Source organism: Strix uralensis, chromosome 4 (assembly GCF_047716275.1).
Source record: "Strix uralensis isolate ZFMK-TIS-50842 chromosome 4, bStrUra1, whole genome shotgun sequence".
Taxonomy (NCBI): Eukaryota; Metazoa; Chordata; class Aves; order Strigiformes; family Strigidae; genus Strix; species Strix uralensis.
Genome location: NC_133975.1, coordinates 85328576 through 85400366, shown reverse-complemented (window position 1 = coordinate 85400366; position 71791 = coordinate 85328576). Strand labels below are relative to the sequence as shown.

At 42.4% G+C, this 71791-nt stretch overlaps 1 protein-coding gene across 2 annotated transcripts; it reads left to right on the top strand.

The window, feature by feature from the left end:
* The first annotated feature begins 23444 nt into the window (after positions 1 to 23444).
* On the top strand, positions 23445 to 56234 carry RASGEF1B (RasGEF domain family member 1B). 2 transcript variants are annotated; one of them, XM_074865189.1, is made up of 14 exons: positions 23445 to 23518; positions 36663 to 36845; positions 38632 to 38754; positions 39737 to 39874; positions 44069 to 44281; positions 44380 to 44454; positions 45698 to 45793; positions 46390 to 46492; positions 47251 to 47330; positions 48597 to 48692; positions 50665 to 50760; positions 52065 to 52188; positions 52835 to 52907; positions 54139 to 56234. In XM_074865189.1, the coding sequence occupies exons 2-14, from the start codon at positions 36669 to 36671 to the stop codon at positions 54161 to 54163; spliced, it is 1419 nt and encodes a 472-aa protein (XP_074721290.1). In that variant the 5' UTR covers positions 23445 to 23518; positions 36663 to 36668; the 3' UTR covers positions 54164 to 56234. The 2 variants fall into 2 exon arrangements, with proteins under 2 accessions (XP_074721290.1, XP_074721287.1); XM_074865186.1 differs by having other exon boundaries at positions 46360 to 46492.
* Positions 56235 to 71791: the final 15557 nt, after the last annotated feature.

The window sequence follows — 71791 nt, the reverse complement described above, 5'->3', positions numbered from 1 at the left end:
CCATTTATGAAATGTGACTGTTTTCCACGCTCTGAAGATATATATCAGAGCACACCTATGCAAATGGATTCCCTTCAGAAACTTGATACTGAGCTCTCTGAAACAAGTATAAATAAAAAAAGAGGGCCTCTCAGATTCAGGATTTGAGCAGCAAGACCTGCTCATGGTTAGTATTCCTGCACTCAGTTTAGCTTTTGGTACTCCACAAATGCCGCATACAGCTAGACTTGACTGTTATTTCTAAGTTATGGTCTCCAGAATCTCCTGATCATGGGGGCTGATGTAAAGCTCCTTACCTTTTGTCCACAAGCATTATTGTGGAATAACAAGTGGAGAACTCTGCAGGCTGTCTTACTTGGTGGTACAGTGTTGCAGTTAGCTCTGACTCTTTAAACCTGCCTCTCCACGTGTCAGTGGCACTCAGGTCGCAGAGACTAATACTGCAACACCGCAATTAGCCTGCCTCATTAAACCTGCCAGTCCACATATCAGTGGCGCTCAGATCGCAGACTAATGCTGCAGGAGGTTAAGACCTTCACGGGGACATCAGTACAAACACCAATATGATGGATACAAAATGTCCGTTTATTAAACTGTGTATCTTACCTATATACATTCACCAAGTACCTCCTTCGTGGGTGTGCCCTTAACATTACAAGACTATCCATACCTTACCTCATAACAAGGGAGGGCTACAGCTATTCCTTCCGTACATCGCGAGATCTTCCGAACGCCACTCCCTACAGTACAGTTCCCTCACACATGCATGGGTGTGTATATACTGCAAGGACACTGCTCTGAGCAATCTGAAGATTGCTTGAGAGCATTTCTTTATTTGTTGCAACACAGTTCTAGATGTCATCAAATTCAAAACATATTTGAACTTTCTGGTAAGCATTTAGCTTCTCTTTGAAATGCAAAAGGACATATCATGGCCCCATTCCCTAAAAGCTAGCAACAGTGTCTTTAGAGGCTCGGGGCTAAATTCATGTGGAAACACTGATACCTTTGGAATAGTCTCCTTCATTTCAGCTACTGCAAAAGGGCCTGCCAAATTCTATACTTGGAGAGGACAATTAATAAAATCTTATTAAAGAAAATTAGTAATGGATATTCCAATAGTCATGTGAAGAGTTACAAACAAGGTGATGCTCTGAAAGGTGAAGGCTGTCATATTAAACCAGCTGGGTGACTTCTGTTTGCATTTATCCTCTTGGTAGAGGAGAGACCGCGTTACATAGAATCATAGAATAGTTTGGGTTGGAAGGGACCTTTAAACCTCATCTAGTCCAACACGATCTTCAACTAGATCAGGTTGCTCAGAGCCCCATCCAACCTGAACTTGAATGTTTCCAGGGAGGGGGCATCTACCACCTCTCTGGGCAACTTATTCCAGTATTTTAGCACCTTCATCATAAAAAATTTATTCCTTATATCTAGTCTAAATCTACACTCTTTTAGTTTAAAACCATTACCTCTTGTCCTATCGCAACAGACCCTACTAAAAAGTCTGTTCCCATCTTTCTTATAAGCTCCCTTTAAGTACTGGAAGGCTGCAATAAGATCTCCCTGGATCCTTCTCTTCTCCAGGCTGAACAACCCCAACTCTCTCAGCCTGTCCTCATAGGAGAGGTGTTCCATCCCTCTGATCATTTTGTGGCCCTCCTCCGGACCTGCTCCAACAGGTACATGTCTTTCCTTTACTGAGGACTCCAGAGTTGGACATAGGTGGGGTCTCACGAGGGTGGAGCAGAGGGGCGGAATCACTTCTCTCGACCTGCTGGCCACACTTGCTCTTATGCAGCTCAGGATACGGTTGGCTTTCTGGGCTGTGAGTGTACACTGCCGGCTTATGTCCGGCTTTTCATTCACGAGTACCCCCAAGTCCTTCTCCGCAGGGCTGCTCTCAAACCCTTCATCCTCCAGCCTTTATTGATACCAAGGGTTGCCCTGACCCATGTGCAGGACCTTGCACTTGGCCTTGTTGAACCTCATGAGGTTCACATGGGCCCACTTGTCAAGTTTGTCCAGGTCCCTCTGGATGGCATCCCATCTCTCAGGTGTGTCAATCGCACCACTCAGCTTGGTTTGGTCTGCAAAATTGCTGAGGGTGCACTCAATTCCACTGTCTATGTCATTGATGAAGACATTAAAGAGTAGTGACCTGCGGGTCACCACTCATCTCTGATCTCCGTCTGGACATTGAGCCATTGACCACTACCCTCTGGATGCAACCATCCAGCCAGTTCCTCATCTACTGAGCAGTCCATGCATCAAATCCATCTCTCTCAAATTTAGAGAGAAGGATATTGTGGGGGACTATGTCAAAGGCATTACAGAAGCCCAGACAGATGACACCCATAGCTCTTCCCTTGTCAATTGATGCAGTCATTCCATCACAGAAGGCCACTAGGTTGGTCAGGCAAGACTTACCCTTGGTGAAGCCATGCTGACTGTCTTGAATCACCTCCCTGTCCTCCATGTGCCTTAGCATAGCTTCTAGGAGGATCTGTTCCATGATCTTCCCAGGCACAGAGGTGAGGCTGACAGGTCAGTAGTTCTCAGGGTCCTTCTTTCTACTCTTTTTAAAAATGGATGCAATGTTTCCCTTTTTCCAGTCACTGGGGACTTCACCTGACTGCCATGACTTTTCAAATATCATGAAGAGTGTTTTGGCAACTATGTCAACCAGTTTCCTCAGGACTCTGGGATGCATCTCATCAGGTCCCATAGACTTATGTATGTTCAGGTTCCTCAGGTGGTCATGAACCACCTTCTCTGAAATTGGAAGGACTTTGCTCCCCCAGTCCCTGTCTTGTGGTCCATCCACTCAAGAGGTGTAGAAAAAGAGGTTGTCAGTGAAGACTGAGGCAAAAATGTTGTTGAGTACCTCAGTCTTCTCCTCATCCGTTGTTATCAGTTTGCCAGTTATATTCATCAGGGGAGGTGCACTTTATTTGACCTTCCTTTTCTGACTGACATACCTATAGAAGCCCTTCTTATAATTCTTTGCATCCCTTGCCAAGTTCAGCTCCAGCCTCACCTTGGCCTTCCTGACCCCATTCCTACACAACCGGGCAACATGCCTATACTCTTCCTGGGACATCTGTCCCTGCCTCCACTGCCTATGCATTTTCTTCATGCTCTTCAGTTTGACCAGCAGGTCTCGACTCATCCATGCCAGTCTCTTGCCTTCTTCTCCTCATTTCTTACACCTGGGGATTAAGAACTCTTGCACCCTATGGAAAGCATCCTTAAAGATCTACCAGCTCTGTTCTGCTTCCTTGTCCCTGAGGGCAGTTTCCCAGGGGGTCCTGTAGACTAACTCCTTGAACAACTGGAAGTTGTATTTCCTAAAATTCAGGGTCCTGACCTTGCTCTTCATCTGACCCATATCCCTCAGGACTATGAAATCCACCAGTGCATGATCCCTGCAGCCCAGACTACCCCCAATCTTGACGTCATGGATTAGCTCACCTGCATTGGTGACCGTCAGGTCCAGTATTTTATCCCCTCTGGTAGGGCTGTCTCTTACCTGGCTTAAGAAGTTGTCCTCAGTGCACCCTAGGAGTCTCCTGGATTGCCTACAGCTTTCTGTGCTACTTTTCCACCAGATGTTGGGGTCGTTCAAGTCCCCCAGCAGTATGAGAGCCTGCAAGCGCAATGCCTCCTGTAGCTGGAGTAAGAATGCTTCGTCAATAGGCTCCCCTTGATTGGGCAGCCTGTAGTAAACACCAACCACAAGGTTCCCTTTGTTGCCTTGGTCTCTAATTCTTACCCATTATCTTTCAGCCTGCTTGTGGCTATTCTTCAGAGACAGCTCTTCACAATCTATCCATTTCTTGACATAGAGGGCAACCCCTCCGCCCCTCCTTCCTTGCCTGTCCCTTCTGGACAACCTGTAGCCATCAATAGCCACACTTCGTTCATGGGATTTGTCCAACCACGTTTCAGTAATGGCAACTAGGTTGTAGCATTCTAACAGCATTCTGTCTTCCAACTCCTCCTATTTGTTGCCCATGCTGCATGCATTGGTGTAGAGGCACGTCAGCTGAGCTGTTGGCTGTGTCACCTTCTTAGAGGAACACACCTTAATTCATTTGAGGTATTTCACCAGTGTTTCCCTGTTGGGTCCTATTACCTAAGGAGCCCCTGGCTCATCTCTGTAAGACTTCAGGTGTGCTCCAGTGTACCCAGCACATCTCAGAGCAACAGGCTGAGGGTCCTCTAACCTTGGTGTGTCATCCCACAGCTTGTCATGAACAGGCCTGATATTATCCTCTTCCCACTTCAAGTCTAGTTTAAAGCTCTGTCAATGAGCCCCACTAGCTCATGAGCAAAGAATCTCTTCCCCCTTTGAGAAAGGTGAATCCCATTTGCTGCCAGCAGGCCTGGTGCCGTGTAGACCATCCCATTATCAAAAAACCCAAAATTGTGGCAATGGCACCAGCCACAGAGCCATGTATTAATAGACCAGGTCCATCTGTTTCTTCCTGTGTCACTGCCTGTAACTGGAAGAATAGAGGGAAAAAATGAATTGTGCTCCAGATTCCCTTACCAACCATCCCAAGGCCCTGAAGTCTCTTCTGATTGCCCTTCAACAACTCTTTGCGGCTTCACTGCCACCCACATGGAAGAGCAATAATAGGTGGTAGTCTGAGGGCCATACCAGTCTAAGAAGTTTCCTAGTGATGTCCTTAACCTGGGCTGCAGCGAGGCAGCAGACTTCCCTAAGGGGAGGGTCTGTCCAGCATATCAGACCCTCTGTTTCCCTCAGAAGGGAGCCACCTACAACTATAAGCCGTCTTTTCTTCCTCGTGGAGGTGGTCTTGATACATGGGGTAGGCCTTTCTGACCTTGGCAACACCTCTGGTGTAGATGGACCATCATCCACATCATCTGTTGACTGGCCTTCCACATCCAAAGCCTCATACCTGTAGTACAGAGGCACCTAGAAGGGCGAGATAGGTAAGGAGGGGGTTCACCTGCTGCCCGTAACATGTGAGCACAGGCCCACAGTGGCTCTGTTTGCCAGCAGTTCTTTTCTTGGGAGGTTCTTCTTGTGACTTACAGTTCATTTACCATCATGAGTAAGGTGATGAAACACTGGCACAGGTTGCCCACAGAGGTGGTAGATGCCCCATCCCTGGAAGTGTTCATGGTCAGGTTGGACAGGGCTTTGAGCAACCTGATCTAGTTGAAGATCTGTTGGACTAGATGACTTTTCATCCCAATTTGTAATTGGTGATAAGACCTACAGAGATAAAGGTCTTTCAGTACTGTCTCTTATGTGGTTGTTCAATATAGAGCAGATGACACAAAACAAAGAATGATTTCCTGGTGAGGAGACTCATCCAGGACTTTTGCCCATGAAATTATTGGAGTCAACTCATTCTGATGATCTTGTTGATCGCTGGACTGACCTGGGTCTACTCAAGAAAGAAAATATGGACAGCAAAGAACTGTATAGATAGAGAAGCTCTCTGATGATAGTTGTAATGCAATGAATGTCAGCATGCAAGCGATGGGAAAGAGATAAAAAAGTCCCTGTGGTAAGGATGCAGAATGTAATTTTTTGAGTTATATAGCTTAGTTTATTTGGGAGTTTAGACCACTCAAGTTTGATTAAATTTAATTTTCTGATAAACTTTGCATTATTTACAATATGTTTAGTGGTCTCTGCTTGGAGGGAAGAAAATCAAACCTCTCGTCTCTTTTCCTTCCAAAGGCAGGAATAATATGTAGGTGAAAAATACATAGATGAAAAAGACTACCTGCCTAGGAGATGTGCTAGGAGAGAGCCTAAGAACCACTAAGTATAGAAGGAATGAGAACTAAAGAATACTCTTTGCAGACTGGTTATTTTTCATTTGATCACTGGATTTACATGCCTGTAAGCCAAACGGATCTGACAGGATCAGATAGTCTGTAGGTCTGAGTTTCATTCATCAGGTTGCGCTTTCCCAGTTTGAAACCCTTCCTTGGAAGGTGGGGATCCATAATCCAGTTGCCATCAGCTCACACATCATGCAGAGGTTTATGAAGCATCCTCAGACACTTATGTGCACAAATCCAGTTAGCTGTCATAGTTGAACTCTGAAAAATAAGGTGAGGAGTGAAGAGTGTGAGAATGTGTTGTTGCACTTCAATCCTAAACAGCATTGGAGAGTTTTGGATGTATGCAAAGCAGTTAATTCCCAAATTCACTCTTTAACTTTCTGGATGCCTTATTACATTTCAAGAGTCCTGTGGATAGATGGAGCCTACATGAACTTCAAAATAGGAGCTCTAGTCTGCACTGTGGTAGTTACTGTCACAATGATAGTAGAAAACAAAGGGAACTTGGGAGTTGGCACAGATGGGTTTCCCTATAGTGTCTGACTAGACAGAGCTACAAGAGTGAGGTCTGCAAACTCTGCTGAATTTTCTTTGAAGCCCATATGTTAGTTGAAGGTGTTCCTAGCTGGTAAAGCACTTTAAGCCTACCTGTGACGATCTGTATCCAGCCCATATGTTGGCAGATACAGCTTTAAGCTCACAGGGGGAAATGAGGTCATTGCGTGCAGGAGCGGGGTGTGTTCTTTGCCTGGTAAAATTTTGGAAGTTGCCTTTGTGCTGTCTAGCAAATTTTTCTATGAGTAAGTGTCTTTTGTAACCAGTGTGCTGTTTCACCAGTTCCTCCTTCTGCTGTGAAGAGCAGCGGCAGTCACTTGTGGCGAAGGCAGCTGGCATGGGACTTGCTGGGGTTATTGGGAGGCAATCACGGAGTGAAGACTGGAGAGAAACTGAGCTGGTACTTTGGGACAAAGCACAGTTCACCTGGGTGCTGACATACGTGCACTGTCACTAACAAAGCAGCTTTCCATGTCCACCCCTAAGCAGGGCTCAAAGGTGTTGAGACTGAGCAAAATAGAACCCCTCAGAGCTTACAGCTCTGGGCGTGACTCCTACAATAGCAGGTTCATGTCCCAGGTCTTGTTCCATTTCTTGCACATCCCGATTGGCCCTTCGCATTACTGAAGTAACCAGCCTTAGCTAAAGGACAGTATTCATGCCTGAAGCTGAGTGTAAAATCTATAAAGCATTAATGCCAGGACTTAGAGCCATTAAGCCCCACCATATCTCACATCCTGGGAACCGACTAATGTGGCAGCATCGCAGTGACAAAGTGTGTTGTCTGTTCAGTCTGGATCTGGGTTGCAGGAATAAAACTTTCCCTTTGTGCCCAGAATGCAGACAGAGTTTGGGAACTATTAAACTGAAGGAAGTGAGCGATGGAGAGGGAGGCAGGCTTTCAAAGGAAGTGTGTGGTGGGACGGTAAAACTCCAGCAAAGCAAGTATGTGATATCCAGAAGGGATCAGGACATTGATTGGACCCACATGTCACAACAAAGAGTAATAGAAAGAAATCTGCTTAAATGTGGGCAGATTGAGCTGCAGCGTTAGGGAGACCCAGCATGTCTTTCACACAGATCCTCATCCCTCAGAAGCAGGAATTCAGCTCCATCTCTCTAGGAGCTCCCTGTAACTGCTCTGAAGCCTTCATAGAATCCCTTCGCCAGAAGCCTTCCCCAGCGTGTTCTGCAGATTACAGGCCCTTTGAGTTGGGGAGAAATGGCTGATTGCCACAGACTGTAAACACCTCACTTCTAGTCAGGATTCAGCTCCTTCCTGTTGTGGCTTTTCCTTGCTTTTTCTCTCTCATTACTTCTTCAGGGCTACACATGGTCTCCGAAAGTGGCTGGAGAGCATGATCCCATTAGAAGCAGAGAAATCCTCTTTTCTGCTCCGTGGTACACTTTTAGCCAGGAATTAGAGAATTCCCTTCCTGCACATCAGAGATAGTTTTTTGTGAAGGACTCAGCATTCTGTTGTGGCATACCCTACAGTTTTATAAGGAGATGTAACTTTTGGTGGTAGCTTCAGAACACTCATCTGCAATTTTTTGTGCTTAAGGAATGGTTTGTCTGTCTGCTTTGCAAAGGCAGTAATGACTTTGTAAGGCATGAGGCAGAAAGGGGTTGAGACTTTGGTTTCATTGTGGAGCTTTCTCAGAAAAATGCTACTTAATTCACTTTGCTGATACTTGGTGGAGTAGAGGCCAACTTTTACGTTGTTAGCGTATATTAATGAAAAATATACCCCAAAGAATATTGCATTTTACAAGCCCCTGCACCTCTCTTTGCCTAGTTGTGTATATCACAGAAAACCAGTTAGCTCCATTTAGAGCTACTGAAAAGTACCACAGAGGAAAATATTGCAGGTTTGGAAGTTGCTTCTATTATTCTTGAACAATTTGAATAGTATTGTTTGTTCATGTGCTGCACAATTTTTAAACTCAGAACATCTACGTAACTTGAAATTTCATTGTCCTTATTACCATTTTCTCTGAAAAAAACCCCTGGAAATGAAAATATTTATAAGTACAGTCAGTTAAAGAAAGCTTTGAAAAATCCTAGCCAGCAGATGATTTTAAAAAAATTGCTTTTGAATAGGCTATTGTGTTTCAATGAAAATAACTCCGTATGAAGTCCACCACATGTAGTTGTGTATATTTTCTGCAGAATTTTTTTCTGAAGATTTTTCTTGTTTCTGAAACAGAAGCTGAATGACCACTAAGGTCCTAAAAATCAGAAACACTGACATCAGTAAAATAATAATCATTAATATTATGCTGAATCTCTCATCAGTATAGCTATTCTGGACTTAACAAATGGTGAAATATCAATTAAAAGGATGATTTCTTCTCCTGTGTTGTTTTCTAAATCCCAGCATGGTAAATTCTTCAAATTACTACTTTTCGTCTGTTGAAAGCACTTTGAGAGATGGAAAATTTACACATTTATTGTTCAGTATCTCTGTATTAAAAGTAATAGTCATTGTTACAGCAATCCCACAAACTAGAGGGGAAGAAAGCAATCTTGTAATTATAGCAAGCCTTCCCTGAAAGTGTCGTCTTGAACTTTAATGCTGGCATGAACAGGAGTAAATTGTTCTCCACGGGTTACAAATCTCTCCTATTAAAACGCCACACAAGAACCACAGAGGAAAAGGCAGTTTGGGAAGGCAAAACAAAACTATTCTGGTCTTCCAGACTGTCTGTACTCCAGCAACACAGCTTCCAGGCAGGAGCCAGTTCTCAGCTAGGAAACCCCTACTGCTCTCAGCAACGTTTTTGGCCTGCCAGCTACTGAATTGAAAATGAAGAGTTGTTGTGTGGTGTTGCATCATTTTTCTTTCTGCTTCAGTTGCACTTTCCAATAAAACAATGAAATGGCCGGAAAGTGATTTTCAGAAATGCACTGGTAGCTATTCCAAAGATGTACATTAATAACACATGGTGGTGAGGGAAGGAGGGATGGGGAAGTGTAGCACGTTATCTAAGGCAGTGTTGTAAACTCACATACTGGATGCAAGACAGATTTGGAAATGAGGCAGAAGGAAAACTCCCAGGCATTTTGCCTGCCTTCTGTGAGCAATAAGTTACCCGTTTCAGGTGGTGATGTAGAAACTAATGCTTCTTGTCTTCAGCTAGGCTATCCTGTTCAGCACTTTGTGGTCTGTGACCCCAAGGGAAGATGACCTTGTCATTAGCAAGTCAGCCTTAGCGTTAGAAGACCAGAGCTTAAAAGTGCTTAAATGATTCACGGGTAGGTGTTTTCCTGATATAGATACCTAGTTCTGAGACCTCCAGCTAGGAGAGTGTCTTAACTGAGCAATGATCTCTTGAACAGTGTGTTTCTGAAGAAGCAACTGGGCACCCTCAGTGACTGCTGCTGCCAGGACCAGACCAACCACCCCTGGAGGAGAAGGGTGTGGGAGCCATGGGCTTCATCCCCCCTATGGATTATTAGTTTCTGACTGTGTTAATAGTGAGCTGTAATCTCTAAAGAGTGTTTGGAGAGGTGAGCTGGTTAATGTGCTGGATTAAACTTTAATTAAACTTTATCACCTATTTCTCATTGTTTGAGTAGGGCAATTTGGGAAATTATGTCCCTCTGCTTCACCTGGGTATTTTTATCTCCTCTTTAAAGCAGATCAATTTGATAACTTCAGGGGGTATAAAAAGAAACGTTTGTAAGGCCTTGACCAGAAAGGAACTGTTTGCATACCATGATATGACATGATTCTTATATTCCCCAGTAAAGATTTGTGACTACTGTTGAATAAAAATTTTGAATAATTTTGAAGACATCAATATGAGTAGCGGTGCCCCTTTGAGGATTTTGTTCCTTTGGCTGAAGCAAAACCCGTAAAGATTTCTGGGTTGCTTCTGCTGGGTCTGATCATAATGTTTAGAGTCCATTGCTGTCTGATCCTACAGAGAGTAGAGCAGATTGGAATGATGCTCCTGAGCCACAGGTGATGGAAAAGCCGTCTCTGTAACGGGTGATGATGGGAGCCTTTCCATGTTCCATTTAGTTAAAACCAGGCACAGCTCTTTAGATGAGACGTGGAGTATGGGTTTGGTTTTTCTGCCTTCCATAGAAGAACACACAAGGAGTCTCATGGCAGCTAGGACCAGCTGCTAGAGTCATGAATTTTTATGAAGAGCTTTCTGGCAACCACATACCGGCTCTCTGAAGTAATTTTTATATCAGCCCTGCAGATGGGTGATTTGTTGCAGCACTGGCTACTATTCCTACAACAAAAGGCTCTTCTGCTTGCCAAGATTTTCAAGTTTGCAGTTTCTCTTCCACTCAGGGTGAAACTAGTGCTAGAAGAATTATGGAAGGGAAAGAAGAATGAAATATTATTTCACCCCCAAGACTCAGTTATAATATCAGTTTTAACACCAGCTGAATTTCTTTACATCTTACTACTGATTCTACCTTCCAGGTTATTGGAAATCTTCACACCTCTGACTTCTTTGTATGGCCCCTAAAAATGAGTGTCACCAAGAGTTCACCCTTCAATGACTGATATCTCAGTCCAAATGGGCCCATATTATGTCATGCAGCAATACAGAAGGACAAGTTCTGTTCACCTTTATGTGCATCACCTGCATGCCTTCAAGACTCATGGTGGGAAAGCTGTAAGTGTTGTAGCAGAGGTTGTGTGCAGGTAAATGAAAGTAGAATCTATTCTGCAGAGTGCAGGGGAGGTCTATTGGTAAACACTTCTGGAAAGAAATCCCATAGGGCTCAAGCCAGTAGGTTCATTTTATTATGGTCATGCTATATTCTTCTCCATGATGTTTACTGAAATATGAGTTCCGTGGTTTTCACCTCAAAATCCATGGCATTGTAGAATACCAGAATCCAGAGTAAGTTCCTTCTCTAATCAAGTTAAATAATTAAAACTATTGGGGTGTCATTCACTGATGATATAACCACCACCCCGCTTTGCTAGCATTGTTTTTATTTCAAGAGGCAGTGTCCTACTGGTACTCTGCAGCTGCTCTTGATTCTGTGAAGTCTGGTGGTTGCAGTTGTAAAGGATGCTCATAAACATTCTCCTAATTGTTAGAAACTGTTTTGGGAAGTGCTTTCCATTTCTCATTCTTTTTTCTGAAAGCACACCAAACTCTGTGTGCATGGTGATGCTCTTACTTTGGAGCTGTGGACTGTCTGACAGCTCCATAGAAATGACCCAGTTTTGCACTGAAGGTCTTATCCTGTAGGAAACAGAAAAAGAGAAACAGGGGCATAGAAGGGAAATGATGCACGTACAGCTACAGAAATCATCGGTGACAGAACCCAGAGAATAACTTTGCTCTTTGCTCTCTAGTTCATTGGAGCTATCAATACCCATTGGCAACATTATCTCCAAGGTTTCATGAAACATCTTTTCCTTTGGCTGTTTCCTGACACCTATTCAGTTGTGGTTTTCTGCAGCTCTGATTTATACCCTCTGCAGGCTGGACAAGGCCCGTGATGTTTATAAAACTAGAGTCCACTAATCTGTCGTATACTCCAGGAAAACAGCATGTAATCACCTACTTGCCTTTGCTTTTGAAGATGCTTGGTACAAGGCTTGGGGTTTTTCTATGTGGGCAACCGAGACACTTTTAGCAGGCTTTCCTGCACATAGATGTCACACTGTTCCTTGCTGCTGTTCTTCCTGTTTGATTACAGCACAACTGTACAGATCTTAACTGCAACAAAATGGTTTAGTGAAAACTGGACATAACAACCTCTGATTTCCTTTTAGGAACCACAATCCCCCTTAATTATCTTCTGCAGCATGGAGTTTTGTTATTGCTTTTGTGGTTGGACTTCTTTTTTAGCCAGTCCACCTTTGTTTATCCAAATGTGCCCCCTCTTTCCCTTTTCCAAAGGGAAATTTGAGGGAATTTCTTAAGAGGTGGGAACCTTCTTAGAGCTTTGTGCTGCCTTAGTCAGAATATTTTTAAGGATAACCTCTAATCTGTGTGAGCAAGTAACGTGAAACAAGGCCCATATGTCCTTGGCCAGACACAGAGAGGGAAGGAAAGGGAAGGAGACCTTGGAATTGGGAGCCAGTGTTGACTCTTACGCAAAAGCAAAATCCCTTTTGGCTTTGATCACATCAAACATTTGTGTTTGCCAAGAGAGTCAGAATTCTGCATGACTATGTAGAATGCCACCTGCTCATTTGGCATTACAAATTGCGTCTAAGCCTACTGTAAAATTAATCCTGTCCTCAAAGAATGCTTGTTAAATTTGCAGGAGGAAGTACTCTCTTACACAGATTATCCTTAGCAATCTGTACATATTTCTTAATCTGAATTTAGGTACATTCTCCCCTGTGATGGAAAAAGGAAGGTATAGCCCAGGCTCTTGATCAAGATGATAATTCATGTTTATTCTTCAGAAATAGAGAGCTATGCTGGAATATAGTTGACTGTTTGACTAATGGGTAAAAATCAATGTTGTATTGAAATTCTCCAGCTGGAAGCAAATGGAAATAATTTTGTGAAAATATTTTATTTACTTCGAAATACGAAATAGAAATCACTTTTAAAGAAATCACTAAATCTTTTTCCTACATGATCCAGACCAAACCAGAGTAGATGTGTTTTGCCGGCTGTGCTTTCCTATGCCCAAAACAAGGCCTACTACATAGGTTGTGAGAGGTGTGAGGGTGCCATGGATAATACCTAGAACCTCCCCCTCTGCCTTTGCTTTCTCCCAAACAATTGACAGATGAGCTGAAATGCCTTGAGGTAAAAACAGGGTTATTTTTACATGGCTTTTTGAGCCTTAAAAATACATTTGGGTCATATATGCATGCATGCTTCTTCCTATGGCCATGAAACTTAGGTAAAACCAAACAAAGGAAACAGATTTTTTGCTTTATAAAATTTCTTTCAATGCAAGGAAGCAAATATTTTCATGCCATAACATTTCTGATAAAATATTTGGAGCTGGCAAATTGAACTGAATTGCTGAAAAAAGGCAGGACAATTCTGGCTTTTGTTGCAATATGAAAAATGAGCACAGTGTTACTCCAATAACCCAGAAGGATGAAACTGTGGCACTGCTGATTTCCAGAGACTTGTTTTCAGATACTTTCATAATCACTTCTGCATTTTACTATTGTTGTGTTTCTGAATTCTGACACTGTTGCTGTATCATTGTTTAGACGCAAGAAAGAGGCAGGAGTTTATGTAAAAAAAACCCAAACTAGACTCAAAGCATTTTTTTTTTTTTTTTAAATTAGTCTTCTGATTAATTTCTCCTAATTGCCTGTTGTGGTGTTCATCCCAGCATTAAAGTCAGAGGTGATGAGAAATATCTTACTTGACTGAGGTTATGCTCTCATAAAGTAGTACTGATGACAATAAAGCAATCATATTTAAACACTGTTGTAAATCTGAGGAAGAAATTGCACTCTTTAGTGTAAACATCCTTCCTTTCAGCCGATCTCCTACATACCTGTACTCATGTGCTCTGTCTGAAGTACTGTGTGAATGTTTAATGAGACTCTCTCTCTCTCAGGTCAGCTCCTCTTAATGTTGAGCATGTGCATAACCGTTTGCGGAATCTGAATCTTGGTTTCTGGCGGAGTGCCTTTCCTTTCTATTGTGTTATAAGAAGGTGAAGAAGCCAACTGCCATTGAAAGCTAGTGAACTGGCACAGCAGACAAGAGTTTCAGCCTATCATGGGTGTAAAACTATGCCTGCTAAACCATATTTAGACAAGAATTGAAGCGTTCACTATTTATTCTGTTTCAAGAATGGCTATTTTGAAGCCATTTCTGTTGCATGAAGTAACATTTAAACGGTTTTCAAATGACTGTTACTTGCTTAATAGAATGAAACACTGAAGAGTCACATGGTGACAGTACAAGCTACTAAACCTGCCCTTGAGACTTTTGAGTGTTCGTTTTCTGCCCATCAAAAACATTGACTCGACGGCAAGTCCTTGCAGTGACAGAGAATAACAGCAGAAAAAACATCAGTAGTAACAGTTCCTATCCTCTACCCCACCACTTTTTTTTTCAGGAAAGAAAAGTCTTAGCATATTTCTGCAAAGAGATGCCTATCCAAATAGAGAGATACATAGCCAGGGCTTCTACCCTGTAGCTGGAGAAGGTTTTGGTTTGTTTTCTGCCTTGCATGTCCTGCAGGTGGACAGTACCTCTGGCAGTCTATGAGCTCAGGAACTGTTGTTCCAGGACTTTTGGGAGACATACACCATGCTAAAAAAGGGGCTGAAGGCTGAGCAACAGCTGTTTTTCTTGCTTTGGGTGTAGCAGCTGCTCCATTATGTGTGTGTGTGTGGAGTCGAGGGCTCCAGGAAAGTTTTATTCTGCAGACCTTTGTAATCCTCTCCACTGGAAGCTGGAAGGGGACAGCTGGGGACACACAGGCAACCTTTCAACTAAGTGGAGAGAGTATGAAATTTCCCAGTGATACTTTTTTCCCCTCGTGACCAGACAAATTTTCAAAACTGAAAACCATCAGGAAAAAGGGTAGTTTTTGAAAAAACAATCTGATAACCTTCTCACAGGGGGAGAATTGAAAAAGCTTTGAGGTTTTCTACTTAGTTATTTCTGAATTTCAAAAATTGGGGTTTTTTATTCAAGCCAACCTTTTGTTTTCACACATTGGTTAATTTATTAAATAAGGTTTTAAATAATACAAAATTTTGCATTTGAAATTCAATCTTTTAAAAATATATAAATAAAATTTTCAGTCTGAACTACGTTTGAGATTGTTGGTTCATGAACATGCATTTTTTGGGGTGATTTCAACATCTTTTGGGAGGGATTTTCAACATCTCACACATACTTGCAGAATAGGAAAGCTATTCCTCATGCAGCTGCTGGGTGCTGTGGTGACAGTTTTGAAAATGTGGATCCATTCCCTGGAACTTGAGACAGGTCAGACACCAAATTCCTTTCACATAGACTGTCAAACTGCTTTCATTCATAACAAATCTTCCTTTTCCTTCACTGACCTGCAACTGAATTAACATCTTAAAAGTAATAAAGGCATTGTTTTCTTTGTTTTCAGGACATCTTTTCATTTCCCTTGTCTTTTCTGTTGAACTATAAGCCTATTTTGCACCACATAACAGTGGAAAGAATGCCAGATCCCTTCACAAAATAGCAAGCATAGAGAAATGTGTGTGCATACTCTATCCTACTTCAAAACAACATTTGTTGGTTTTGAAGTCTTTTAATCCTTTTGTGTACTGGTTGTGGGTAGAGATGTCTGAACTCTAGCCAAAGATTTTGAGAGATCACTGCCAAGTTTATTAAACATCTGGGAGGCGTACCAAGTTTCCTGCAAGTCATCTGGTACAGAAGCTTCTTACTATAACCAGTGCTTTGAGCTTTGTCTAAGAGCCATCACTGCTGCAGGTTAAAAGGATGAATTTCCTCCATGACATCGTCTGACGTGGTTGGTATGGTTAGAAATGACAGAAGAGAATGTCTTTCAAGCTAATAGATCATCCATTATACCAGAGTGCCAGACTGGCTACATGCTAGGCATACACATAAGAGAAATAAACCAAGTACTAGTATAAACTTTAAGCAAACATAGTAGGATCATTTTCTCATTTTGATAATCCATTAAAATGGAGACTATTTTGTCCTCATGATACTTGCAGTACAAGACTCTGCACTCCAAAGGCAGTTCAAAGCTCTCCAATTCCAGTTCAGCAGTTCAGGGAAGGTTTATGAACGTTAGAAAATTCAGAAGAAGGATTGGGTTTGGCTCTGGGAGGAGGTGATTTATTTGTTTTAATTTGGATCTTTGTTTTGTTTGATGCATTTTTTGGTTTTGGTGGTTTGTTTTGTGTTTTTTTTTTTTTTTTTTCCTGAAGACTCCCTTTGTTTCTGTTTACTCTTTCCTGTTATTTTCCCAAACCAGTGAGTCTGTTTCTCGTAGCCCAGATCCCAATATACAATTGCAGTACAGGGAAAGACCTTCAAAGCCTCACTGGCCAGAGATCAGGCCTTGTTGTCTGGAACAGCAAAAGGTGGCATTCACCCACATAGGTAATCTGTTGCTGCAGTCTTTCCCAGCCCCAGGCATGGCAAAATTTAGTGCACAAGGGGTTTTTTGGCTGCCTGTGTGGGTGTAGTGAGTCCACAGAAGATTATTATTCAAACCTTAAACCTGTGCCAGACTGTTAATGTCTTAATGCTTATTCAACTGCCATCAAGTGCTGGCAGATGTCAGAGTACAGGGAGGCTGTCAGTAAGGACATCACCTGCCATTCACAGGGTGATTGCTGCAGTCTGTCAGGTAACATTTGAGAGGATGTCAGGCTGAAAGAAGAACGGGGATGCAGGAGAAGTTGTAAATGTTTCCTTGTCTTGAGGGGGTGAGGAAGAAGCCTCCAGCAATAGCAACTGTAAATCAATAACTAAACAGAAATAAAGATCCCGACATCCAGCTTTGGAATAATGCTACTAAAGGACAAGTTCAGGGCTTTTAAAGCTTAAGGCACGTGGCCCTGACACAGTCTAAAGCATTTGCAGTTACCCACCAGCAGCAGAAGCCAGATCATGTTCATCAGTTCTCCTGTAGTTGTACATCACATCTATTTGTACATCACATGACCATCAGTCAAGGTCCCAAATGAGAGCTCTTACCCATAGTTAAAGACAGTAATTGTGCAGGTCTGTTATTTCTTCTGGATAGTCTGTTTTGCAGTTAGGTGTACTTCCCAGTCCCCAACGCTCTGACCTCCCAAGCCACAGAGGACTTGGGAATCAGGGTTCAGCTCTGTTCTTGGTGCTAGGTGTTCATGTGCTACATCATCTGCCTTTGAAAATGCCTCATCTTCTTTGTCTTTAAGACAATGTGGAATATTTTTCAAATTTGTAGGTAGCTGTAAAGATTTATTAGTTTGAATACTTTGGGGAAGTTTTATGTAAATAAACAGGAAACTTAATTATTTTGCTCTGGACAGTTTATTCCTTTGGGGACAGTTAAATAGAGGCCATCAATAATGCAAGTGATCGCAATGAATCAACAACATCTCTTAGAGATAAAAGTCAGGATTAAGCCATACTGAGTTGGGTTTCACTTTACTGTATTTCCCAGCTTGTAAGGGACGTCAGGAACTAGTGAAACATCATGCATCAAGCCACACTTCTTTTGATGGTTTTCAACTTGTAAAGTGCCCCAATAGTACTGGGAAAGTTGTGTTTACTCAAAAGGAGACAGCCATTTCCTCCTTACAAAAATACATTTTTAAGGTAGGCCAAATGCTGACACTTTTCATCATGGCTAGTGGTTCCACAATGACATTGAAGGATTCAGTGAGACTCTCAAGTAAGAAGCAGCCTATAAACTGTCCTAAATGAAAGAGTTGCTGCTTGTCCTTGAGAGCTTAAAGATACTTTTACAACATAATTCAGCCTTATCTGGCTTGATTTATGAAACTTCACTCTCATGCTGGCCAGACCTGGGGAAGGGTCAAGATAATCCACAGTTAGATGAGATGAAAGAGAAAATGAAGCTGGTTGTCCTCAGGCCAGCACTGTGCTAAGCCATTGGTATGTGCTTGCCTCACACAGAGGCTTCACAGGAAAGAAGGCAGGGCTGTGTGACAGCTTACAGAGGACAGCCTCAGGACACGTGAGCAATGGTTCAGACTGGCTTTCTTTGTCATTTGGGAGAGAAAATAACACTATTCCAGGATGGCTGTCTTTCCCTTCTGTTCCCCACGCACATCAGCGCTTAGCCTTGTCATTCTCCAATGTCAGTGGCTTTAAAGATTTGATGTCAGTTTTTACACATTGATTGTCACACACTTAAATGATACCATGTGGAGCTCAGATGTGTGAAATGACTGAACGGAGTCAGTCCTCCTTTCAGAGTTCTCTGTCTCTGAAGCACTGGCGTATGGGCTGGGATTCAGAAGTTGCATGATCCTCTTGCTGTCCTGCTAGATGACACAGAATTTGATACTTCTGTGCTTTGCTTTGCTCATCTGGGCAGTGCTTACCGCCTTTGCAAATGGTCTTGAGCTCCAGTAGAGATTCCTCCATGTGAGAGATGTCACCTACAGTTTTAATTTCTTCTGTAAGATTCCTCCTTAACTATGTATTATCACAATACACAATTTCCTTATCCAACCTTGTTTCTCCCCAACATATAGTATTTGATCCTTCCACAGTTTTGTCAATTTTTCCCTCCTTTTCCCACTGTCTTGGTGTTAACATGGAGGGCACTGAGAATATAGAAGGCTCTCTCCATCTTCTCAGCTCTGGAGCCCACTGCGCAGAGAGGGGTCACTTCAGTGCAAGTCCAGCTCAGCTCCTGCCCGATGTTGGCAGTCATGAGAAGGTCTGTAAGAATTTTGCTAATTCTCACATGTGCTTGTAAGGCAAACAGCTTTCAGAAATTAAGAGCTTGCCTGAATTGGGGCATTAAAGGCAAAACATTAAAGGTAAATTACAGGGAGCATATTCTTTCAATTTTCAAGCCCCTGTCCAAGGCTTTGTCACAGAATGTTTTCCTTCAATAGGTGACAGTAACAAATAAAAAAGATGTAGTCAACACAGGAACATGAGCAATAACAGTAGGTTTTTGTCCACCACCTTTTCAGAAGAGTATAAATAATTTTATCTGAATTTTGCCCTAGCCTGAAGCAGACACCTGCCATCAACACTTTCAGCTCTGATTGCTTAAATTCTGACAAAGTTGTAAACAGCTAAAATCAAAGTCTCATTACAAAAAATCTATTACAGGAAGTGCTGTCTGCTTACCAGTCAAGTGCCCTGAGTGCTTGTACATCTCTTCATCTCCACACAAAATCATTGTCCTGTCATAGCACTCCATCTAAACATTGAAGACTGCTTGCATCCTCTGTCAAATCACTGAAGTACTCACTTAATTTCAAACTTGAAGCTAAAGCGAGGTTTAAGTGATCCGCTGGACTGATCCCTCTAATCTAAATGTTTACAGTGTAAATTGAATTTGAAGCAGTTTTTTGAAAATTCAAAGTGCTCAAGGGTTTTGGTATCTGGTTCTGCAAATAATTCCCCCTGTGCAGGTGTCTCAATGATTTCAGCAGTTCTGTGCAGAGGTTTAAATGTGTGCTAATATTGCCAGACCAATGCTTATTTTTGAATTTCAGAGAATTAACTTCAAACTCTAAATCCTTCCTTTCCATCTGTTTGTATCAAGACTGCTCTTTGTGTATGGGATTCTGCTGAGTACTTTTTGAAATGCCAAATACGTTGTGTGCTTTTTATGTAACAGGACTTCTCCACAGTGAAATGCTACTTTTCATTTAGTCTGACTTTGCTCTTATGTAAAACCACAGCTAAGTTTTGGCAAACATTAATAGCTCTTAAATGATTTGTAATCTATTTTTAATACGATCCTATTTCAAGTTCAAAATGAATAAACGTAGGTCTTAAAGGAAACCTCATGTCTTTCTGTTTTATGCAGGGAAGTGCTACAAACCACAGGGTAAGGCTTGATTTATTTGCACAGCAACGAGTATTATAATGAAAAAAAGAATGGGTATTGGCTATTTTCTCTTAATTACTCTTCTTTGATGATTCTTTGGAGTTACAGGAGGCAGAGAGCAACCAGTTTAGGCAATTGTTTCACATTGCTCTGATGGAGAACTGTCCAGTTACTTGCTGAAACAAGTATGTTCTTTCTTTATGCTTAACATTCAGCATCACTTAACTGTTTTACAGACCATCCTTGCATGATCTAACAAGTAAAAGATTACTGGGTAAACCAAGGGAAGTGGTTTCTGTTTTATCTCTTGGAAATTATGAGTATTTGGCTGGGGCACATAGCACAAGCAATGCTGCATGGGATCAATATAAACCCAGAGACTGGGGACAGGGGGTAGGTTGTTTTATCAGTAGACAGATTTTTCAACCACGTAAGGGAAGTTAATCCACAACAGAAGTTGCATAGAGTTAACAACGCTATTCTCAGTATTCCCAGGCTTGGTGATTTTTCTAAAGCTTAATTTCCTCAAGTCATCTGATGCCATTAAATATGCTTCTCACGCCCATTTTTTATAACTTCTAATTCTTATGTCTTGGAGAAACACTGGATAGTATGAATATGTTGATTTGAAGCTTATCAGCTCAGCTACCAGTCACCAGAAAAGTAAACAGAAATATCTTGAAAAAATACATTTTCCTTCTATGTAAATATTGAAATTTTGGGAGTTAAACTCCTGCTTCTTCAGCGGTTAATACTGGCATTGGTGTTTCAACCCACCTTTTCTGGAGTGGGCCTGAAAGCCCAGGAGCCTGGTTACAGTTAGCCAGAACTGTAGTTTCGTTGCACACATGGGCCCACAGATTTCCTGTGTCTACTAGATACAACAATCTCTTCTCTCCTAAAATCCAGTTTGTTTTGAAGTAACACATTCAGTTTTCATATTTGGATGAAAAAAATTTTTATAGTAATAATGGAGATAACATGGGGCTGTGGATGAAGTTTTCCACAGCTCAAACACGCAGGCAAAGCGGAGGCCTGGTTTGCAGCCCAAGATTGTGGTCTGTATTTCTACCACAGGAGAGGGTCGCATGTTAAAGCCCAACCTAGATGCTGGGTTTCATGCCAGCAGATCCAGCCGTGGGACCTGGGCCTGGATTTTAGAACACTGCCCGCAAAGAACTTGTTTAGTGAACATCAGTCTAATTGGTTTAATCAGCCCCCATCTAGTTTTTAGTTTTTGTTTGTGCTTAATTCCCTTAATCTGCATTGCTGTTGTGAGCACTACCATATCAAAAATGGGGAGGGTAAATAAGCAAAGCATCTGAGCAATGCAGACTGGGCATGTTCTGCATTTGGAACGTTAGCTCACAACTATACCTCTGACCTCCTTACAACTTTTGATCTCCTCTCAACTCTTGCCAAGTTATTCGTAACCGCTTGCACTGTTGCAAATGAGGCCTGAGCAATGCCAAGCACAGCAGACAAATTACCTCGTTTGATTAGCATGATCCTTGAGTTACAGCCCCCTGAGCTGTACCATGTGCCAGTCCTGCAGCAGTGCAGCGCTGCTGATTCACGCACCACGTGTCTTTCGCTGCACCGCCTGGCACTGCTCTGCCAGGAGAACACAGGCTGCCCTCCCTCTTGTCAGCTTGCACCAGAACAAACCAGGATAACATGCACTTACTGTAGGAAAATATTTCTGCTTTAAACAAAGGTTGTGTCTGAGAATACGGGAGACACAGGGAGGGAAAAACATGTTTATCCTCGAATCTGAGAGGGACGAAAGGAAAAGGGGGAAACGCTTTATCTAGATGAAGTCTAAATCTTTTTTCTAGTAGATTTCTTGTAGGTATGGCGACAAGAGTTGTCTGATGAAGAGAATTGTAGGGGTAAACAGGAATCAATAAAGTGAAATAGTTTATTGCGTTGGGAAACCTGTCACAGAGAGGAAACATCACAGAGCAGAGCCTGGGGAAGATACGTTGCACCATCCTCTGACATACCCACCACAGTGGGAAAGGACCAGGGTACGTGTGTAAGGGCTGTGGCTTCTGGCTCAGCATTGTGTCATCTTCCTTCAGAAATAACACTGCAATGTCATTTTGTTATACGTCACATTATATGTGACACTGTGCAGACGGACAGAAGGAGCTTTTGTGCGAATCCAGATCTTGAAGACTTGCAAGTAATTTCTAAAATTCACAGTGAGATTACATGAGCCTTTAAGTCCCAGTTCCAGAAAGGGAATTGTGTGGGCAAAGGCCCTTTGTGTTGGGGTCCCTTTCCTATTTGTTATCTTGTCAGCTCAATTATTTTGAAAGTAAATTTTTAAAGCATTTCTTTCTAGAGACTGAATTTAAAGAAATAGAAATGCAGGTAGGTAGGGTTGTGTGCCTGCCTCCAAAATAATCCTGGCCAAAGGAACTCAAGTTTACATGCTCCTTGTATGCTTGTGTGCAGAAATAGTAGCCAGAGGCTCCTGTCTTTCAAGCATTCCAAAGCCCAACAACCCCTGCTGTGAATAATATCCTAAGAGTCGGTCTAACCCTGCCCTGGCGCAACTTGAGGCCATTACCTCTTGTCCTGGTGCTTGTTCCTTGGGTCAAGAGACTCATCCCCCCTCTCTGCACCCTCCTTTCAGGGAGTTGTAGAGGGCGATGAGGTCTCCCCTCAGCCTCCTCCAGACTAAAGCCTTCCAGCCTGGAAAAGTGGTGACTGAGGATGCTGTGCAAGAAATGGAGAAAACTCAGAGTGCTCTGGAGCGAGTGCGAAGGAGTGAAATGTTTGGCCCTCCATGGAAGAGAAGGGAACATGAGATGGAAGCTAGTAAGCTGAGTTCAAGAGAAATTTTTTAGACTGGCTCTTAGGAAGTATTTCTTTCCAGAAGGGGTTGTTGGGCATTGGAATGGGCTGCCCAGGGCAGGGGGGGAGTCCCCATCCCTGAAGGGGTTGAAGAGTTGGGTTGACCCAGCGCTGAGGGATCTGGTGGAGTTGGGAACGGTCAGTGTGAGGTTCATGGTTGGACTGGAGGAGCTTCAAGGGCTTTTCCAACCGAGATGATTCTGGGATTCTGTGAAATGAAGGACAGTGGCTCTCTGAGGAGTTCTGGTGGATCTGCGCAAGTCCTTTTTGAAGACTTTTGTGGATGGGCTGCGGGCGGAACTGGATGAGTACTGGAAAGAGAGATGTGCTGAGCGTCGCTGAACAGACGAACAGCCCTGAGCTCGGGAAATCCTCAGTGCTGAAAACACAAGCTGGGAGGCTGCTGGGAGGAAGTGTCGTGTACGCGTGGCCTCTTCTTGTTCGCCTGTAAAGGTCCAGGGCCGCCTGGGCAGCGCCCGCTCCCGCGCAATCTCAGCCGCGTCCAGTCGCCCACGGGCTCAGCCCCGGGTTTCAAACCAGCGCCTGTGGCACCGGCCCGCCGGTGGCACCCAGGAGCCGGCTGGGCAGCGGCGGCGGGGCCAGCTCAGCCCCTCCCGCGGCCCAGGGCGGGGCGGGCAGCGGCACCTCCCGGCGCTCCGCCTCCGCCCGGCAGTCCCGGGCAGGGGAACGGCGGGGTGGGGAGCTGAGCTGAGCCGAGCCGAGCCGAGCCGAGCCGAGGACGATGCGTACCTGCGGGCGGTAAAGCGCCTGCGGCCACTTCCAGGTACGGTCCGGGGCGTCTGCGGTGCTCGAGTGTCCGTCCGTCCATCTATCCATCCCTCCATCCCCTTCCTAGCCCCGGCAGCATGGTCGCTCTCTCCTGGTGTTTATGTCCCTTCTAGCTCCCCAGCTCTGTACAGCCCGAGCTTGCTCGTTTCTGGGGGATCAGGATGCTGGGGAGGGCAGAGAGACTTCAGCCCAGCAGAAAAAGCACTTGGTGGTGCGGTGGTTGGGTCCTTCTACCTGTATAACGATGGAACAGGGTCCTAAAACTGCACGATGTCATCTTTCTGTGGCTGTAATCCCTCAGAGAAGCTTTCCCTGTTTTTGCTTAAGCCCATCGATTCAATTGATGGCTGTTTTTTTGGATAGGAGAGATGAAAAAGCACTAATTTGCCAGATTGTGGTTGTAGGGCTGCGTGAAACGGGGAGGTGGGCGGGGGGTGGTGGTGGTGGTGGTGTCACTCAGGTGTGTTTATGGGCTTCTCTTTTGCTGGGCATCTGCTGTGTGTGACTGGTAAAGCTTCAGGCCCCTGTGCTGAGTGAGGTGGGAGCAGCTCAGGGGCAGAAGGAGCGAAACGGCTGTTAAATGACCCAAGACCAATGTGTTGTTCATCAGCGATGTTGTGCTTAGGCCGGACTGTAAACTAAGGCAGCTCTAACAACAAGCAGTGCCTCCCTGCCTGCCTGTGTGTAAAGCTAAATGTAGCACTGAGAGGTGAGGAAAACTTCAGGAGAGTTTTCCTGAATAAAACAGAGGAAGGCTGACTCCTCTTGGAGGGGAAATAATGGCCTGAAAAATCTAAAGAGCTAGGAGCAAAGAGGTACTCTGTACCTCACACAACGCGAGGAGTGTTGAGGGGGTTGCTTTCAGTAAGATTACGGCTTCGGTGGGCTGAGATAATGTGTCAGCTGTGGGAAATGGGGACTTGTGCAGGCAGGACTGGGTCCCTCCTCTGTGTCTTTGTTTTGAAAGCCAAGAACAATGTTTGAGGAATGAGTCCCTCAGGCTTATCTTGCAGCTTGCAAATGAGATGTCTGGGAGAGAAGCTGGTAATCAGTTGAAAATCAATGCTAAGTACACTAAAGCCAAGTAGCTAACTGGGGGGCTGTGGTGGAGAGACCTAATAGGAAAGAGGAAAGAAAATTTTGGTTTGTCAGGGGTTAAGTGCACAGCAGTGCCCCACACTAAGTAAAATGGTTTTTTGGATGGTAAAATGAATCCCGGTTGGTTCACATTCTTCGTGGTTTCTTTCTGCTGAGGTTTTTGGGAACAGCAGAGTGTGTTGCTACCTGTGCTCCAGTTGTATCTGAACAGTCCTTGGGGAATGCACTGAGTCACCGTACTTGTTGGTGGTCCGCAGGGTGAGCTGCTGTCACGCCGTGTCAGAAATGACAGGCACAATTCAACACTGGACTTGTCGGTGAAGGAATGCAAGCTGAAAAAGCTCAAAACATGGGAGCTTATTTTTATAACCCAGAGTAGATAAAAAGTGAGTTTTTCTTGGGGTGAGGATAGGAATGAGCTGTGTGAGGGTCATATTGCCAGTTTGTACTACATCACTGGCATTATGACACCTATTAGAGCTGGAAAAATTGTGTGGGTGGGATCTTTCTTGGCTACCTTTGACTACATGGCTGTTTGGACATTGGTGTTACCCTTGGAAAAGTGCTACAAAGCTCAATGGTTAAAACTTTGTAGAACTGGTACTCTCAAACGCCTCTGAAATGATCATCTCTGAAAGGGTTAAGTGATGTTTGGGACCAAAGAGCTCAACACTCCTGATAACAGGGATGCACTGTCGCTCTAAGCTTTTCTGAATATCAAGCTCTAGGGCTCTTGTGCAAAGAGAGGAGGTGTAAAAAGTATTGGGTGGTTCACACTCCAAAGATTTCCTACCATCTATATCAAAGGGTTTAGGAAGCTTTTCTTTCTCTGCAGGGCTGCAGTCAGTCAGCTAGTACTGATTTTAACTAGAGTGTCATTATGCTTAGAAGTGGTGGGAGCTCAGTCAAATGACTTGGAAGAGAGCAAGCTTGTGGTGCTCACTTCACTCTTACACATCCTTCGTGTGGGTGTGTTGTTCTTTGAAGCTGTGTCCCTGCTCAGTTTGTAGAGTTCCTTCCATTAACTGTGATCCTTGTCACCGGTTTGGCGTGATTAGTGTCAAAGCTCCAGCATTGAGCCGGGTAGCTGTCATAGGAGATTTAATTTAAAGCATAGTCTTCAGAAGACAGCCCTCAATTTCTTGAGGTAGAGGTGATTTGAACTGTTTATTTCCTTGTATCTTTATGCAGTGTTTCTGAATGGAAAGCTAATTTTGCCTTTGTCTCAACATGTCTTCCTTTTCTTCAGTCATTTGAGCACTGTTCTGCTGTTCAGTAGATGGTTGGGCAATACAGGAAGAAGCTGTGGGTTGGAATAGGATGCTTGTGTTTCAATGAAGGAGACAAAATTTGTGTTTTCTCATCCTTAAGCATCTTTTCCCAAATGTTAGTAGATATACAGGTGTACTCTGCAAGCACTGACAAGTGCCCTTTGCTTGCTGTGGGTTTGTGGGACAGAGCCACATCATCTAATAAACACTTTGCTAGAAAATGAGCTTGCAAACAAAAGTTCCAGAGTGCATTTTGCAGCCACAACAAGGACAATACAGAATTTGCAAACAGGAGGCAAAGACTCTACCTCTAGCTGAAAGCTCTTGCTAATTCCTCCTCAACGATAGCTGCTGTGAGAAGCAGTATTAAAAAAACTAGATCACTACAGTGAGGAACAGTGAGGATGGTGTTCGGTATGGCTGTATTTTTATTAGAAAGTGAGCAGGATCGCAGAAACAGTACAGCTCAGCCTTCCTAGGTGGCTCTGGAATAGCACTGCATGACTCAGATCCACGTATTCTGACTCTTTTGGGTTTGATTCATTAAAATGCACCTTCTCCCCACAGTAAAACGTTCCCCAGGTCACCTGCCCCTCCCATGGGGTCAGGTACTCTGCTTGCATCTTGTCACATCTGGAAATAGGGGCCAGAAATACCAGGTTACACACCAGTAGAGAGATGAGCCTGGGAAACTGTGAGTCTGCATCAACCAGCACAATGACATTTAGATTCATAAGCAATAAGACAGAGGATAAATATGCTTGAGTCAGACGGGGGAGCAGGATATTTTCTGAGATAATTGCTCTCATTGATACAAGGCCAGGTGCTTTCCGCATGAAAGCAGCGTGCTGACCTGACAGTACCTGCCCATGAGGGTTGATCCTCCCTTAAACATCCTGCAGGGATTCAGACACTATTAGCCTGTGTTTACAATGATCCTTTCACAATCCAAGATGGTATACGTTTGCTCAATACCATACTTACTGTGTGTTGACTTCATAGATCTAATTGTTTCAAGGCAAGGAGACTTTGACCCATCGACTGCAGAGCCCAAGGGTCCACCTTCGGTTGAGCATGGGAACTGCTGTTGAGTCTTAAAGGCTGACACGAACCGGCAGATGCAGCATGTGAGTGGAGGATATTTCTGCTATGGCCCTGCCTAGGCTAGGGAAAAAACTCTTTTCAGTCAGTTTGGCTAGATTGTTCTTCTCCATGATTTCCCAAGGAGCCAGCCAAGCTGGAGCCAACTGCTGTACAAGTCCCCTATACCTCAGACCCAGCTCTGGTCTGGAAACCACTGGCTGATATTCAGCCCAGGCATAAATGGGTGTGAGGAAAGTATAACTGACCCAGATACAGAGCTGTATTTGCTTTCTTAACTGCCAAAGTGGGACCATCCCTTTTTTTCTTCAACCTAAACAATAAAAAGTTTATTTTTTTGTTGTTGTGTTTTTTTCACGGAAGTGTTTCTACTGCAGAAACTCTAAATATACTGCTTTCAACTTGCTGTACGTCTGTAAGTGCCAGTAAAAATTCTGTATTGTTCATGGAAGCATAAGGTCTTGGTAAATGGAAAAACAGATATTATGTGAACTGTTCACCGCCTTAAACCAGCATTTTTTCTGCGTCTTCTAAATAGAAGAGAGATGTCTGGCAATGACATTTTAGGTAGAACCAGTTAAATGAAATTAAGTACTGTTATTTAACAATATTACAGCTTGCTGCTGTAAATTATAACTTGCCTGTCTATTATGATCATGAAAGGGAATGGTTCTTTCTTCTGAAGTGTATTGTAGGTTTAACCAGAAGGCCAAGCATGGATGTCTGCAAAGAGCAACAGCTTTTGGGTTCTGAAGGCATCTTGCTTTGATGAGGTTGAAGAAGGAACTGTGTCAAGAGAACTTCATGCTTAAGGCTTAGTACTGTGCTTCTGGCGTTAATAGTGTGATACACCTACTGTACCCCTTTTGAAAAAAGATCTTGGAACTTCATGAAAGGAAATAACCCCACACTAATCCCTCTTCGTACTGTCAAGCAGAGGAATGCAGTAATGAGAAACTGAGTGACTTGACTTACACCACGTGAGGAGCTTGTAGCAGAGTCAGAAGCAGATCCAAGCTCCCACCTGCCAGGTCTAAGCACTGAAATGATGCTTCTGCTGTTGGCTGGGGACAAATGTGTGAACAGTTCTTGATGAAGCTGGTTATCACTGTGAACTAGTTTGGACCCACGCTTACCTACTGACTGTGCAGATAGAAAATGTGTGTGGTTTGGCCTTGGTCACCTCAGATGGGTTAGGATTACAGAGGTTTATATCCTTGTCACATAAAATCACACAGAATCACACACAGAATCATCTCGGTTGGAAAAGACCGTGAAGCTCCTCCAGTCCAACCATGAACCTCACCCTGACCGTTCCCAACTCCACCAGATCCCTCAGTGCTGGGTCAACCCGACTCTTCAACCCCTCCAGGGATGGGGACTCCCCCCCTGCCCTGGGCAGCCCATTCCAATGCCCAACAACCCCTTCTGCAAAGAAATACTTCCTAAGAGCCAGTCTAACCCTGCCCTGGTGCAGCTTGAGGCCATTCCCTCTTGTCCTGGTGCTTGTTCCTTGGGTCAAGAGACTCATCCCCCCTCTCTGCACCCTCCTTTCAGGGAGTTGTAGAGGGCGAAATGGATCATATTCCCCAAGGTTAGTGGGAGTCTAATACGACATTAAAATCAGTGGTACTGTTATGATGATAGCATAGGGGAAACTGCTCCTTTCTCTATTGACAGCATCGATTTTTCTGTCTCTTCAGTCTGAAGTACACAGGAGGCACAAAGCATGCTGCAGAAATGATAGAGTGTCAGGGTTCTGACTCACTGGTGGGGATGGCATAGCATGGATGACATCGCTGGTCCACCCCGTTCCTGGACAGCTGAGCCACCATGAATCAGCTGCTGAATCACTTGGTTTACAGCGTGATGTTTTGAAGTAAATCATCACTGCTGTTCCCTTGCCTTAAAACTCCTGACTGCAAACCGTAGCAATTCATCAGCTGATTGATGAGCAGCAGCTCAGCTGGCTGCTCAGCAGCACGGGAGGCCGGGATGGAAACCTGCTTGGGTCTGTAGAGCTCTGTGCCTTGCTGATGGATGGGAGCCCTGACAGACACTGAATAGAGAGGTGGCATTTTAGGGTTTTATGACTATGATATTTAAAAGACCTCTGTTCCCAACAGAACAGTTGGCAAAACTCTTCTGTATTTCACTCAGTGCAATTAGGGGAATGCTGTGTACTTCTAAAAACCCCATCCTGCTTCAGTGAGTTAAAAAAGCATAAGGCTTCAGTAGCGTGCCTGTGTTTTCTTTGCATTTAATACACTTGTACTCCTATTTCAAAGCTCTCGATTTTGCCATCAGCAGTTCCAGCCAATTTCTTAACACTTTGTGCTGGCCAGCCAGTAGGCTGTCTGTCTTTCCTGATGGTGTCTAATTTTGAATGAAATTTAATGTGTAGGACTGAGGAGATCATACTCAGCTTGTGCATTTGTTTGGTTTTAAACAAAGTGCTTGGAGGATGGACCATTTATGAATTTTTTAATGAAAATAGATCCAGGAAGGGGGTGGGGGGAAGTTGTTTCTTAATATGATCCCGGTATTAGTTGTCTATCAAAACTTCTTTTGCTTTCAGTCCAGCTGCCTGCTCATAAATTTTGGTAGAAAAGAGTAGCTACATGTGTTGTCTGTTGTTTAAGATGGATGGTACTTCACTGCATGCTTTGACTGGTCTGAGGCCTTTCTGCACCCTTTCCCATTCCATCCATTCTGTAAATCACTCGAGCTTTACAGGAGTTGCTATGGAGTGTGCAATGGACTGAACTTTTCTAGAATCTCTGGTGGCTCGTGACATATAATTACTGCTGTGCTAATCCATCATGTCACTTAGATACTTACCCTGTATGGCTCATTTTAAACTTCTCTTCTGAAACCAAAAAAAAAAAAAAAAAAAAAAAAAGCGGGATTATTGAAGAAATTTACAAGGTTAAAAAACCCCATGGGAGAACAGCCTTATTTTGAACTGAAAATTTAATTCAAATGTTAAAAGGACATCATCCAGATGAAGAAATTGCCCATTAATTAAAAAATAACTTACAAATGAACTTACTAAAAAGATTAATCAGTCAGTGATGGAGCACACTTCGTATAGTATCTTTTTTAATAATTGTGGCCGCCTCAGTTTTAACCTACAGATAAAAATCTCAGCTGCGTTGTGATCAAGGTAAGATACAAGCGTGTTGAGAAAGCTAATATATTACACATGTGGTCTTCTTTTCATGTTCTGTGTTTCAAGGCAGCTGCTTTTGTGTGTCCAGCAATACAAATTGTTTCGTGTGTTTTGGTTGGGAGGAACATACGCCCTGCCCTCTCCCTTGGCCCAGGTAATTTCCCTGCAATTGGGATTTTTGCAGTGGTGTAGTCTGCCCATGTACTTGCATGGCACTGCAGCAACATTGTGGCACAGCCACCCTCAGCATCATCAGACTTGCACCACTCTTCTGCCCCACAGAAGAAGAGCACGGGGAAAGGGTAGAAGGGAGGTTGGTTCTTGGGACTTAAGCAGGGGACATGGATTTACAGCACATCAGCATCAAGAGGAACTTGTTTGTTTTCCTCCCTTTTTTCCACCCTTACATGTTTCGAGAAATTCAAGGCATTCTTAAACCCCCTGCGCTTTTCCTAAGGCTCCCAAGCGTATACACAAATGCATTCATATCCATCACACTTTTGCAGTTCAGTAGCCAAGGTCTTTAGTTTCGGGTGATTCGGGATCTGCTTAATTACTGCGTCGAAGTTCTCATATGTGAGTGATCAGTCAGCAGTGCTGCATCTGACCCTCCTGCACCATCAGCGACTATTTATAGATCCAAGAAAGAGTTCCTTTGCACGTTCAGGAGGAAGATGCCTTTCATTGAAATTCAGTTCCTGGTCTGTTCTTTGCTTGCTGGGGTTTTTCTTCTTCCTTTGCAGCCTATTGTTGCCTGGGGAATTTTTTGAGAACTTTACAAAATTGTAAACTTTACAAAATTGTTCCTCTGCTGGTTTCGTGAAAATGAGGAAGTCTCTTAAGGCTCAGTGGGGTTTGTTATGCCTGCCTCAGATCTTTGCCTTCCCTGCCAGGGACTGCAATTCACTGGTCTCTGCTGTGTGCAAGATGCATTTCTGTTGTTATGTCGCTGTCTAGCAATATCACCTATGGATAGTTTTAGCACTCGTGTTGCTCTGTGGTGGATTCCTTCTGAGTTGCTCTTAGTCTTGCTCTCAATTTCAGCCAGGAAAAAGCCCATATCACTCCTCTTTCAATCTCCTGTGTGAGTATGGAATACTATTCTGTGCTCTGCCTCTTACAAGGTACAGTTATTAAGAAGTATTTCTAGGAAGGACAATATATAGGAAGGAACTGTAAGTCAAAGTTGGTGCTGAAGTCACACTGCTAGAATTGTATGGCAAATTCTGCATGGAAGAATGGAAGCAGGAGGACTTGAGCTGGGATAGTTATAAGATCTTAGTTTCTACAAGTAAGGCATATGAAACACCAATCTGGGAGTGTTTCAGGTTTCTTATCTTCTCAATAGCTTGAGCTGTAGAATTTCACTTTACCTTTCAGTGCAAAAACAAATGCTTTTGTAAGCAAAGCAAACACACCCAGCTGTATGGAATGCAACCAGTCGTGCCCCCTGTGTCTGCTATGCTTTTGTTTTGGGTAGCCTGTGCCCTTGTCTAAAATACTCCACACTTTTCAGAAACACTCAAGAGAAAGCTGGATGTTGTTGGCAAGCACCTAGTCCTTACTTCCTTTCTATATGTGAAAGCCGAGGCTCATTCTGACTTGCTCAGACTTTCCCAGGTTGGTGCAAGGTGTTAAGATTTATAGTCCTTTCCCCAGCAGACTTTTGTTTTGCCATACCTCAATTTTGTAATGGCATCCTTAAGAACAAGGCAGGATGGTAATCGCCTACTAAAAATGTGGTTTGGGGTTTCTGATTCAGTGGTGAAGCAGCTCTGAGGGGATGTAACTGCACACATGAGGTTTGTATCTTCTATGAGGAGGTGTGACTTGGGACTCGTAACAAATTCAGTCACCATTCCTCTGGCTGAGGGATGTAGGATGGGAGATACCTGCACATAACCAAAATGTTTGGCAGTGTCTTTAAAGGCACCTTCCATGGCTACTACTGAACCCCTCAGTGGGTGCTTCTGTAAAGGATATGAGCTGTCCATATTTCTGGCTTTGTTTTATACACCCGACGGGCAGGCTGAGATCTTTAATATAAATGAAAACAAACCAATGCAACCTTCCACGGTTGCTAGTAGAAAACAGATTTTTCTTCTGTTGCTGAACACAGAGGTTTGGACAAGACCTTGGCAGCCTGGAAGCTACGTCTGATTCTTTTAGTTTTGCCAAACTGGAACTCATCTCCTGCAGGAAACGGTGGGGTTTTGAGCACATCGTCTTTGGCTCTGGCTTTCCATTTACACTGCTGTTACTGGGAAGGTTGTGACTTCTTTCTTGTCAGAGGCTACTCAAAGCCAGAATCTGGACCTTAATGCCCAAGATCTCACGTTCTCCATAATGACACTAAATGCAGAAAAAATGTTTATTCCTCTTTCCACAAGGCAGGGAGTTATCGACTTCACTCTGTCATAGGAGAACATCACTGGTAGAGCAAGGAAATTATCTAATTGCTCTTTCTTTCAAGTCGGGTCTTTAACAAAAAAAAAAAAAAAGCCACTCTTTTCCTTCTTAAAGGAAAAAAAAAAGAAAAAAGAAAGGAGAGCGAAATGTTTTTCATGTTAGTAATAGCCAAATGTTTTCAAAGCCCAGTTAAAAAGTTGCAGTTTTAACTCTCAGCATGTTTTTCACTAAAATCAGATTTCCTGTCTTTTTTTCTAATTCCTGCTTGTCAGATCTTATATTGCTGTGGTTTATCAATATTTTTAGGTCCCAAGATACCTCTGCTCTATATGCTAAGGCTTTGTGGTCCAGATTCTGCTCAGTGACCAAATTTAAGTTCCACTCAAGTCATTCTGAAGACACGGTTTAGTGTTATGTATTTAGCTCCTGAGCTAGTTAGAACTAAGCATGCTGCTTTGTTTTTCCACCTCCATATAAAATACAACAGAAGAGTCAAGGTCGAGGTAATAAAGGAGTCCTGCTGGAAAAGCACATGTGTTGGATGAATCATCCTGTTGGCTATGCTGTATTTATCTCTGTCACACTTTGGTATCATCCCTTTTCATTGCATCGAGAACGCGTCCAGTGTCTTGTTCACAGTGTTTGAACGTGGAGCGTACAGAACATCTCTTAGCTTGATGTCTCACTGAAGCACAACTGAACAATCTCTGTCAAGCAGCATCCAGAAATAGATAGCAAACAAGTGAGCCAATATGTACCTTTCGCAGCCAGACTTTTGGAAATTTTATTTTATTGTTATGAATCAGTGTATCTGTTAATGACCTGATGACTTTTTTTCTTTCCTCTTGAGGCTAGGAGGCTCTCTGTGTCTCAAATTTAGTTTTTTCTGAAGAAGGATCCACGTGGTTGTGGGAGTAAGTGTTGTGCTGAGCGTTAGGGGACTGCAACTTCAAATTGAAAATGAAAAATCCAGCCCTGTGTCTTCCAGGTTCAGATTTTCTTAATACTTAAGGAAAAATAAAGCAACTACTCATCAGTCTGCATCTCAGTGCCAGTGGAATAACGAATTTCCTTGGTCTTACCAAGGAAAAGAACAGCCGGTGCTGCAAACCCAAATTCCCTTTGGGAATTAGTTATTAGAATTTAAGCACTGCCTGCAGACCTTCTGAAAAGTCTTGTATTTTAACTGGCAGTAATACATAGTATGGATGTGTAAAATACGTTGGAGGAAAACCCTGCTGTGATTCACACCTGTTTCAGTTCTTACCATGACAGAAGTTAGTGGTATGGTGGAAGTGGAGGTTTTTCCTCAAACGTTGTATCACCCACGAAATGAGATACTGCCCGAGTCTGCTTTGTATTAACCAAAACAGCCCAATTCAGGGTGAAACTGGAATCTATAGATGTTTTAGCGAGCCGAGCCAGCAATAAGTTGTGATTTCACATAACTCTCACCACCCAAAGCAAAAATCTGGAGTGAAACCACTACTCTCCTTCGTTTTTTACAGTGACAATATTGATGTCAAGTTGCTTTGCAGATGCAATAATACTCTACTCCTTGTAGAGTATTATTACCTTGTAGAGTATAAGGTTTGGTGGGTGGCAAGTGTTTACACACTGTCCACTGCCACTTGCCTCATGGCTGAGTAAACTTTGCTACAGTAGCTGAAAAGATTTCTGAATTTGTGTGCAAACGGGACATCTTTCAGCGCCGTGGCCTGCAGAATATTTTGGATTTGTTCAAGTCTCTGGTTTGATTAAAACATGGTGAGCTTTGAACAGTATGAAAACCTAGAAAATGCTGCAGAACGTTCCTGTCAGCTCCCTAGTAATGCTTTGTTTCTAAAACTTTGCTAGCCTTACAAAGAGCCTGAAAGACAAAGACCAGGAGACTTTATGCATCAAGATGCTTTATCATTGCAGAGTGTGGCTGTGGTTGAATTGCTACTCACTTGCCCAGTAATTTGAACTCTCTTGTACAGGAACCTTGTTTTGTTCAGTCCTGCCCCTCATGCTCTTACGCTGCAGCACAAGTATTGACTTTGTTGTTCTCTTCTCCCAAATCGTTGGGCTGGATGGAATTCAGTCACTGGTTGAACAGCTGCACAGAGTGACTCATGTCACTTTTCAGACATGAAGACTCCTCACTCTTTCCCGTTTGGATGCAGATAACTTTTAGCATCTCGCAAGGTGGGATCAGCACCCATCACACAGGCTGAGAGGCTCTTTTCACTGTCCCTCTCTGTCTTTGCAACTGTTTTGGGCTTTCTCTTGCTGTTTATTTACTGAATCCCTCAGTCTTATGCTGGTTTGAATGCCTCCATTGTCTGGACATGCTGCCAGCAGCATCAAGTCTGTGGCTCTGTGTGGTGCTTCAGGTCCCCAGGAATCTAGCTAATAACTTAATAGCTTGTCATCTCCACTGAGCTCACTCTGAACAGTTCTTTGTCGTGAGTTGTGGAGCACACAGATGGCAGCATGCTATTTATCTCCAGGCTGTCACGTTGCTAGTTGTTCTCAAAATGGGGTGCCTTCACAGACTGGTGTTTGCTGAAGTCTGTGGCTTCACAGAGCCTTTTCCCAAATAGGATTTGATACAATGGAGAGAAAAGCAACAGCATCTGCACTTACAATGATGGCTCGGGGGCATTAATGCTTTTCTCAGGCACATGCACATGCTCTGTCAGCACACAAGCAGGGCAGCCTGTGGATACTATCTTCTCAATTTGATCTCCCTTGCCTCCCAAGGCGAGGGGAGCGGGGGAAGCAGTGTGCAATACCTTTCTGCATTTCATCTGTCCACTCCCCGAATGTGGCTGGCCCATTAGTACTCACAGTCCAGTAACTGCTGTAGTAGAGTAAAACCAGCACATATTTGTGGTTAAAATTGAGTACAAACTTAGCTTGCAGTCAAGGCTATAAAACCCAGGTTCCTTAAACTGACAAGAACTGCTACTCCCAAAAGGAAGGAGAGAGGGGAGGGGAGGGAAGGAGGGTAGAACTCAACTCTCAGATAATCAGAAAGATTTTATCTTTTGGCCTTTGTCACCAAAAGAGCTCTTGGGTGCTCATAGCCCCCTTGCTGCCCACCCACTACTCTGGATGACTGAACAGCCTGCAGCACTGGCAGATCTTTTCCTTGGTAAGACCAAGGAAATTGGTTATTCCACAGATGCAGACTGGTGAGTAGTTGCTTTATTTTTCCTTAAGTATTAAGAAAATCTGAACCTGGAAGACACAGGGCTGGATTTTTCATATTGTCACAGAATTTGGAGAGAGCATTTAACAGATGTCTGACTTTGCTCACATCTTTGATATCATTGGTGAGCTTGGACAACATTGATAAGCAACTGTACACAGGCATATTTTTCCAAATTTCTGTGAAGCCACTCAGAGAGTAGGTGGAGACAGATGCACTGAAGCGTCGGTCTTTAGCCTGGGTCACACCTGTCACGGTAGAATTGGAAAAACCCAGCACTGATTTACCAGGGTGGAGTTGGGAAATTGGAGCTTTTGATTGTAGTTATGTGGTTGTCGTGTTGCATAAGGAGACTGTCCTCACACGTAGCCTCTTCAGGGCTGGGCTTTGCTTCAGTCTCTCTCCCTCTGCGCTGACTGGGGCTGTGGCAGCTCATGACAGCCTGAACACGCTTCCCCATCAGAGCGCTGCTCTTAGGTAGCTGCTGTAAGGATTTGCCCAAAGTTGTCAATGAACGTTATGCCACATCCCCAAAAGCTTTACAGAAAGTTTGAGTTCCCAAAACCTGTCAGGATTCTTGTACGCTCCTTCTAACTCTTAACCTTGACCTCTTATCTGTCATTTAATGAAGAAACAGCAAGATATAAAATAAGCACCTGGCAACTGCAGTAGACAGGCAGTGATGAGAGCCTGTGTTGGCCCTTCCCTGAGAAATCTGCACAGGCTGGAAGACGGTACAATCTTTACTGCTGTGTGCAGGCAACCCAGGGTATGACACTGGGTTTTCTTCCTAGTGCTCTAGTGCTTCCTATCTCTGCAGTGTAGAAAGCCTCTTACGTTGTTGTGCCTTGTGGTAATTATCCCATATCTTTTTTGTGTGTCTTCTCAGGAAAGGATGCCACAGACACCTCCCTTTGCAGCTATGTTTGACAGCAGTGGCTACAACAGGAACCTGTATCAGTCAGAAGAAGACAACTGTGGAGGGCTCTATTACCATGACAACAACCTCCTGTCAGGGTCTCTGGAAGCTCTGATCCAGCACTTGGTACCCAGTGTAGATTACTATCCTGATGTAAGTCTGTACACCCAGTTAGCTATATGGCTAGGCCTCATGCATCTCGTAAAGAGGAACTTTCACATGTACAGCAAAAGCAGAATGTGTCACATCAAATTGCAAAGGAAGGGGTTCAAGTGACTGATTTAGCAATGACAGGATAAATATGTGCTTCATGTGAGTGCAGCGTGCAGTAGCTCACCTGACCTAGGAAGTCTAATTCTTTATTACTCCTGTTGTGAGGTGCACAGCCCTGGTCTCATTTATAAAGTAAGTACCTAGTGTGGCTTACTATTTGATGGATTGTATGTACCATTGACCCTTTAAAGTCTCACAGGCAAGCTGAGGAGAAAGACGTGACCACCAGCGTGACAGTATGAATGTTTTTAGTTTAAAAACAAACAGTTTTTAATGGTTATTTCCCATTGCTCATGTGAGGTCCCCACGTATCTTGCAATTAGCAACTGATTGAACTAGTACCACACTGTTTGGAATCAACAGATGCTGGACGTGAGAATGGAACATTTGTCATCTGAGAATTTTTGGCCCGTCTAGATGCATCTGTGCATTGAGACATTTTATATAATTCTTAGAGAAGAATAATGATATCAAAAGGGGGGGGGGGGGGCAGTTGGGGATGACTGAGGGATGATGAAACTGCATCTGTGCTTGTTGAAAGGCTCTTGCTGAAGACATAACTCTGCTTATATTCAGTTTCTGTTGTTGTCGTAGATCTATTCATGTTTCCAAGACAGGATCTTTTTTAACTTGGGTCAGAGTTAATAGCAGCGCAGGACTGTGCTTAAGCTAGTGCTTATCCATTAATGCTTAAAATTCAAACATGTAGCAATTTAGACATCAATTGGTCAAACATGATGTTTATTCCAAGTTCCTAGGACTGGAACATTGTAGAATCTTTCTTGTGGGTGCCACAGATACTTAACTACTGGCAATGTGGAGAGTGGAGTGGATATTTTGTATATCCATCTCACAATGAGTTTAAATTATGATATATGGAAAATTAAAGCAAAATAAGGAGCCTCTTCTTGTAACCTCAGAATGAGTTACTAATTTTTGTTCTGTAAAATTAAGCTATGCAGTTCCCTCTGCTTTCACCCAGGAGACAAGCAATACTGTGAGAAATGAACAGTATTTGGAGATTCTTAAAGGAAGTACAAGGTCATAGTGTGTGGTTTACTGAGGTCAGACAGGCAAACACAGCATGGTAAAGATGGTGTACGTGGCAAAATTGAGTCAACTCAGCAATCTGGCCAACTGGCCTCTTTTTTTATTCTTTTTCTGAAGACTGTTTACTTTCACTATCAATGTAGAAGCAGACAAGGTTTCTCTGTTGGTATTCTAAGTATCTTGGACTTGCAGCATGAATTTTATTCCATTGTCAGCCTACAAAGAGTTATGTAATATGGTAATGGCTCTCACAAAGATTTACTGTAGAGCAAGAGAAGATGAGTTGAAATTTTATTCTGAGTAATTTTAGGTACTGAGCTTGCAATAAGGCTGTGTGCAATAGGAGAGCTAAACCAGCCCTTCTCTACCTTGTTTTGGTTAAATCTTGCATAACTTGGCTCAAGCAGGAATTTATAACACTGATTCTGGAGCAATGACAAGTGTTAAATTAAATGCTTATTGCTGTAGTAATAGCTCTTGTCACAGTCACATGCAGAGTTTTCTTCTGCAGATAGTAAAGTTTTAGGAATGGATTTGCCAGGAACACATTTGGAGAAAATATAAAACTGGTGGTAATGTGTCCATATCCCTTTCTCTGTCTTCCTCTTGTTTGCAGAGGACGTACATCTTCACCTTCCTTCTCAGTTCACACCTGTTCATGCACCCGTATGAGCTCATGGCCAAAGTCTGCCATCTGTGCATTGAGCAGCAGAGACTGAGTGAGCCTGGCCTGGACAAGGTGAGATCTCTCATTCTCAGGGACTCCTGTTACTTCCAGTCAAATGTTTCCACCCTGCCCGCAGAAAAATGTTCCTACTCAAGAGAGTCCTCAGTAGGATTAAACAGATTGAAAACCTGATACGAGCACCTAGTATTTGACCCTTTATTTGCTGACATTCATGTGGAATTTCCACACTGCTCAGCCTGTCCTCTGTGAAGACTGTTGCTGCTGCTACACTGTTTTACCAATATATGGCCCAGAAATAAGAGTGCTTGCTGTTAATGACATATCTCGCACTGGCCCTGCAGTGGTTGCTTTTGTTTCAGGGCTCCAAATGTCTTGACATATAATGCCAAAATGTTGGAAAGATGTAATGATGAATTGAGCATGTCAATGGGAATTACACTGACCTGTCTCACATGTTTAAGCTACGCTCTTGCTACAGTCTTTGCAGAGTGGCTTAGATTGCTGGCCCCTTTGCATGTCATGGCTAGAGCTGAAAGGGGACAGGATGTGGATGTTTGGAGAGAACCTCCACGCCAGTAGAAAATGACACAAATTAAATTCAGATACTTGAATAATTCCATTGCTTTCTCCCTATAAGGTATAGTATGTGCGTAAGTCCTGGCAGAACTGGACTTATTGCTTTCATTGTTGATAGTTAGCCATAAGTTATAGAAACACTAATAAATGTCTTGCTCTGAGACACTCCTGATAATGAGGGGAATCATCCTAAGATTTCCACCTACCTGGGGCCTAATTTCCACATCAGATAAGCCAATGAGAATCTCTTCATTGGCTTCATTGGGTATTGGCTCTGGCCTTTATTCCAATGCTGAATTAAGTTAAGCTTAAAAACTTAAGTGACCTTCATACCCTTATGGTCCACAGAGCAGAATAGCTCTGTGGAGCATAACAGAAGGGAATTCTGTTTCCTTTGGGTTAGATATGTGCTGTACTGCTGTTACTTGTAACATTCCTCCTTGCCGTTTTCCAATAGAATCGGATACGAAAAATTGCACCCAAAATCCTACAGTTGTTGACTGAATGGACAGAGACGTTTCCTTATGATTTCCGAGATGAAAGAATGATGAGGAACTTAAAAGAGTTGGCACAAAGAATAGCCAGTGGTGATGAGGTAAGTTGTCTGTGTACAAAGTTATTTGGTAAAAAGGCATTCCTTTAATGCTCTGATATTGTAGGTTTGTTGTTGGTATGGCTCTGGGTGGCTAAGCTAACTTATTATGAAGGTGCTGGTAGGCAAGAAGTTCTGCCTGGTACCTAGGCCTAGGAGGAAACCACGCAGCATAAGCAGATCCTTTTCAAAGCACAGGTAAGGTTCACTCCATCCCTAAACCCATAATATAATTGCATCTTGTGCAGATAGACACAGCTTGCTGGCTGGTAGAATTTTTCATTTTAGTGATTCTGCTTGGAAGCCTTGCATATCTGAGAAATCCCTACTGATGTTGATAATTTCTTCGACTTGTGTGAGTAAAGTGTGTTGGAATTGGGCCTGGGTTTTCCAGCTACAGAAGCAGGTCAATGGAAGAGTTATAGCAGGTTTGAAAAAAAGTTTCTAAAAAAAAACTGGACCAGGAAGAATTGTCTTGAACTTAAAGCATCAGATATGGGCTGAGAGGAAGTCTGTCATATTCATTCCTCTGGATGGAGCACACAAGGAAATCACCTGACCTTTTTCTAAGTCCCAGTTCTCAGATGGAAGTAAAGTTTCACAGAGGTATTATGAAATTAATATTCACTTAGTGGAAAGGCAATTAACAAGGTTTCAATAAGCAGATCATGCGTAGCTGGCATAATACTCAGATTACAAAAGGCACTGGAGTGGCATTTGGAAGAACTATAAACACAAAGAGCAACTGCTAAATGGCATCGTGTTTGTAGCATTCCTCAGGGGCTGGTATTCCTTATGTACCTTATGCAAACGGCATGTTAACAAGCATTTAGGTAAGCTTTACTGGGAGGGGTTGCAAGTGCTACCAAAGGCCTGGAAAGGTCTTGAGAGACTGTAAACAAGGCTGGAAAAGAGCAAACCTAAACCAAATTTGGAAGCTAAAATACATTGTGATGTTGTGAAAATGGGGAAGATGGGACAAGAGAGTGAGATGCAGTATAGAATACAAATGAAAATGATACCAAATTTGATGAGCAAGCTTAGAACTGCTGCAAGATAGCTACAGGGGGCTTTGGACTGTGGAGGTTTGCCTTCACTGTGGGGAGCCAGGAGGAACTTTTCCCTGTACAGTGCTCCTGCACCGTTGCTTTGTGTCTGGGTACTCTTAATAGGAAGACAGGGAACTGAAGTTCAGTTCAAGGAAAAGGAATAAGATTGAGGACTCACACCTATTTGAAAAATACCCACTGGCACAAAAAGAGAGAGTGAGCTGTTTAGCCTAGGGCCAGTTGGGTTGGTGGATACAAGAGTGAAATGGCAACAGGGAATGGTTGTCTACAGTGAAGTTTCTGGCAATGCAGGCAGTTTAAACAGTGAAATCATCTATTGAGGGGAAAGGCAAACGTACAAATTGCTAGAAAATGAGCGCTAGGGAGCAATCTTACTCTGGCAGCAAGCTATAGATCTTTTCTAGCTCTCACTTTGAGCTTTTTTTGACTTTGAGGTTTCCTTTAGAAAGACAAAGGGAAAGCAAGCACTGCAGTAAATTGACTTGCATTACTGTGAACTGCTTGGAACAGTAAATGGCAACTTCCTTGACCTTGCTTTTCTACAGATTGCTTGGATTTGTGTGAGTCATTACCTTGAAGGATACAAAAGAGGCAGTGTTTCCTATTCCTATTCACTACAGCTCTTCTACTTGTAGCTTCTTAATCCACTTCCCAAATTATCATGCTCCACTACTATTAAGAGCTATCAGTAGGAGTACAACTAAAACCGTTCACCATGCTAACATCAAAAAATCATCTTTGGAAAAACCTTGGTGGGTTTATTTTTGTCCCTCTTCTCCCTCAATTTAATTCCATTCCTTCCACTTTTTCCCTGTGTCCTGAGAGGTCATCATGCTCATGAGATATTTCTAGATTGTTCTGGTCCCTTTTACCACTTAACTGACCTTTGTTTCAAGGTATATCTTCTGAAACCTTTCCCATCAGCCATTGCCTCCCATTTCCTGATTAGTTCCATATAAACGTTTAGCAGTGGCTTTTTCTGTGAAACACTTGTTGACTGTATGCGGTCAGACCAAAGCCACATCCCGTAGCCTGATCTCTTTTTCATGTGCAGCCCAACATCGCACTGACCTCTCTTTTTTTTTTTCCCCCACCATGATATCGTATAGTGAGATTGACTGTGGAAACTCATTTAACGTATGGTATTCCATATCTAGCAGGGAGTAATGGTACTTCCAATCACTATCCATATGGGACAGACACAAAGGAGTGACCTTGAGGTGAAGTGTCCCATCACTTTCTCCCATGCTGTCCAATCCTCAGAGATTTTTAAATATAAATAAATATCAGCATTGTCAGTGTGAATATAGAATAAAAAATAAGACTGTGGGACAAATAAGTGGAAAGGGTCAACCTAATTTAGAGGAAGACTGTATGTTTAGGCTGACTGGGAGCCATACTACAGTCAAATTAGTATCTAAGAGACATACTCAGTGAGTTCATTGGTGTGTTGTTAAATATATGTATCTCTCTATATATATGGAATTAAAAAAATGCCTGAGATTAAGTAATGGTCCAGCAGCAAATACCTGTTAATGCATGCAAAGTGCAGTACGTACTTATCCTCACACAAAGTGCTTCGAGGTCACTGCCCCTTTGCTCAAGAGGAGGCTGAAGCTCAAAAGAGCAGAGGGGTGTTGGTTTTGTGGGCTCAGATACATCTATGAGGTGTGAGAGGAAACTGGCATTTCCTTCTGCCTTTGTGCCAAGAGGATTTTGCCTCATCACTGGACAGAGGGATGTTTGTTATGTTGAACTGCTGTTAGACCAGATGTGGGTAACTACCCTGATTTCTTGTTCTGGTTTGGAGGGTATCTGCCAGTTTGCCTTTTCTCCCTGATTTTGTCAGTTCTGGGTTGACATGAACCACAAATTAAGGCAAGGTTTGGGTTTTTTTGCTTTGAAGCTTAACCCACTGGTTATTACGTGATTTCCATCAGTAGCCAGAATTCATCCTGAGTGTTTTAGATTTTTTTTTTTCATTCTCAGTTGAGTACCAGCTGGGCAAGAAAACGCTTCATAAAGTTCTCTTACATGAAATTTCAAAGAATTTGGAAGGGAATGGGTCAGTGAAGCAAGTCTGTGTGTGTGTCACCTAACACCTGTTGATGGAAGCGCAGCACTTGAAGTAATACTTCTGTGTCTTCCTGAGGAAAATGTAGATCCCCTTGTGCTCTTCCCACCCACCCTGGTGAAAAATTATGCTGTGTGTGTTTGTCTAGAAAATCAAAATACATCTAAGCAGAAAGCAATTATTTACCAAGTAACAAGACAAATCCAGCCTTGGTTGAACATAACTGACTTCAAGAATGAATCTGACCCAAGATAGTGCTGTTGTATTTGAGTAAATTTGGAAATCCATATAAATGGCAGCTTTGGAGGGAATGAGAATTTCATTAGAATATGGGAAACATTCCTGCCTTGGACCAATCACACTGTACTGTGCTGCCAGTAGGTTTTGGACACTCCTTTTTTCATTCACTTAGGTTTTGCTTTAACGGCTTTAGGATGGTATCTGGAATTTGGAACGGTAACCACCTTAGGGTCAGTTACACAGATCTATCTGCTTAAGAGTCAAGTCCTGCTCCTACTTAAATTTGTCCCTCCTGTTAACTTAAACCGCATCATTGAAAGGCCTGCAAGGTGAAAGAGAGATGTTTTTATTATCTTCTCCTTTTTCTCATATTTACTGCAAGTTTTAATTCTGACTTCAGTGAAATTGGTCTTGATTTACTCCAGAGAGAAGCAGGCCCTTTTTTCATCATTGAATGATCATATATTGTTTTTCCTGTGGTCTTAAGCAGGAGAAGATGGGAGTATTTTCATTTCTTGTATTTTGTCTGGTGATTGTTGGTACTTTTCTTGCAGTAGGTTGTGCACATCTTTTCTGCTTTTCCTTGAGCTAACCAGGTCACTATTGAATCTGTGAGACAATCAGTGTTTAAATTCTTGGCTGGATTCCTTTTGGTCTGATGAAATGCTAATATTAGAAACTCACACAGTGGAACGTATCTTAAGTTGGCAACAAATACAGGTATCAGCATCAATCTGTTTTGGTGTTATGCAGACTTTAATACTATCTTTGCATATTTCGAAAACGTCTCCGGATTGTTTCTTGTCGTGACAGATGTATCGGAAGAACGTACAGCAGCTCCTCCAGAACCTGATTCGGAAGCTCACCACTGTTAGCCAGTATGAGGAAGTACTTGCAAAAATTAATGCCACGTCCACCGATCGCCTCACAGTTCTAAAGACCAAGCCCCAGTCCATCCAGAGGGACATAATCACAGTCTGCAATGATCCCTACGTGTTAGCTCAGCAGCTGACGCACATAGAGCTTGTAAGTTGTCATACTTCAACTATGATTTCATCCTTCCCCTCTTTTTGAAATGCAGGTTAACATAGCATATGACTTGGCTGCTTGTGTGCTTTGTTTAGGAGAGACTCAATTATATTGGACCAGAAGAATTTGTCCAGGCGTTTGTGCAAAAGGATCCTTTGGATAATGACAAGGTAATTGGAGCAGATCTGGAGCAGCTCTAAAATGTGGTATTTAACATCCTGGAGCTCAGGTGCCCCATGAGCTGGAAGCGAGGTCCAGGAGTAAATGAGAACCAGCAGAAATGAGCTTTATAGTGAAAGTGCTTTAGTATTCCTCTTAAAAATTTTGTTGATGCTTTTTCTTCCTGGAGGACAACTCCTGGTGCTCTAGAACTCAGCCAACAAGTTGACTTGAATTAACACATTTGCTTTTTTTCTGATTTAAGCTAAGTGAGAACTTAATCCTGTGAATGGTTTCTGCAGGCCACCTATGTGGTCGACAGCTGGAAAAAGCTGAGTTTAACTTTGGCTTTTGCGTTACTCATTCTCAACATCTGATCTTCCTTTTAGTAAACTGCACTCTTGCAGCAAACTGGCAAGTGGGTCAATTTGCAGGTAGAGCACACATCACAAGAAGGGGGGCTGTGAGCTCTAGATCTATGTGAGATGAAGGGCAAGGATGCAGGGTTTTTAGCTAACCGTGCTAGAGCTGTCATCTCCTTGAGTGCAGCTTTCAAGATGACTTATGCTCTGTAAATAAACTGTGCCAAAGCCAGGCAGTTAAAACTTGAATTACTGTCCTCCCTAAAACTGACAAACGTAATAGAATGACTCAAGTTTACAATTTGATATTCAGTCAGACAGTCTCTGAAAATGATTTTGTATGTCGAGATTGCTAAAACTGCAGTCTACCCCTTTTTAGGCAATCCTGAGATGTGGCGTGGGAATCGTTCCAAGACACTACAGAACAAATAACACTGACTAGGAAAGGGAGAATCTGAACATAATGTGCCAGTGAAGTGGGCTGGCTTCTGTTTTCCTTCTGCACTTGCAGAGAGCATAATGTTGTCTCCACTGTATTAATGGGACAGGAGTGAGGACAGACACAGTGCTCATATTGAAGGAAGCTTTAGCAGATACTTAGCTTTGATTGTTTGCATAAGTCTATCATAAGTCCTGGTAGGATTTACAGCAGGCGATGGATTCTGCACGCCTACTGGAGTGCTTTACTGAGCCAACGGCTCAGGAAGAAGTTATGCGTGCTCGAATACTATCACTGCTGCTTTCCCTCTTAGGCTTTTTGTCACTTTGGGTAATTGAGTTATTCCTGGTTACTTGATGGTGTTTGGGGATGACAAGGTGGGAAGCCAAAAGGTCTCTCCCAGGTAAAAGATGAAGATTACACTAGAAGTTGCTATTTTTCTTCTGTCTGCAGAGCTGCTACAGAGATCAAAAGAAGACCCGGAATCTGGAAGCCTATGTGGAATGGTTTAACAGGCTCAGTTACTTGGTTGCAACAGAAATCTGTATGGTGAGCAAAGACTTTTTCTGCTAAAAGGTTTAGTCTAATCTAGTTGTCTAAACCTCTGAAGCCTTTTCAGGTGTGGTGCCCTTTCAGTGTGCCCTTTGACTTTTCATTCTCTCAGCTCTTTTTCCCATGTGGATGCAGTCAATGCAGGGCTGAAGAGGAAATAAGTTCCATGTTTTCGGCATCAAACTCATGCCTCATCCTTGTTCATCTGACAAAGTGGTGATGTTGTGCTAGGTTAGCCCTTCTTAGCACAGGAGCGTGTTTGGCCTGCCCTTCTCTCCTGTGAATACCCCTTGTGAATGGAGGCATCTTTTCTCTCCTCTGTGCTGACCCCCTCCTCTGCTCTACTGTTCTTCATACCCTTCTTCTTGGCAGAGTTCTTTGCCTGTTGTCTTTGCTCTCTATCTGCCTGGTATCTGGGTTGTCTTTGTTGTCCTGAAGGCTTCTGAACACAACAGTGTGGCTTCCTCTACATGTTAAGCATAGTGTGAAGTTGTGTATGTGGAAAAGAGGAACAAGGGTGTTGTTTCTTTTGGGGATGGATCAGAGTGTTCTGTTTCCTGCAGAGCGTAACACTCCAATGGCATGTCTTGCAGCCTGTGAAGAAGAAGCAGAGAGCAAGAGTGATAGAATATTTCATTGATGTGGCACGGGAATGTTTTAACATTGGCAACTTCAACTCCTTAATGGCTATTATTTGTAAGTACGTGTCCTGAGATGTTTCGTCCTTGTTTGAATACAGATAAAGAAAGTGCGGTGCTTTATACAAAAGTCTGCTGCTTAGCATGCTCAGCTGTATGAAGTTGGGAGGGGAAGTGGTGGAGAATTGCTCAACATTATTGTAGTGTGATGTGTGTAAGAAAGTATTTACTGCCATCGTGTAAATTACAGAAAAATAAAGTTTTCATTGCAGCTGTTCAGAGATCTAAATCCACACTTTTTGAAACCAACTTTAGTGCTAAATTGGAATAGAAACTCTTCCTGTGAGATGAAGGGTTGATATCTTCCATTGTTTCTATCACACCATATATATCATAGTGGCTTAAAAATTCCACACCTTTTTATATCTAATAGGAAAATATTGGGAATATTTTTTTAATTTGAAATGTGAAAACTTTGTAGATATGTGTAGTTTTCAATGAAAGACATAAGAGATGGTGTTGAGAACTCATTTGTGCTTTTCTACTGTATATTCATGTTTTATCAAAACCACATTAAATAATGTCATAGCATTTTATTAGAGCTTTCATTGTGTAAGAGATACTGATTTTGTTTCCAAAGTTGTTTTTAACGTTGAAATTTCAAGAAAATGATGAGTTTGATTTCTGAGTAGCTCTGTTGAAAATAATTGTTATTGTTAATAGCTCCTTTACTTTAGAAATACTTACTAGCCTAAGCTGCTTGAAAGATTTTTTTTTTCTTTAAATATTCCTACAAGTTCTTTCTCTTATCTTAAGCTGGCATGAACATGAGTCCTGTGTCTCGGTTAAAGAAAACTTGGGCAAAAGTAAAGACAGCCAAATTTGATATTCTTGAGGTAAGTCTGGCCAATATTTGGACATGGGGCTGTTAATAGCATTTTACTTTTAACTGCTCTAAAATGCAAGTTTGACTTCATTATGACATGTGTAATTTAGTATGTTTGTGTTCTTAATGGAAATTCTAGAAGATATAATAAGAATTGTTCAGCCGAGTTGTGCTCTTTTGTTTTGGAAGAAGGAAATTGAAGTAATTAATTCCCAAACCCACCTGCTAAGAATTATTTAAAAAAAAATAATAAAAATGTAGGTAACCTCTTGAAAGGGAGATGTATTTGAGGGGGATGGTGTGGATTGCCTTTGAAAATCAAGGTGAGCTGTAAGGCGGCTGCCTTGCCCTTTCAGAGAAATTTGTCGTGAAATAATTGATTGCCAGTTACCTTCAGGTAGTAAAGACCTTTGTCAAAGATCGGATAGGTGCAGCAGTGTATGAGTCTGTGATTTACCCAACAGGTTATTTACCATCCTGCTGTAAATGGTGATTTGTTAATTCAGGTTATTTATTAGTAAGATAAAGAAAATGTAATGTTTTGTGCTTGACACAAGCATGAAATATTTATTAATATCATCAGGAGATTTGACTTGTCTTTTGACAACAGATTAAAACTGGATGACTGTAGCCACCTCACACTTCCTTCCCCCACCCTTGGGTGGGAAGTAGCCTTCCTTGTGCCAAGGGTAGCTGCACAGCTCAGGAAGTTGCTCTTAAGATTACAGCCCTATTTCATTCAACCTTATTACACAGGCTGGACTTTGCTGGTTAAGGACGTGCTTTGCGAGCCATGCAGTCATCCTAGTCACTGAGGTGCAGCAGTCAGTCTTGGAGCAATGAGGCCACTAACAGCTTTAGGCCTCTGATCTTACTTTGACATTGCAATTGAATCAGCTCTGAGAAACCTGCATACTAGGAAGAGCAGAATATTAGTGCCAAGACCCACTGTTGTCTTAAGTTTCATGATTTTGGCTTTTGAATTAAAGCTGAGCTACCTTCTTTGTGGAGAGAGAAAGAAGGTCCATGAAGCCTGCCTTTGCTTTCCTGCCCCTGACTTGTATTGGATCCCTTGTTGTGCTGAGTGAACATTTTTTAAAACAAGGTTCCCTTCTGATCGAGTGAGCAGATAAAAAGATACTGCGGTCCTCTAAAAGGCTGTATTTGTGGTGCTGTTCAGCAGACCTCTTGCTTTTAAAAATAGTTGCTCAAGTGAAAAAGAATTGTGTGTGGTGATGACACTGGCTCATTATTTACATTTTTTCATGCCTTGTAGCATCAGATGGACCCTTCTAGCAATTTCTATAATTACCGAACTGCCCTGCGTGGAGCTGCTCAAAGGTCCTTGACAGCTCATAACAATAGAGAGAAGGTATGTTTACAAATGATTTGGCAGTGGGCAAAAATGAAATGTGGTTGTTAAATTGCCTGGTGAGCTTTTGTCCTGGGATTCTGATTCTCAGCAGCTCTACCCCTAGTGGGCTTTTGAAAAGAACAAAAAGCCTCAAAACTGAATCTCTCTTTACTGGGAATGTCTAATTATTACCTGTAAGCTACCAAGAAAGTAAGTGGAGTATTTGTGGAAACCAGGTGGCTCAATGAAAATTACCATCTTAGGGCTGCCAGTTCAGTTTGGTGCTGACTGAAAGCTGCAAATAGTAAGTGATTGCTTTGATTATTTAAAAAAAATAAGTACATTGGCTCAGCTCATTTCTTTTTTGACAGAACTTTATCTTGCAAACCAATAATACAGATGGAAAGGCTAACAGCTAGAATGAGGTTGCTAGTAATTTGTTCTTATAGCTGCTACTTGTGCTCAGTTTTAAGTGGTTTATGGTTAGGGTGGAAAAGATTTAAAATTTAATCAGAAAAGGTATTCTAAAAAAATCTACACAGCTTCTGTCTAGATTCTGTGGAGTCCCCTTCCTGTGTACAGGCTTGAGATGAGCGTTAAATATACTCTGGAATTTTTTAGTGGAAATGGTGAGATGAGTCAGATGTTTGTGTAATGCAGTGGGTTAAAATCCGTCTTCCAGATTCAAGAATGGCTGTGAGCTATGCATTAATAGAGGTGGCATCTTTCTTCACTCTTCTAAAAGAGATTAGCTTTTGAGAAATAAACTGGATTTGGTCACACATTAATGCCAAGTCTCAGTTGTAGTTCTTGTGGAAAGGAGCCAGATGGCTTCCTAGCTGCTCCCCACCTAGAAGCAGTTGCTTATAATATTAGGACTTCATGCTGTGTTTAATAAACCTGATCTTGGTGCTCATAAACTGCCAGGCAGGATAAAGCAAATCCATGTGCAGTCTGCTGGTCTCTGTTGTTATTATACAGGTGTAAATAAAAACAGGAATTTTCCTCTGAGTCCTAAGGTCACATTTTTCACTAAGGTTTTTTTCTGAGTCCTAAGTTCACATATCATTCAGAGTACCAGAAGTTTAAATGTAAGATGCTTACTACTTTTCAGAGAAAAGTGAGTTTTAAGACATCAAAGAAAGAACTTACAGGTATTGAAATGGTACAGCAAAGTCTTCCAGGGAAATAGTGATAAGTGGTATTTGTTTTATCCCCAGTTGCAACAAGGATGTGCAGCTGTGAAAATTTTGATAGGACGCAAATTAAAATGCAGTCATTTTAAGAATATAAGAATGTTCCTCCACCACCAAAGAAAAACACTTTGATTTGTTCAGTTGGCAGGAAATGCTTCATTTTGAGCCAGTCAGTGCCAGGGTTCAGTTTCTTGCATGCGCTCAGGTAGCTGTAGTTCAAAAGCCATTTGTGCTGCTAGTTTTAATGTGCATCTCCCCTCATTTACCACTCCAGTCCCTGTCAAGAGGGAGAGCTGAACTAAGAGATACACTGCAGGAATTACATGTAAGAAGTAGCCACCTCTGAGCTCTTTTGCTCTGGAATCTGCAAGGAAGAACAAGAAGGTGAAAACGAGGGATATGACATAGAAATGAAATGAGTTAGGCATTTTGTTGTTCTAAACACGCCGTATAGCCACAGTTAACAAGCAGTGGAGTGCCGACAGGTACTTTCATTGTGACCTTGAGGGAGCTACATGCCAAGAAGGGTTCAAGGTTATGGAAGCAGTTTGGCACAAAGCTGGAAATAAAACTATCAGGATTAGCTTACCATCCAAGGGAGGACTTTCTTTATAGAGAAACATCATATATTTTAAAATGTAGTGAATGCAAAAATTTTGTGTGGTGAAAGAGAGGTCTTAGTACTTTGGTATTTTGCTTACCTTCTGTACCACCTAGCTTCCTTATATTTTTCTCTTTAGAGCATTATGTTTTGATTCAGGACCAGACTGAGAATAATGTTGTTCTTTCTTTAGATCGTAATACCTTTCTTCAGCCTCTTGATCAAAGATATTTACTTCCTCAATGAGGGTTGTGCCAGTCGTCTTCCAAATGGTCATGTCAATTTTGAAGTAAGTAGAACACCGAGTGGGGTATTGATACAGGGTCAGCCCCTTTAACAGAAAATTGAAGCAGATCATTTCTCGGCTTCCACTGGATTTTAGGAGAGCAAAATCAGACTGGAGTTTGAGTGTATCTATTACCTCTCACAGGAGCTGGGAGGTAGCCAGGAAAAAGCAGTTTTATTGAAGATGGAATGTTTATAGAAACACTTTCAGTATTCACAGTGTTTTAGTGGGGAAAAAATTAGAACTTTTTCCCAGTGCTCAAATTCATCTAAATATTTCAACTCACAGGTTTATTATACTTAATGTCAAAATCATTCAAATTAGTATTTTAGACCTTCTTTTTGCATTCCATATGTAAAAGGTGAGTTCATCCTTTGTCAAGATATATATGCAGGATTTTCGTACATGTAAGTCACAGATTGTCTCTGAAGAAACATGATAGAGCAGAAGTGAAGGAGTTTTGAGTCCCTTGTCTTTCAGTAGTTCTTCTGCTTCTGATTTCACGCCTGTTATCTGACAGTGTGGATTACCCAGTGATTTGTTTTCTGGTGCTTTCAGCTTTCAAGAAGCCTGGGTCACTAGCACAAAATCACAGTACGTTTCACTTGTAGTCATAGGCCTGAATTAAACCAGTTCTAAAGCTAGACTGTGTGATGATCTGGAATCATGGTGTGGTGTGATGTGATGTGATGTGATGTGATGTGATGTGATGTGATGTGATGTGATGTGATGTGATGTGATGTGATGATCAGGGAATCCATGTGCACTTGAGAGACATGTTAAACTTTAATTGAAAGAGTTTATCAATGACTGACATCAACATACTGTGTGGGTAATGTTTATTTTTGGCATAAATTTCCATTAAGAAAATTGAGCATTTCAGATTAACTAACTACAATATAACAGGTGGATTTTGAAATGTCAGTATTAAGCGTCTAGAGACTTGCTGTGAAAATTGTTAAATATTTCACTGTGAAACAAACAAGCATGAGCATCATCAAAGTGAAAAGTTTGATACTTTTCAAGCTCCTTGAAAAGAAACTGAGTCTAGATCATGATCTGCTATTTATATTCATAAATAACAACAATTTTACCAGGGTGGAGGAGTGGGAAGTTATACCAGTTTGGAACAGAAATGCGTAAGTTAGAAGCTGAGTTGTTGAGTCAGACCACGTTCAATTCTAGCTTAAAAGTCAGGGAGAATCCAAGCCTTGGACTTAAACCAAGATACCTCTCTTTTAAAAAAATGTTTAGGGTCAATAGTACTGTTCAATATATAGCATGTCTTCTGTTTTCTATTCCGACAGAAATTTTGGGAATTGGCAAAACAAGTCAGTGAATTTATGACGTGGAAGCAAGTGGAGTGTCCTTTTGAAAGGGATCGGAAGATTCTGCAGTACTTGCTCACTGTCCCAGTCTTCAGTGATGATGGTAAGGAGCTCTGGACTTCCTGCAGGTGTCACTGGCTACTGCTTAGTCTCTCTCCATGTTAAATTGTTGCTTCCTCACAGTAAAGAAAGTCTTTGTTCGGAGACATCTCTGTCTGTCAAGTAAAAAAATCTTCTCCCATACAAGTGAGAGAGAAAATAAGATTTTTCTTTTTATGTGCACATGGTCTGTGAGAATTGACATTATCCTTTTCTCTGAAATGGAATGAAAAAAAATTATTGGATATGTGGTCCCTGTAAATATAATCTGAAGTGTATTTATGTGGACTTTCAGGATGCTTTACCCTAAAGGGTGCTGCTTGAGAAAGAAAACAGGGACTTCGCTGCTTGCTTACAAAGCACCATGTCCCTGGGGTCAGTTTTTTCTTTTGAGTTTTCTTCCACTCTTGTGCTTTTGAGTTTTCACTTGTTGTATTTTTCCCCCTCAGGGTAGTGTTTGTTCACATGCACTGTTAGTATTGTCTGGATGTAATTATAAGTAATGCTATACTTCCTAATGGGATTCTGGAGCTCTGATCTGAGGGATGGATAATACAAGCCTGCTTCATTTAACTTCACTCCACTTTCCAGGGAGAGAAAATTTTAAAATGCCAGGAGGCCTAACATATTGCATTTGCTTCTGATTGCAGCACTTTACTTGGCTTCCTATGAGAGCGAAAGTCCCGAGAATCACATTGAAAAGGACAGATGGAAGACACTAAGGTTTGTGTCAGAGGTTACCCGCATCAATAAATAAAGAGAATGGGATACAGAGCAAACATCAAACAGTTAAAACCAAATGGCACGCTGCATGTTTCAACAGATGGAGCACAACATCAGTGTAAATCCCCCCTTCAACCTGGGACTTCTGGAAAAAAGAGAACAGTCAGTCTTTATCTTAAACCCTCTCAAGCCTTCTCTCCCTTAGGGGATGGGAATTAGTATATGTAATTTTGTATCTTAATTTCTTGTATTATTCAGTGTAGGAAAAATTACTTTCTAAACTTCAGAGAAATCTCTACTTCCTCACAAGTACTACACAGAGCACTCTGGTTTCCCAGCAGATGATTCTGCAGCTATTGCATCCCTTTATGCACCTAGCCTTTCAGACAGGGATGAGGTTTGCACAAAGATCACTCCGGGGCACATGCACTCTTGAAACCAGGTAACAATTTAGAGTCCAGGCTGGGGAAAACAAAATTAAGCAAAATCCTGTTTTTTGGCTTTTGTTCTATTGCTGGTTGAACATAGCCTCATCAGCTCTTTCATTTTATGAATTGTAGAAGGATGCACGAACTACAATGTTTTAGCTTGCCAATCATCTTTGGGTTTGGGGGTTTTTTTGAAGTTGAATTCATGGTGGCAGAGAATACTGATCAGGTGCGTGGATGGAGACACAGAATTGAACAGGTGGATGAATAATCTGTGTTTTCACTCCTAAGCCATACCTCCACTTTAGTCTTAAAACTACCAATGTCCCAAGGAACTGATCATTAGTCAGGTGTTCTTGTCACTGTTGCAGGCAGCTGGTACAATAACAGCTAGAGGTACCCATAGATACAACATCCCAACTCTTCTGATCCACTCTGCAGCACCTCGGAGAGACAACCATACACCACAACCTTAAGGATTCTCCTCAGGTCATGATGGCTTTTCCTGAGGTATCACAAGAGGATGTTAACAGTTCCATCTGATTAATCCCAGTTATCTCAAGGAAAGGACAGAAAGGGACAATTATTCCTATCAGTGTACAGGGAGAATTACTCGCATCAATGCACAGACACTCCACATTACACAGGGTGACAAGATGGACAGACAAAGACTATAAACTTGAAAATCTGTGATAACATGACCTCAATTTCACAAGATCCTTATCCTAGGCACTCTGAAGCTGTCTTGAGAAGATTTACATCATTCTAATGATTGTCTTTACTTATTTCCCTCTTCCTTTCAGGTCAGCACTTCTGGGCAGAGTCTAGTGCATAAGATAGCTGCTGTTTCTGCATTGCTATGTTATGTGGATTAGCAAGGGGCATGGCTTGGTTTATTTTTCTGTACACTGAGTGGCATTCAAAGTGATGAAAAATGTGTGGTCAGATGCAATATTGTGTCAGCAAAGATGAAACAAGTTAACTAAAGAACAAACAAGCAGCTTCTCACATCTGGCAGATGAGATAAAATCACAGCCCACTCAGCTGTGATTCAGGCTTAGGTATTGATTGAGGACAGCGCTGACAGAATCCTTTGAAGAGCTCAGATGCCACCTATGAATCATTTCACACCTGGATGGAATATTTTTCCCCTTCCTTTTGCTGCAGCTTGCTGATACAAGGACCCTGCAGAGTTGATAGTACATTACAGAGGAGAAAAAAAATCACCATTCCTTTCAGTGAAATCCAAGTCTGCGTTGAAGAACTTCCATTCCTAATAAGCTGAATATAACCAGGAACTTTGCCTGATTGGGATTGCTAAAAAGGGAAAGGACTGGACATAACAAATTGGCTGCTGAGGAGAGTTTCTCCCCACCACTGTAATGGTGGCTGTGGTTTTTTTCTTTTTCCATTATGTTTTTGAGTTGGCTGCTGGTAGGCAAACTCATTATTATTCTAAGTTATTTAAAAATTCTAAAGTAATAAAAATCAAAGCTGTGGTAGAAAGCACACCTGCTATGAAAATATAGTAGCTATGTTACTTGGACTATTTTACAACTTCTAGGGAGGTTTTTTTCTTTCTTTCAGTTGTTTACAACTAACCTCTACATGCTACAGACATTCTTATTTTTACTGTACGGTTTTGTTACTCTAATTTTCCATACATGACCTTCTTCTTATATTAGGTTGAACAAGCTGACTTTTCTAGAATAATCTTTGAGAAGCTGGTGTACAAACTGTGTTGAAATATGAAAGTATGTTTTTATTAAGTCATTTTTATAATTGCTTTTTTTTGAAAAGGTAACAATGCAGATCACAGTCCACTTTGACCAAAATAGCAAGATGCCAAAAAGAAAAAGATGAGGCTTCTTCTCAATTACAGCTGTGAACAAAACAGTCTGCCTGTGTGTTTGCTTTATGGATTATGTTTATAACTGTGAAGTAGTTCACTGTGTAACACACCTGAAAAGTTTGTAGTAGCTCTGAATACTTAGTCACTCTATTTATCCTAGGAAGAACCTGACAGAAAAAAAAAAGAAACTGTAGCTGTAGATCACCCTGGATGCAAAATCACTAAGCAAAAGCACATACTTGGCAAAAAAGGTACTTGCAATTATTCTGCCACTGTTATTTAAAAAAAGAAAAGAAATAAGGATAAATAGATATATTTGTTGCACTGCATCTCTTGAGTTTTCAGGTAGGCTGGTTTTTATGTTCTGTTCATGCCTTTTCAGGCAAGTATTTAAATTTTGAATTCTGTAAGAACGTGCTGAAGTAGCTTCATCAGCGGGGATGCTGTCCATGACTACAGCCTGTTTCCTGGTACAAGGTGCTGGAAGTTAAGAGTTACATATTCCATGAGTACAAGCACCCAGGCCCTCAAGCCCTGCCAGGGGAGGATTCCTCTCCTCCTCTCCCATTCACTGAGTTAGGGTGAAGGAGAAAGAAGCTAAGTATTTGAAAGGAGGAAGGTGCTTCTGCAGTTCACAGACTTACCTCCCAGCTTTCATCAGGTGAGGTCTTTCCCATCTTCCCCTCTACATCCTTCCCCCATTGGTGAGGCTTATAGGCAGGACTTAGGTTATGTAAAAAGCTGGGGAAAATTGTGCATTCCTCTTCCACATCTTCTGGAAGTAGGATGATATGATAATAAGGTACATAAATGAGCTTCCATGATGCAATATTTGCTATCCTCATTAACCTGCTTTTTTACATTTTTCATTCTAGGGAAAGTCAGCGGGTTGAACAAAGGGTTAGCTTACATGTAAAAATAACTTCTGTCCTTCCCTCCTCCATTGTAATACAGTTTGACTACTAGCCTGGTTTAGAAATGGATTTGTTATTTATGCTGTTGGAACGAAGCCTTTGTAAATAAAAGGAGAAGTAGCATTACACAGTCTCTATCCAGAGTGCGGGCTCTGTGTGTTGTCTTGTGGGCCAGCTTCTTGCCAAGAAAAGGCAGCACATGCCAGAGTGATTGCTGTGGAGGAGGCAGCCGCTGTCTTGGCACAGAAACTGGACAGCAGGTGCAGGAGCCTGTGACTGGTGCGTGAAAGGGGAATGCAAATTCCCTAGCCCCAGTTAAGCCAGAGGCTGCTCCCATAGCAATTCATGAACTTGGTGTTTGATGTTAGAGTGACACAAGTCTCATCGTGCACTGTGCCCTCTGCTCCATCATTCGGTCCAGCCACAGTGCCCAGCTTTAATTTTGAATATTCTGAGCTGCTGTCAGACTGTTGAACCCTGGCTTGGAAATGGCCATTCACACCTGTCTGTAGCAAATGAGAGAGAAAATGACTGACTCTTCTATGGCTAACCAGCTCTTAAAGGAAACATCACAAACTTTCTGAAATGAGGAGTTACAAGAACTCAAGTGTTCAGCCAGGACTGAAAATCCCAGCTCAGTGCTGACAGATGCTCAGAGAACGCATGCTCAGATGTGGACAGAAGCAGCATCAAAGTTTCCGGTATAAATGGCTCAAACATTACTTATTTCTTTGTGGTTCAGAGACAAAAACTGTGGGTCTTATGGACCCATATGAACCAACTTGTTCCAAAGAGTCTAGATGTCTGGCTAAGCCCACAGGAACAATACCTGTCCTTATCCAAATACTTCCCTTTTCTCCTACTTGGATATAGATTCGTGACATCGTCATGAAAAGAACAGTCAGTTGCATGCAATAATGTGCAAAAGCCAACTGACAACTGTCATCTCTAAAAGAGCAAGCAAGGACCTATACCTCTACATGTTTTTTTGGGGGTGGGTTTGGGTTTTTTTCATCCTTCCTAGACAGCCTGTTCTTGACAGAGCTGAAACTGGCACTAAAAAGAACTTTTTTTTTAAAATAGGCAAAAGGTCATTCATTTTCCAAGTTCTGGGGCATTTTCCCTATCGCTTTGGGTGGCTTTCTTTGTACTAGTTGCATGCAGCAGGACCCCTTGTGGACTCCTTACAGTATTTCTCCTGGAAAAGAACAATCTTTTGGTAGTGCACCAGTGTCTGCTTTTTCTCTCAGCTCCTCTCTGTCTGCTCTTAGTCATGCTGAGCAGATTTTCCCCATGTAAAGGGAGAGGCTAATCCCTACGGATGCATTCCCTCACAGCTGCATCTGTCCTGCTCTCAGATCCAGATTGCCTGCTTCTACCAAGCAACTGTATCCTAACTTGTGCTTTATGTTTGTGGGGTCCTGTGTCGTCAGCTGTTTTTTAGTTCGAGAACATGGCTGGTAAGGATTTTCAAGGGAACTAGTCTATTTACAAGGTTACTGTTGTTAGGTGTCTGGTAAACTGACACTTCACACCCAAAATTGGTAAAGTTCAGCAAGAGTTTAGTGACAGAAAGCGTATCTTCTGATACCAACAGACACTTTGCCATTATTCCACCGTGCTGCATTAAGCTCTTTGGAACATGTTTTTTTTCTTTCTTCTTTATTAAAAAAATTTAGCTATAGTATGACCCAAAAGGATGTCTCATTATGAGCAAAGTACATACACTGTCCCTCTTCCATGGAGATTACTCTTCAGGAAGAAAAATGTAAAAGATAATGTGAATAAATCGGCTGTTTTTCATCAGTTATTTATGTAGCCAAAGCAATCTGAGTGCCAGTGACACTGTGGGGCCTTCTGTTAGTGCTTCTCTCCCCTGCCCTGTGAAGTGGAAGAGTACGTGGTACTTAGCTGGACTTCTAGCTGCAGTGGAAAGCAGTGTATGGAGCCAGTCCATTCCAGAGAGCGAAAAAATAAAGCATCTGTCTTGGTGATACATCAGGATCCTCTTTAAGCCCTGAAGTTTGATCTAGTGGTCAGAAGATTAAATCACTTTCCTTAGCGAGAACCAGTAAGCCATAAAACCAGTCCAGGGACCTCTAATAAACACTAGTGGGAAGGGGGGGGGGGGGGCGGGGAAGAGCCACTTGGCCTTTCAGCTGCTTTTCCTTATTGTCTGATAACTCTATAGCATTTACATTTGGGATGCCTGACTGCTTTTTAAAATGTGTTTTTCCCAGGAGAAAAATGTATGTAGAAGACAATCACAAAAACCTGTGGTTGAAAGTTCAAGGCTGGTGATTCAGAACAGAGTAAATGATGTGGGGAAAGAAGTTCATAGAAGCTCATCTTGTTGTCAGACAGACTGACCTCGTTTGTATGAATGATCCATCTATTGATAATGCCTCTAATGACAGGAGTACGTTTTGAAGCTACTGTGGGAGGCATTAAAGCAACCACCTGGATACTTTGTTTTCTATTTAACCATAAAGGTACTAACACATTTGGACAGCCAACATTCCTGGGCAGAGCTTTTTTTTTTTCCTCCTTGTGTGTGCGACTGCGGCAGAGGGTTTACTATTTCTCTAATAATAGAGAAACACACTAACATTTTCTTTGCTTTGTCTTTCAGAACTGGGTCATCTTTCACATTTCTAGTCTTGCCAACCTACTCAAAATTGAAAGCATGAAAACAAGACAGAATACATGTGAAAAATGATGCTTCTTGCTGATTTTAACATACAGGAGGACTGTTTTTACTAGAGGTTGGTAGAAAGTCAGAAATAATTAGGGCTGGGAGCAAGTCAGTCATTTCAGAAAGAGTTACACTTTCCTTAGACCTCCTCTTCCCTGGACAGTTCAGACAGTTGCAGTTCTGCTTTTCTGTAAAAGAAGTTAGAGGAGATTCTATGGAATAACAGAAAAGAGGATCTGGTAGGAAATGAATTGGCATCCCTTTCCTGAGACACACATCAAGTAATTGTGGCCAGTGGTACTGAATAAAAAGAAGTGCAAACAAGCAAACTTTAGGTTACAACAGTTTGTTTGACATGCATATGTTGAATTTCAGGTTTGCTGGCAAAGAAGCTCCACTCAGAAATACCGTAGTGACTCTCTTATAAAGGAAGTCAGAGATATAGGTGCTAAATCAGGCAATAGCAATCTTTTGCTTAAAAGGAAATAACATGAAATTCCAACAAGAGTAACCTGGACAACAGAAGTTGATATAAAATCAGAGTAATTAGTAAGAAATATACTTACCAGTGTGGTTAGGTGATAATTTAGAAAATTAGCATGTGAAACATGAGAAAAAACAAGTAAAGGATTGGGTGCATACAACATGATGTTTCTTGCTACTGCTGCTGCTAACAATGGAGGATGTTACTGTTTAGCCTTAATTTCTGTTTGAGCAAATGTATTACTTTTTGGTACTCATTTCTGTATGGCAGTTCATGATCAGGCCTAGGGGACATAGCAGGTGGTGTTCCTTGATCCCTGTGTAAGCCCAGCAAATTTGATAATCAACAGAACTAGTATTCAGAGGCTGTTTGCCCCACGTAAAAAAGTTCTTACAGCATTACATATTCTCAAGCAACATCACAGAGAACAAATCTCATTTGAAGACCCAACTTAAATTTTGAAGGCTGAGCGTTAAGGAGATCTGATCTGTGAATCTCTGTTTGAACAGGTTTACAGTGAAAACTTGAAACTGCAATACATGTTGAGCTGTTTTCAGAAAAGACTATAATGAAAATGTATTCTGGAGCAATATTGACAGGGTTTGTCATTATTAGATTAGGCTTCAAGGACAAAGAAAGATAAATATATGAGAACAGTGCATCACAGCATTAATTTTTTAACATTCCTTACAGTCAACACAAAACCAAATATTTTCATCCCAGAAGGTTGCTTTTATAACACAGAGTTTTAGGACACAGTACACCTTTTGTTGATGTGCTGTTGGATACTTGTTATACTTAAGAAACAGTCAGTCACCTTCTTTCAAAGCAAAGCATGTATTTAATGTTAGCCCATTTATATTTCTGTCTATACCAAATTTCTATTTATATAATAGAAGCATATACTGGACTATTTAAATGCTGCTGTTCTTTGCAAAAACTAAAACTTTCTTTTTTGCTATGCCTTGCAAAATAGTGACAGTTGCATAATGTCTTGGGAAGTGTAGCAGTTGCATATTTACCTAGTTTTCAGTAATTATTTGCGAATATGTTGACTAGTAATGAAACTAATATATCAGGGGCTTGGCTTGTTTTAAGCAGCTGCTTGGCCTCGGAGACCAAAAGATAGAAAACTAACCAAGGGGGAATGGGCAAAGTAATGTAACCTGAGGGAAATAGAACAACTGACGCTGATAACTGGAGGTACACAAAAAAAGGTCTCTGTTCCCCAAGATTTTGGACAGTTGGTCTGGGAATTTATTCTGAAGAAAAAATGAGGTTAGTACCTATACATCTTCAAATGTTTCAGTATATCAGAGACTCAGTAAACTAGCCAGGCAGGAATCTTTTCTTTTCCTGTGAATAGAGTGAAAGGCTGTGCACACTGTTAATGGGAAGAGGCCAGCACTCATCAGCTTAAGGAACTGATCTGTGACACTTAGCCATGGTACTGTGTTGAATGGGTAAATGTTGGTAAAAATGTTAGCAGGAATGTTAGTGAGGGCATAAACCTGATGAGACACCGCTCTTTAGATTTCAACCAAAATTCACAGCAGTGTAAGAGGAAGGAGGTATCGTTGGGTTCACATCCGTGGGCTGCCAGTCTGAAAGAACTTTTCTTTACAATATAGGGGGGACGACTTGGATCATGGATGAGGGTATCTAAATGCAGGTGCCAGCATCTGAGCTGGATATGTAAACTCTCATTACTAGTAATGGATATATAGTTAAGAAAAGCTATTGAGTGTTCAGTGATGTCTGAAGTTGGCACCCTAGGGGTGTCCTTTAGATGCCTACAAGTGGATCAGGAGTTCAGGTGCCCTGGGCTATCAGCTATTCACCTGCAACTGGCAGGCTTGGCTCAGGAGCTAGGTGAGACCCAGATCCTTCTAGAGGAGCTGCAGGGACGGGCTGAGAGAAACCTTCAGCATGTCTTGAATGGTATTAGAGGCCAAAGGGGCCTGGAGGGCTGTCACCTTCACTGGCTGCGGGCCATTACATGCACGTACTTGTGGCAAACAGGATATTTCAGGCACGATTCTCACCAGGAGCCCAGGACCTCATTGCAGGGGAGAAAGCCAAGCAACTGATGGCCAAAATGGTGCTCTTTGCATAACCTGGTAATACAGTTTTAAATTGCTTTGGCAGTTAAGTTGCCTGGAGGTCAGTTAACAGTGAAGGAAAGAAAGGAAGAATTGCACTTCAGTTAGCTTCAGCATGACTGAGAGAGCATTTTCAGTGCAGAGTGTTATCCAGTTGTTTAAATGCCTTATTTTTAGTCTGCTACTTTGGAATTCAGTTTTAAAAATTGCATGAGTCCTTTTCCTACAGGGATCACGCAAAGGAGAGTGAATATTTATCACTGCTAGCTGAAGAGAGGTCACTGCCACTGCAGGGGCAACTGACTGTTCACCGGTGACTCTTCCTGTGGTGCCCCTCTCCCTGTAAGCCCATTTCAGTCCAAGGGCTTTCCTGTTTTCAGCTTTTGCCCTTCAAGCTGCAGATGGGAAACTTACAGTAGTTAAGCGAAGGGTGCCCTCTTCTGATATAAATGAAACAAATCTGGAGATACAGGTGGGAGGGGATGAGGAAATAGGAAGGTCCACAGGAAGAAATGTGTTTAGATTGTGCCCATACGCAGCAGCCAGCAACTGCTTTATTTACATATCTTCAACCTCGGTCGACACATTTTGACTTAGCCCATGTTGCAGCTAATTTCACTGAAGGGGCAGGGGACTGGCACGCCACAGGAGGAGTTTCTGGGTGTCTTCCACCGAATAGAGAAGTCCGCAACTGGGTACAGACAGGGTGAGAGCTGGAACAACTTGGCCATCATGTAATGATTGTCCCAGGGGAAGTCCCCTCAGTCTGGGGGCTGAGAGGGGAGCTGTGGAGGAAGCAGGAAAACCCTGCCCATGCAAGTGTTTTCCTGACGGGTAAGAAGGCTAACTGAAGGAAATTTGAATGACAGCATCAAAGATAGATGGTCATTCCCAGTTGACAAGATTTGGTTTCCTGGAATGGCTGTATGAGGCATTTTGTGAGAAAATGCAGCTTTTCTTTCTGGTGTGGCAAGAACCACCACAGGACACCACCAGCAGCAAGAAGTGCCAATGGGGTGTGCCAACACCAGCCCGTCAGCAGCTGCCACCTCAGCAGTGATGGCAGCGGGAGCTGTGGTCCTCAGTCCTCGGGGAATGCCTCAAGGCCTCACCATGCTCCAGCCTCGCCTGTCACAGCAGCCCCAGACAGCAGCATCAACACAGTCCCAGCCCAAGACTGCCCATAGGTGAGTGCCGGCCCTGGGGTGATGGGGCCGAGAGTGGGGTGTAGTTTCTGCACCCACTGTGCGCAGCTGCCCCTAACCTCACGTAAAGAATAATGCTGAATGAGAGGGCATGATTTTGTTTCGGTGGAGGGTGATGGGGAGTAGCTGGGAGAACAGACCGGTTTCAGCCTGTGGAATTTGGAGCTGACAGTGGGAGATGTATTTCATCAGAGTCCCGCAGAAGACATGGTATTTTGGGCAGTGGACTGTCCTGGGCAGCTGCTGGGCAGAGCAGAGTGGCACACACACTGACACAGGTTACCACAGGGTGGCTGCCGGTGGTCTGTGGTGCCATCAGAGAAGCCCGGGTCAGGAATCATTTGCTTTCCCAAACAACTGACGAATCTAGGTATCTCCCTGATCATTTTTAGTTTATTGTACTTCAGGCTACTTGAAAATCTTCTGGCCGGTACATTTTGTGATGGCAGATCTGTAAGACAAAAGATCTGGAGTGTAAAAAGCTCTGCCCACCTCGTGTGTCACACCACGTTACTATGTGGCAGTTCACTTGACCGTGATGAATGGCTCAGTCCAGCATTTTCTGGTACACAATTTCTAAAAGCCTCTGTGTGTGTGTAGGAATGCAGAGGTTTGTATAGACTTACAAAGCCTCTTTTGCTGTAGTATTAATGTATATCTGTTCTAGAACTTTTGTGTTTGAAAGCTCTGCTTAGCACGTGGTTGTGTCTATATAACCAGCGCTTTAGCTCCTGATGTGTTGTACTTGCACTGTGAATTTCTTCATAGGTGCTTTGACTGTTTCTGTTTGCCTGTGTACATCTAGCCTGTTATCTTCTGCATGGTAGGGAAGCAGAACAAATGTGGGGTGAATAGGCCTTCCCAATTAGATAAGGGCAAAGGGAAAGAGAAGTAACAAGGGGATATAAGCAATAGGACAAGAGGAAATGGCGTCAAGCTGCGCCAGGGCAGGGTCAGACTGACTCTTAGGAAGTATTTCTTTCCAGAAGGGGTTGTTGGGCATTGGAATGGGCTGCCCAGGGCAGGGGGGGAGTCCCCATCCCTGGAGGGGTTGAAGAGTTGGGTTGACCCAGCGCTGAGGGATCTGGTGGAGTTGGGAACGGTCAGGGTGAGGTTCATGGTTGGACTGGAGGAGCTTCAAGGGCTTTTCCAACCGAGATGATTCTATGATTCTGTGAAGTACTGGAGTGGTGCGAGGGAGCACCTTTACCCCCAGGGCCATAAGGTTGGTCAGCACAGAGCAGCAGCTCCACTAGGACAGAGAAGATGCAGCACATCTCAGAATGGTCTGACTGAAGAGAGATGAGATTCATTGTTAGCCATCCAGTGTTTGGACCAGTCTGGGTCAGGACTGAGCAGCCAGGCCATAAGGCTTTGGCAATGCTGCGTTGGACTGTTCTCATACTGTCCATGGCTACTCTGCGTAAGAAAATAAATCTCCAGGGAACCTGGCGTACAACCTCAGCCTGACGCATAAATGGTTGTAGTGGATTGTTCAAGCCAAGCCCCTGGTGAGAGCTTTTGCATGCTCTATTTCTCACTGCTCAAGGAAGAGAGCCAGCTGACATGAGATTCCCAGAATTGTTCACATGAGGAGAAGCAAATCAGATGTGCCATGCCCTCTCCATCTTCCTCTATCCACTGTGCTGCCTAAGAGACTCAGATGTTGTGCTGTGATGCTCTCTTTCACCCCCTGTGCAGTCCTTGGTGCTTCAGGCTTCAGCTTAGACCCAAGCTGCAAAGGGAGAGACAGTATGATTCACATGAGACAGCTTGATGTGTCAGAGCTAGTGTATGCCCGGTCTCCAGTTCAGAGCTGTTCCTTCATGTGCATCATCAGCACTGCTTATCATGGATAACACCTTTCTTTTCCCTGTCAGACTAAGCTAAGATTTAAAACCTCATTTACATCTTCCATTACACTTCATAGTCATCCATGAAAAAAGTCAATTTAGCTATGAAAGATCTTTTAGTGGCTCTGAAAACTCAGTGGTACGTTGTATGATACTATCTTCTCTCCTAATGGATTGGATTTTGCCAGGACTTACACTGTTTGATTTATATAAAATGAACTGCTTCCTGAGATGTTTGAAGAGCTGTGCAGCTTAGTTCTAATAGCAGGCTAGGAACATTTAACTTGCTAGCAAGTCAGTATGAATAATAATAGAAAATTTCATCATGAAAGACTAACTTTACAGGTTTTCCCCTCTCTGTAATACAGTGGCGTTTTCTGTAGGAGGAAGTTCACGTGCCTTGAAAGGTAGATCTTTTCCAGGAAACTAACTGAGGCTGTGGTGTGAAGCCAATGAGAATTAATCATAATAAACTTTACCGGAGCATATTTCCTAGACAGTCTCATTTCTGTGAGCTTTTCCCTTGAAATAGGTACCTTGTAATTGGAATAAAGGTAAAAACAAGCAGGAATTCAGGTAGGACACTACAGCCTGTTTTGTACCAACTGGAAAGCTGGTTTCTTCAGAGTAAAGGAAATGAGATTCAGCACATGACAGATGTTATCTTGCTTAATGCCCAGCTGAAAAGTGTTCAGATATTCTGGAGATGAGGACAAAGTAAAATGCAAAATGAAAGAAACAAAAGCATCAAAAGCATGAGCAGAGCTTTCTCTCTGTAAATGTATATCCTACCGAGTCAAAACTGAACTCACTGAAATGTTTCTCTCAGGATTGACCAAATGGGGCATACAATTTAACATAAATTTTCTCTTGTAATTCCTTTTTTCCTCTAACTGCAGAAGGAGAGGTGAGCTTCAGAAACCCCAAACAGAACTCTAACTTTGTCTGGGAAAAAAAACCAGCAAGCCTGCAATCACTTACATATTTAATTTTTGGAAACAAATACTCAAATACTTGGGGAATGAACCCAATGAGCATATAAAAATGTTTTTAGATAAATTAATTCTCTCTGTCTCCCCTCCCCCCACCCCACTTACCAGCATTGGTCAAAATGTAAAAATGTTTTCCAAGTGCTGCCTCTCACCATGTTGCTTCAAATCACATTCTTGCTACTTTTGTCAGTCCATTCATGTATCTGTTTGATACCACATTACTTCCACAACCTCCTGTAAGCAGGCATCTATCTTACAATTTGGAATTAAGTAAATTCTATAAGTAATTTATAGAACAAATTATATGATGTAAGTAAACTCATGGCAACAGGGTGGCCAATTCTGCTCCTGCTTTTCGAGGTGCAAACCTGGAAACAAAATGGCATTTAAAAAGTTGTCTGAAGTTGAGGAAATTACTTGTCTTGGAAACACTCTAAGTTTTTGAAGAAACACTGAACAGAGATAGAGACAGAAAGCAGCTAGAGGTTGGGATTATCTGCTCGTCCTTGAGATTAATTTAGTCTTTTGTGTGAAATTACACTCGTGTTTGGCTCTTCAGGCAAAAGAGCCTTGTATACTGATTCACCTGATGTCACACTAACAAGCCAGGGTGTTCCACATGTAGTTTAAGACAGTGGAAAGAACCAGGCACCTCCAGAACTTAATTCATCTCACCTCGAGTAAAGTGAAAGACATCTCACTCTTTGGTGCACTTCCTGGAAAAGGTAAAAATAGGGTTGATGCCATCTTTGGGAGATGGAGTATGGAGTTGTGGTGGTGCAACCACCCCTCTCTTGGGCGGCTCAGTGCTTAGTGCAATTTCCCCTGCCCCAGGTCACATGCCAATCCAAGATGAAGAGGGAAAGGTAGGGAACCAGAGCATAAAGGCACTCCCTTAACACTCCTGATTCCTACCTCTCTTGTTGCTTGGAAACAGACCACATGCCAACTCAAATGGATTGGGAAAGGCAGTAGACCAGAGCGTTAAGGTGCCCCCTTGGCCCACCTGGTTTCTTCCCCCTCCTCTCCCACCACCGTTTGAAAACAGTGACAAAGGCAGGGGACTAGAGTGTTAAGGCACTCCCCTAGCCCACCTGGTTTCTGCCCCCCTCTTACCATTTAAAGAACAATCAATACCTCCTGACAGCCTAGTACATCTGTACTTGAGTTGCAGCCCAAAGAGAGCGATACCAGAACTCCAATATCTAGCAAGTTCTGGGTCTGCACAACTTGTAGGAAGTACCAGAATATTCTGTCATCCTAGTTGGGCTGAAATGGAAAAATACCTGATGAAAATCGTTTATCTTGGGCCCTATAAATAGCAACCCTAAGCAAGACCCTTTGAGCTCTCCTGGATCGCAGCAGGCTGTGGCCAGCATCTCCCCTGAGCTGGGACGCTTCTCAGGCTCAGACTTCTCAAAGTTTGAAGATCATCTGCCCACAAAGTCAACAGAAGGCCAAGGTGAAGTCAGACTTCTCAAATCTCAATTATTGCCTGTTGAGAAATACTGATGCATTTTGAGTATTTGCTGCAAACTTGAGAGAAATTTTAACTATAGACTAGCCTCTTCCATCAACCTCTTTACTTACCTATGTGCTTAAATATGCACAATTGCCTTTACAAGTGTGGATGTCTATATATTTCACTGGATATGCAAATATTTCTGTGCTCTGTGTGTGTATACTTTGAGTATTTACATATATGCATATTATATATATATATATTGATTTAGAATACCCTGTAGTAAATTAGTGTGAATCTTGTCATTCTCAAATCTGTAATTAAATCACTATTTTAATCATATTTTACTAAATCACTTTGGTAATCTTCAAATTGATCGACCATTAAGTGCTGCTAAAATCTAACCTTTGATCTACCTCGCACCACGAATAAATCTTAAATTGCTATTAAATCATAACTGTGTGATACTTTCATCCACAACAGGAGTACTCCTTGACCCTATACATTTTTTTCTGCTTATAGAGTACTACTGATTTCAGTGGGAGAGCTTGAAGACCCTTCCAGATGCATCATACCTTGAAGGATCTGTGTCTTGCATAAGCAGTTCTTCAGCATGTACTAAAACAAAGTGATGTGTTAACTCTTCTCTCCTCTTGCTAGAAATAATGGGATCTATCTTGCAGAAGAATTCCACTTTCCAGATTGCACCCAAAGCAAGGCTGGCAGAGCTGCTAATGCTAGTGGATATTATGAACACATTATCTCCCCCCATTCCCATTTATATTCTAATCATTGCATTCACTGAGTCAAAACCAAACAGTGCCAACAAAGAAAGCAGTAAGTTTTTCTGTTCTTCTGTGGTCATCTTTGGAATTTCTCATTTCCTGACAGTATTTTACGTGTTTCAAAGGCAACTCAAAAGGAAAAGCACAATGAGCGGGCTGACCAGCTGGCCTGACCTGAACACATAGAGTGGGAGCACAATGGAGAACCATTTGCAGCCAGGTGGGCCCACAAAACTGCTGGGCATGCTGCAAGGAATTTCTTACTGGGGCAGAAAACAGAGATTAGGCTTGTCTTGGGAAGCCATAATGCAAGTATGAGATGGGAGGTCTGTGGAATAATGCGACCTGCTCACAAAGTGTGAGTGATGAAACAGCGCACATGATGGGAGAAATACATGTCTGAAGAAGACTGGGCAGCAGGTTACATAGTCCCCTTTGGTTCCAGCAAGACCTGCAGGCGCTGCAGTCTCACAGCGGTACAGCTATCACCATGGTGACCAGAAGCTTCCTGCTGGGAAAGAAAGAAAATAGGAGCAGCATCCTAGGAGGAATAAACAAGAATATCTGTCACCATGGAGTGCCACTTGAGCTAGAGTCAGATAATGAAAGTCCTTTCAAAAACAAACCCATCCAAAAACGGGCTGCAGATCATGGAGCAGCCTGGGTACATCATATTCCCTGTCACCCCTGGCCAGCTGGAAAGAGAGAATGGTACAATGGCTTACCTAAAGCCGTGCCTAAATGCCCGGGAGAAAGAGGATCTCCAGGGGTGGGAACCTCCCCTCCAGGAAGCTATGTGACTAATGAGCACAAAGCCAGGAAACTGTCATCATCAGTGTCATCATTTTCTCCCCTGCAGAAAACCTTATATCCCTGGGTGGAAAAGTACCAATCAGGTGCATGAACAATTGGACTGGAAAGTGTGTTTGTGTTTCTCACCCTGCAGCTGTTGAAATCCCTTAGGAGAAGATGAGATTTTAGCTTCTAATTCCAAAGGGGGAGATTCCCTTAGCACATAAACATGTTCTTGTTTTCAGAAGGAGCATGTACTTGGTATGCGTACGTACATTTTTATATTGGTGGTGGTGCATGTTTAGTTTATTCGATGTGTGTGTATATAATAAACAGCTGAAGTGTGACCAAATTCTGACAGCTAGGTTATAAAACTGCTGTTGCCTCAGAAGTTTCTGCTATCTGCTGAGGACTTAAAAACTGCATTGTCACAAAGTTCATATTTATGTAAAAACAGCTTTTTCTACTTTGTTGATATTTCTTTGGGGATTCACTATTTTGGGGAGTATTCTATATATGCTGTATACTCACTTTTGCTATTTTTTATGTCTTGGCTTGACCAGGTCATGGTTTCTTTTAACACAGTAGATTGGCAAAATAAACGTATAGTAACACTGCTAATGTGAAAAGCACAAAACTTTGCCATATCAAATGTCCAAATAGATCCAAATCCAGAGGGATTTGTTCAACTTGATTATGTTTTGGAGAAAACAAGGGAAAATATGGGAGTTCTTTGAGATCATTCTGAATTTCTAGGAACTGAGCACAAGGTGAATTTGAGACAACGCATGTCCCTTGCATGCTCAGATACTGTACTGCTTATGTAGATAAACAACTCTGAGCATACTCTTTTAAAGAGCTGTCAGTTCATCCCTATGGAGATAGGTCTTAAAGTTCTGTTCCTCTTTGGTAAATAGCTCACCTGTTGTAAAGATTTCCTAAGACTAATAATCTCAGTTAACATTCCCAGATTAGGCTTCCTACAAGTAACCCATGTAGGACTTTGTTCTAGTTCTGGTAGTTTATTCCCAATATTATTGTATTCACTCATCCATGAGACCCTTTATTTCTTAGAAGAACTGGAGGTATCAGGAAAATTAATTTTCAGTTTGAACATAATTGAATGTGGGGTAGGTGATACCAATGGAAAACATGAAACATGAGCAGAATGAGAAAGACCCAGAAGCATTTACTGAATTAAAGAGCAGCACAGATATCTTCTGGAGAAAATGAGTGCGCCAAGTGGAAGCCCTTGTGCTTTCCAGAGTTGACATAGTTTTTGTTTTCCTTATAAAATAGACAGTGTCACATTTTTGCCTTATATTGTCTATTATTTCTGGCTGCAGACTAGACTGGAGTTATGAAGAACACTGGAGAACAAGTAGCTCATCTGAAGCTGAATATGGTAAAACAGGATTCAATAATCAAAGCCAAATCTTCTTGAGCCCAGAGTAGCATACTGCTGTAATTAGTGGGAGACAGAGGTGTCATTAATACGTGAAAACCCCATGGAGTCACACTGTAGCTATAAGAAAATTCAGTTTCTGTAGGAATGTTGTGGTGAAAAGGGGAGAGGCAGCAACAGTACTTGAGGGTGTTTTGTTAAAATGTACTTTCCTCTGGTTTTCTAGCTTGATTCTAAAATAGAATTCAAATTATCTATCATCTTCATATCCCACCCAGATGATCAAAACTGTAGTTGTGCAGAAGGGCTTATTTCTCTCTGTAGCATTAATTAACAAAAGTTTCAGGAAAGGGGATTCTCAGAAGGCTTATGTGGGAAGAACTATGTTGTGGCTTCAGGTTCAGAATTCATCCCCTGGTTTGCACAGGGTCTTAAACCCAAGCCAAAGCACCTTGCAGATGTTTAGAAATAAGCGTCAGGTACAGAGATGCCCCCAAAATCCTCTAAATTAAAAATAATTGCAACAGGTACATTTAGACAGCAGATTTACCATGAGCTTCTGGAGCAACAAAGGTGTTGTGCACAGCTGTGAGACATCTGCAGCCAATCTTCTCCCTGAAGTATATGGAAAGTGGACTTTGCGTTTCCCTCTGTACAGCAGAGCCCACACAGAAATACAGGCAGAGCCTGCTTACCGAGGTTGCGGGCAAAACTCTCCACTGAACTTTGACAGTGGGGGAGCAGAGGCTGATGTGGAAGGATACTGGAGGAGGATTGTTTGTTTCAGCACAGTTGATACCACAGCTTCATCCCCGTCCAGTAACTCTGTTACTATTTCCCAGGACGGATTTTTGTTCACTGTGGCAGATAATCTAGGTTGCACAAAGTGAAATCAGTTTGGATTTAATGTTCAGTCTCACAGGATGATCTGTTCTGATGTTGACACAGTAGGTTTAATGAAAAAGAGAAGTTACATCTAGAAAATGGTTGGAGCTGAAACACAAAAAATTATGCAGAAAATATTAGGTGTTCATCCAGCCCCAATTTTTGGTGATATACAGACGTTTTAGCACTGATGCTGTACATCAGGAGTGTGGGGAGAGGGGCAAAATAAAAAAATGTAGTTTTACAACCAGTCAGACCCATTTCATAGCACAGATCTGGGCCAAGTGCAGGATGTAGAGACGTTTGCAGAATGGATCTGAGAGACGCTTGGTACCCTGTGCTGCCTTTCAAACAGAGTGAAGCTGAGAGCACCATTATCCTGCATTTGCTAAACAGAGTGTGGCTGTAGAACAAAGCAAAACCAAAAAAGCGGAAAGTTCATGCCAGCTCTGGTAAAAATCTACTTCTGCGTTTTTTCAGACTACAATTTGTTTTCTTATGCCTCCATACGAGTGACACAATTTGACATTGGTTCTAAGTCAGTTCTGCCATTGCAAATTTCCTGTTTTCCCATTGCTCGTGAGTTTTGCTGCACAGCTGCACTAGGAGTGCTGTGTGATGTGGGGACGGTGACTTAAGTGAGTCAGGAAAGCTGATTTATCCCTCAGGTGTGGGCAGCATCTCACCTCACCTTAGGTAGATCTGCATGGTCCTGGCACTGTTGTGCTGTTTCTAAAGATGAGAGTTTTATCTTCCAGCGTTTTGCAGATATCCCCTTCTGTCAATGTTAGAGGAAGCAAACTAAGTTAACAGGTCTCAGCAGTGAGAACATGCACTCCATCTTGCCTCTCTTGAGAATTCCCACAAGAGTCTGGTTTGATTACAAATATTGGAACTGAAACTAATGATTTCTTTAGCAGGGAACGGGCAGTATTGCTGAGATTGTTTCATGTGCAGTTGTGCAGGACATTTTCTGTGGCGCTTTCCATGGGCTCCTCAGACTCCTTCTTTAAGATAGATATTGGACAAT

What these genes read in the sequence shown, in the direction of transcription:
- RASGEF1B (XM_074865186.1), top strand. Translation starts at nt 36,669, where the DNA reads ATGCCACAGACACCTCCCTTTGCAGCTATGTTTGACAGCAGTGGCTAC. An exon ending in GAATAGCCAGTGGTGATGAG is followed by an intron (nt 39,875 to 44,068) that starts GTAAGTTGTCTG and finishes TTGTCGTGACAG; the next exon opens with ATGTATCGGAAGAACGTACA. An exon ending in TTGCAACAGAAATCTGTATG is followed by an intron (nt 45,794 to 46,359) that starts GTGAGCAAAGAC and finishes TGTTTCCTGCAG; the next exon opens with AGCGTAACACTCCAATGGCA.